The following is a 72,089-nucleotide window of genomic DNA, read 5'->3' as shown; positions in this document are numbered from 1 at the left end:
GGACACTGCCAGGACTTCCAGGAAAGAAGTTGGAATTTCAAACAAGGTGAATCTGGGGTGAATTAGTGGGGGTAGAAAAGATCAAGGTTTTGGATGGGGGAAGATAAGAGATGGTGGTGAACAGCTGTTTTAAAGACCTGGAGGGAGGAGTGGGATTGAAGGGAGTGAGGGAGTTTGTTCCAGAGGCGGGAGAAAAGAGGAATGAAAGAGTGAAGGTGAGCAGAGAGCCGAGATTTCGGCAGTTTAACCATCAGAGGGTTGCTGGCAGATCTTGTGCGACCTGTAGGAATATTTGGGGGACAGAGCACAGAGAGAGCTGGGGGTGCAAGGCCGGAGAGGAGTCGGTAGAAGACAGAAAGACCACCTACCTGCCTGCGGTGAGTGAGCGAAAGGCCCTCAGAGATAGCTTCATCGCGGGAGATTCCAATAATTCTGAAAGCTTTGATTTCAACAGCGTGAAGCCGAGCTAGGTGTGAGGCAGGAGCACCGGCCCATAGGGGAGAACAGTATTCCATTGAGCTGCGGATGAAAGCCTTGTATGTGGTGAGGAGCTCAGGTGTGCCGAGGAAGGACTTCGCACGACGGAGGATGCCCAGTCGGCGACTGGCTTTGGAGGCCAGCTTGGAAATGTGGTTTTCCCAAGAAAGATCATGGCAGATAGTGAGACCCAAAATCTTGAGCGACAGAACTTCTTGGAGAGGATTGTTGAGAAAGTAGATGGGAGGGTTGTCCAGTCGATCTTTTCGGAGAGACATAGTAAGAGTGTGAGATTTGTCAGGATTGAAAGACATGTTTCACTTGTTTGACCAGTCTGTGATTTTGTCCAGGTCTTAAGAGAGTGAGGAGGCAGCAGACTGCCGATCTGAGGGAAGAGGAATGGAGCGGCAGAGAGTGGAGTCATCAGCAAAGAGATAGAGAGGATTTTCGAGAGAGTCAGAGAGATCATTGATGAAGACCAGAAAAAGCACGGGGCCCAGAACACTGCCTTGGGGAACTCCAGCCTGAACAGGAAGAGGAGATGAGAGAAACCCATTCAGGGCCACACGTTGACGACGACTAGAGAGGAAGTCCGCCAGCCATGCGTGGAGATTTCCATGGATACCAAAGGAGGAGAGTTTGGTGAGCAGAGCGGGGTGCCAGACCGTGTCGAAGGCACGTGATATGTCGAGGGAGACAGCTCTAATTTCCTGTTTGGCATTGAGGACCTCCATCCATTGTTGAGACAGCAGAAGCAGCATGTCCAGAGTAGAGTGACCTGGTCTGAAACCAAATTGATGATCAGAGATCAAGCCATTGGAGAAGAGGAAAGATTTCATATCTGAAGCAATGATGGATTCCATGACTTTGCTGATAATTGGGAGAAGGCTGATTGGTCTGTAGTTGCTAGGATCTGTTTTTGCACCTTTTTTGTGCAAAGCGGTGATGTTGGCTGATTTCCAAGCAGATGGCAGTTGACCTTGAGCAAAAGAGAGGGTGAAGAGAACAGAGAGAGGGTGAGATAGAGCAGCAGAGCAGGATTTTAGGACCCGTGGGCTGATGCCGTCGGGTCCAGTTGCAGAATCAGAGTCGAGGGTTGACAGAAACTTTTCCACCTTGTCAGGAGGAAAGGACACGGAGTCCAGGAGCAGCAGGGTACGACTGGGTATGGTGGGTACAGAGAGGGATGGGTTTGGGACACAAGATTTAGAGGCAAACACAGAGTTGAGGCATTCAGCTTTTTCACGTGCGGAGTCAGCTGTGTAGCCGTTTGAGGTAAGGGAGGGGATGGAGGGGGAACAAACACCAGAAACGGATTTGACCAGATGCCACCAGGATTTGGAAGAGGGAGACAGATAAGAGAGTTCGGTCTTGAGAACGGAGAGATATTGTTTCCTGGCTCTCCTGAGGGTGGACACACACTTGTTTCGGGCTTTGTGAAAGGAAATGAGATTTCCTTCCGTTGGATTTGCTTTCCAGGAGACGAAGGCAAGTTGTTTCTGGGCAACAGCCTCACCACAAGATTCCGTGTACCATGGACGGGAGGAAGGGTATGACAACTGAAGACGAGATGGGATAAATCTGTGCATGAGAGAGAGCAATTTACTTTGGAAGAATTCCCAGGATGAGTTGATGTCAGAGGTGGTAGAGATGGGAGACCAGTCCAGATGATTGATGGCTGCTTGAAGACCGTGCCAGTTGGCCTGAGTGAAATGCCAGCCTCGTCGACGCTGAGCAGGCTCCCTGAGGATGGTCAGAGAGATGTCCACTTTAACAAGGACATGATCAGATGATCCGATCGGAGCAGAAGAAGAGCAGCAGACATTTTCAGGGAAGTTAGTCATAATCAAGTCCAGAAGAGAAGATGTTCCGTTGACTGAGATCCGGGTCGGGAAATTGACAGATTGTGTCAGTCCCAGTGAGTCGCAGAAGTCCTTTGCTGAGGAGCCATGGCTGGTGAGAGAGGTACCCACACCCCGCCAACTGGCATGATGACAGTTGAAATCACCACATATGAGGAAGAGAGAGTTGGGATGAGTAGATAGAAGTTGGTCCATATCATCAGACAGCGAGATGTAGATGGAGTCATCACTGTTTGGTGGACGGTACAACACACATATGAACAAGAGGTGGGAGCGAAGTGGAAGCCGTAGCCAGAGGTATTCCTGGGGGTGAGGTGGAGAGAGTGCAGTGCAGGGCGAGTGAGGAAGAGAGTTTTTGATAAAGATAGCAACCCCGCCTCCAGGACGAGGCTCAGGTCTATCATACCGGAGGAGGGAGTAGCCCGGGAGAGATACTATGGAATCAGAGACATCATAAAGGAGGAAAGTTTCTGTTAAGCAGATCACGTCTGGTTTGACAGAAGCAACCTGTATGGAGAGATCAGTTAAGTTTGAACGAAGGCCCCGGATGTTTGAGGTCCATACCGTTAATGAAGAGGAAGGGGGAGCATCAGATACAGAACAGGGGGGAGGAGGGGTAGGGTAAGATGTGGAAGAGGTGGAAAAGGTAGGGAGAGCTGTTGAAGGTGTGTCAGAGATTTCAGAATAGCTCGGAGAAAGGGAAGGATGGGGCGGACAAAAGGTTTGATGGTGATTGGGTGAGCCACAATGAGGTGTTATTTGAGGAGGGGGAAGAGCGAGGCAGAAGGTTGGGGGAGATGGAGGTGAGAGTTTGAAGGGGGAAGAAGCGGGGAGGACGCTTTGAGGAGGGGGAGTGAGAGGGGGGAAATTGAGAAGCAATGAGGGTGGGAAGATTTGAAGGGGAGGGGTGAGGGGGGAGTTTGGGAGGGAAGGGACAAGGGGAGGGATTTGAAAGGGATGGGATATGGGGGAGATTTGGAGGGGAGGGGTGAGGCAGGAGTCTAGGAGGGGAGGGGCGAGGGGCGTCTTGGCGGGGAGGGGTGAGGGGGTAGTTTAGGAGGGAGGGGGCAAGGGGGGAGATTTGAAAGGGATGGGTGATGGGGAAGATTTGGAGGGGAGGGGTGATGGGGAAGATTTGGAGGGTAGGGGTTATGGGGAAGATTTGGAGGGGAGGGGTGAGATTGGATTTTTGAAAGTGTACGATTTATGGGAAACGAACATTTATTGCAAAATGAGTTTCTTGTGACCTTTGAGTTAAAAATACGTTTAACGATGCTGGATGGAGGATGGAGTGCAGGAGAGTTTAGGGAATGTAGAAAAAAGGCACTATAGGAGATGGATATTTTTTTGGGGATGAATTGATTTGGTGAGCAAGTCGAAAGCAGCCTTTTAAAGAAGAAGAAGAAAAAGGTGTTATAAAATATGACGGAATACATAACTTGAGGGGAAAGTGTAAACATTGAAGGTTAATGAGTGAAAACTATCTGGGGAAATGGGGGAGAAACACGTGGTCGAAGAACGAACGAACGAATACGAATGAATAAGAATGAAAAAACGAATGAGAACAGAGAAGGAAATGTTTATTTTTTTTTTTATTTTTTTTTTTTAAGTTGAGATTTACACAAGGAAGTAGGCTATGGGTGAAAAGACTGGGAATACAGAGAACGAAAGTTATTGGATCACAAACGACGGACCGCTGAGAGAAAAACAAAGCCTCAAGGTTGTACAGTGCACACTGTACAAGGCCTCAAGACACGACACGAATTAACACGATTTTCAATACAGGTATGAAAGATTTGCACCGAAAAATCTTCGTCGGGACACAATATACGTACAACACCATAAATAAATACAGTTTTAACGAAAATACAAATGGGAACAATCACTTAACTTCGATTTCAAATCGTTCGCGACGCGGCAAAGGCCTTGCTCGCGACACGGCAAACAGACGATCAATTTATGAAAGATAAACACCGAGAAACAACCAAAGTTGCACACAATAACTTCACACACCGAAAGATAAATACAGTTTCGACAAAATACAATTGTGAACAGACTTAACTTCGAAAAACGTGGAGACCGTGTGGAGCTTCGAAAATCCCTCCCACCGTCTCCGAGATCTCGCGTGGAGACTTGGTACGGCCATTGCGGACTAACCGGTGCAGCTGGCGATCATCCCTCCTTGTGGTTCTGCGGGGACGTCCGGGCCTCGGTATTGGAGTAGGGACACCCCTCTGAACATTTTGTTTCAGGATCTTTGACACTTGACCTTGAGTGATGCCATACTGCTGAGCAATAGCACGCTGTTTCATGCCGTAATGTCGTAAAGCCACCATTCCATGACAAACAGCATTGTCAAGTTGATGGACCATCTCCAGAGGAAGCGGCAATAACTTTTGTAGAAGTGCAGCAGTTGTTTTCCACTAATACAGAACGCAACAACCCTTATATACCCGATTGTGAAGCCAATTGTCAAATGTACCTGTCCGTACATTTTGTCACGCCACCTGTGATATAATCCTGTTATTGACCTCTTGCTGCGACAGACAATCAGTGACATGGTTCTTTTAACAAAGGAATCACCAAAGCGTAAAAGAAACTCACCAGATTGATATACCGAGTTCAGAAAGTAAACCCGTCAAGAAAGAAAAAAAATTCCATATTAAATGCCAAGTCTGTATATATATATATAATTAATTTTATAATAATATATACTAATATTTAATGTAATTATATATATATATATATTTGTGTTGGCAATAATATACTGCAGTAATGATACTGTAGAGTGTAGAATGTTAATTGTAGGTAGTGTGCTCTGACGGTCATGAAGAAGAAGAACCATCTCGATGTACCTACCATAAGTAGGGAATTTGTGTGGACCGGACCGGCTTGTTAATTAGCGAGGGATTATGGGTAAATTAATCCCCTGTGTGGCGTTGCTTCTAATTTCTCCTTTGTTCCTTATGACACCGCACTAGACACCTAGCCAGAATCCCGCATTTAAACACCCTAATTAATAAAAACCACCGGAAACCATGCATGAAGCACGACCACTGATTACCCTGACTTTGTAAGAGGACACAGATGACGTCAGAGCCTGGACGATAAAGGAACACGCCGGCGGACGTTTTTTCTCTTCCTTGCCTTCTCGATCTGGATGCCATAGCAGACAATTGTGTGCCGACCGGAAATGCGGTCATAAAAGAGGCGGGGCATACTGCATGGCACAGGAAGCTGGGCCTACGCTGGGCGCTTGTGGTTTTCCCGGCTGTGCAATAAATGACCGATGGTGCACTCAAACTGCCTTCCCAGCCTGATACATTGCATGGCGACGAGGATGGGATTCTGGTGAGCGCGTGCAAAGCAAGCTGAGCTATTGCAGTTAGCTGTTGGCCTACCAACTCGTTATTTCACAGCATACGCTACTTGAGCACCATGTCCTACGGCCGGATTGACGAGTTCAACCCGCGCGAAGGAAGCTGGGAGGCGTACATTGAGCGTCTACAGTATTACTACCAAGCTAACGGCATCGAGGATGATGCCAGGAAGAAAGCAATCCTGATGTTGGTATGTGGCAGCGAGACGTTTACTATTCTGAAGAATCTCGCCATGCCCAGGACCACGATGGATTTAACACACGCCGAGCTTGTGGCAGCTATGAAGGAGCACTACGAACCTACACCCTCAGTCATTGTGAGTCGATTCGATTTTTACATGTGTCGCCAAACCTCAACGCAGTCCATTTCGGCATTCATAGCTCACCTGAAACACCTTGCCCAGCATTGCCAGTTTGGTGCTACATTCGACGACATGCTAAGGGACTTGCTCGTAGTGGGAGTGGAGCAAGATCGAATTCGCCGGCGCCTACTTGCTGAACGGACTCTGACATTTTCCAGTGCAAAGGACATTGCTATCGCAATGGAGTGTGCAGACAAAAATGCTGCAGATATTGTATGCTCCATCACTCACCAGCCTAGAGCTGACCTGTCATCTGTCAATTGGGTGGGACAACATCCGACCAGAAAATCCGACGCCAAAACACCTGGAAACTGCTTGGCAGCCGGTGCTGACAGATGTTTCCGCTGCAATGGGGAGCATTCTCCCACTGTATGGGGAGCATTCTCCCAGCATTCTGTATGGGGAGCATTCTCCCATATGGGGAGCAATGGGGAGCATTCTCCCAGCCGTATCAAGAATGCCACTTGCAACTACTGCCACAAGGTGTGCTTGTCTCGAAAACGGAGGGCAACGAGGGAGGAATACAAAACCCACCTCCTTGACTCAGAGCATAACCAAGAAGATGTGACTGATGGAGACAGCCCTAACAGCCACAGTGTTCAGTCGTATGACCTTTTCCACACAAAGTCTGGCAGACAGTCTACTCCAATACTGGTTGTAGTAGATATAGACGGACGGAACGTGGAAATGGAGATAGACACGGGTGCTGCCGTCTCATGAGCGAAGCAGCTTTCCGTAACCTGTGGGGGAATTGTGAACAACCCAGCCTCCATTGGTCCCCAATCCAACTCACCACACATACTGGTGAGTCAATACAAGCCCGCGGGTTGTGTGATGTCACAGTAACCTACGGAAACAACGCTCACCAATTACAATTCTTGGTCGTCCCTGGGGATGGACCCTCACTTCTCGGGCAAAACTGGCTCGATGTTGCTCAAACTCAATTGGGAACACATCCACCAACTACAGGCTTCCAAGCCACCAACTGTACTGCAGCACCTCCTCATGAGATACCCGGACATCTTCAAGGATGAACTCGGGACATTGAAGGGCTTCACTGCCAAGCTCAATGTTGAGAAAGATGTGAAGCCAATTTTCTGCAAAGCATGCCCAGTCCCTCTCGCATTGCAAGAAAAAGTTGACACAGAATTAGCCAGACTGGAAAAGTTAGGTATCATTGAGTCAGTTCAGTACTCCAATTGGGCTGCTCCACTTGTTCCTGTTGTGAAGGCAGACAGATCGATACGCCTTTGTAGGGATTACAAAATATCGATCAACAAATGTTCCACCTTGGACAAATATCCCATACCAAGGATCGATGACCTATACGCAAAACTGAGCGGAGGACAGTCCTTCACCAAGCTCGACATGAGATTGGCCTACCTACAAGTCGTTCTGGATGAGGATTCCAAAGAATATCTCATGATCAACACGCATCGGGGGCTCTACAGATACAACCGCCTGAGTTTTGGTGTCAAATCGGCGCCAGGAATCTACCAACGTTGTATGGATAGCCTGTTCGCTGCTGAACCACACGTTGTTGTTTACCAAGACGACATCCTAGTCACTGGCCGCTCAGAGCTTCATCATCTGGACAACCTCAAACGTGTGCTACGTATGATTTCCGACTCTGGACTAGAGAGACAAGTGCGAGTTCATGGTTCCGTCGGTGACCTATTTGGGCCATCATATCGATGCCGAAGGCTTACATCCCACAGAAGAGAAGATCAGAGCAATCAAAGACGCCCCTGCTCCGACCAACATTTCTGAACTCAAGGCTTACATGGGCATGCTGCAGTATAACAGGCGGGTATATCCCAAACATTGCTACCATGCTTGGCCCACTGCATTGCCTGTTAAAAAAAAGGCATCAGCTGGAAATGGGACATTCCGGAGTCAGCAACCTTCCAGAAGTCAAAAGACATGCTGCGGTCTTCAAATGTGCTAGTTCACTATGACCCAGACAAAGACATGGTCCTGTCGTGTGATGCGAGTCAGTACAGACACCATCACGAGCAGCCGTGTTGGTTGATCTTGCTGGTGGTTGTGAGGAGGACGAGCTATGGATTGGGAACCACGGGTTTCCTAGCGGAAACGGCAAGTGGACAGGCGTGTCCCGTTCAATTCACGCACGTGGCCCGGAGTGAAAAGATGCGCAGTGAGGCCTAACCCGCGCGAACGAGCGCACTTTCCCGCCAAAGATTGAGATGATCTTTGGTGATTCCTGGCGAGACACACCAGCCGAGTTCAGCTGAGCCCCCACAATAAATCGCACACATTTATTTTCGTTCTTTTATATTTCCCTTTGTCTGTGGGCAAGTCTGTGTGGAGGGTCCCTCAATTTAGGAATTTAGGTTTATTGTGCATTTCTTTGTTACCGACATTTTCTTTAATAAACCTGTTTTTTTTTGTACATTTTAAACTCGTGTTGTTTGAGTTAATTTATTGCAGGGTCGAGGACATTGGGGGATCCGTGAAGGTAAGCTATTCGGCTTCCTCCCCCCCCCCTTCTTCCCCTGCCCCTTCCCCCCTCCTCCCCTCCCCCCTCCCCTCTGCTAACCCCACTCCCCCTTCTCCTCCCCTTCTTCTCCCCCCCTTCTCCCCCCCTCTTCTCCCCCCCTCCACTTCTTCTCCCCCCCCCTCCCCTTCTTCCTCTCCTCCCATTCTTCTTCCACCCCCTCCTTCCCTCCCTCCTCCCCTCTGCTTCCCCACTCCCCCTTCTTCTCCTCTCCCCATTCTTCTCTCTCCCCCTCTTCTTCCCCCCTCCCCTTCTCTCCCCCTCTTCTTCCCCCCCTCCCCTTCTTCCCCCCTCCCCTTCTTCCCCCCCTCCCCTTCTTCCCCCCCTCCCCTTCTTCCCCCCCTCCCCTTCTTCCCCCCTCCCCTTCTTCTTCCCCCTCCTCTTCTTCCCCCCCTCCCCTTCTTCCCCCCTCCCCTTCTTATTCCCCCCCTCCCCTTCTTCCCCCCTCCTCTTCTCCCCCCCTCCCCTTCTTCTTCCCCCCTTCTTCTTCCCCCCCTCCCCTTCTTCTTCCCCCCCTCCCCTTCTTCTTCCCCCCCTCCCCTTCTTGCCCCCCTCCCCTTCTTGCCCCCCTCTTCTTCTACCTAATCCGATCAACACGACACTTCATAAACGTGATCCCCTCCCCATACATGTGCAGAGTATACATTTTAAAGGTCATATGTCACGTGGTTTGGCAGCCATATTAGCTTGAAAGCCGATATTTTTAAAAATCCCTTCTCTGAAACTGCTTCACCGATCGATGTGAAACCTGTCATGGCTGGTGAAAATGTGATACTTGAGAACAGCTGAAGCGATTTACTTGTTTATTTTTTAAGACAGTGAACGAGGGCATCTACCCATTCGTTGTGGGACTATGTGGAGGCATATTGGCTCGATCAAGTATGAGTCCAAATGTTGAGTACATCATCGGCGTAGTTTGGGGTGGGAGGGGGGCAGGAGGGGTGTTTAACTACACTAACAAACGGTAATTTTTGAAGTCAGACCTAACTACCCATTATTAGTCCCCTGCCGGTGTACACTGGAGGGGACTATGGGTTTGCACGCCGTCCCTCCGTCTGTCAGTCCGTCAGTCTGTCAGTCCGTCACGCAAAGAACAGTTTTTCGGACTTTTTTTCTAAACTCTTAATACTAATGATTTCAAACTTGGCACATGGTTTCCTCATGATAAGTTACAGATCAAGTTCGAACTTCACGACGTTTCGATCATTTTTGACAAAGTTATGGCACTTTGAACTTTGGGAATTCTGATAATTCTGATGATCCCTAACTCGGTGCCATTTTAAGTTTTCATTTCCTTAACAAAAAATTTTCTCTGCAATAATTGTACCGATTGAGATCAAATTTTCACCGTAGGGGGGACTCGGTCTGTGGAATATTTTAATGGTAATTATGACGTCACAGGTCACGTGGTTCGGCCGCCATATTGTTTTTCGTGAAAACACGAAAACCCCTTTTTCTCTGCAACGGCTGAACAGATCGAGGCCAAACTTTGCAGGCAGAATCGCATACCCATGACGAACAAAAAAGTCAGCGAGCATGACGTCATGCATCACATGGTTTCAGAGTTATGACGTTTTTAAGCATGAACCTTTAAAACCGAGCTCCTCCCTCATTTTTGATCCAATCGAGGGGAAACTTCACAGATCTGTTCAGCATGTCAGTCTACTAAAATGTCCTTTTGGAATTTGCGATAGGGCACGTGGTTTGGCAGATATCGTTAATTAAACGAAAGTATTTAAAAAAAGGATATCTCTTGTTTATTCTAGTTCTCCTCAAGCCGCACCGCGCGCCCTCAGCCTCGTCTCGCGAACGTCAAAAGCGCGACACAGCGCGCGCTTTCGGGGGGGGGGGGGGGGGGCGGAGCCAAGCCGAGCAACATATATATTCACATCGATCATTGATCGTGAACCGGAAAATATAATAAATTACTGATATTTAGCGACTCGAAAGGTTCTTTATCAACAACTTATTTTCTCGTGCTTCTGCTGACCTGTCTGCTGGGTGTATAAATCGAAGTCCCGAGTGCGAATCACAGGTGAACCCGTCCTGAGGTAATTAGCGATTGGGAACGATTCAGAACCTGTGGGTGAATAACCCTTTGGTAATTTCCCCAACAGTTTTCCGGACGACAGACTGCCGGTAGGGGACATGTACTACAGCGCAATACTCAGAATGCTTGTTCATATTAACCCTCCCCCCCCCCAACCTCCCCCAACCCCCCCCCCCCTCCGCCCCAAATAGAGAAATCAAACTAAGCCTATGGAGTACATATCCCCCAAAACACACGTTGCCTTCTGTTCTGTTCCTCTGATAGAGGCTCTTCAGATGCTGGAACCTTTACGAGAATGTGCATCGTTTCATATCGTGACGTCATTGTTCATGTCAGCTAAACGAGTATGTCACACGTGACACGCTATACCAGCTTGTACCAGACGTGTGCACCTGATTTTAATGCGATCAAGAGGACTAAATGTGTTCGATTGCCGGGGAGGATTTAAGGGATTGTTCTCAGGGTTCAACAGTTCAATTCCTTCAATGAACGTTTTGCAAAAACACTTCAAGGTGTGTACAGTGAACGTCATTCGTGACTTATTAATACGTTTACTGTACAAACAAACAAGCGCTGATGCTGTGAATTCATTTAGGTTTATGTTCTGATGCGCTTCTCTTTGTTGAGCATTTCAAAGTGAAGATGGACCAACAGCACGACAGGTGGAGGTATCGCCACCTTGGATCGAGAGCGGATGGAGGGAAGGGCCAAATCAACGAGAGGCGGAGCTTAGCGAAGGGCGGGGCATGGAGGATCGGTTCGGGGCGGAGCGAAAATCAGCCATCGTCTAATCGGAACGCCACGCAAGCACACTGAGCGTGTGTCCGGAGTTCCTGACGAGGATCTCTGTCCCGTGAAGGTTGGAACGGGAATCTCCCGAATTCGGCTCCTTAATGTGAGGCTTCGTACACTCCGATAGCGCGCACGCGGTGTACACTCCTCGGACGGACTCTGTCGCGCTGCTCGTGGAGCGAGGGTAACTCGTGGAGCGAGGGTAACTCGTGGAGGGAGGGTAACTCGTGGAGGGAGGGTAACTCGTGGGGCGAAGGTAACTCGTGGAGGGAGGGTAACTCGTGGGGTGAAGGTAACTCGTGGGGTGAAGGTAACTCATGAAGGGAGGGTAACTCGTGGAGGGAGGGTAACTCGTGGAGGGAGGGTAACTCGTGGGGTGAAGGTAACTCATGAAGGGAGGGTAACTCGTGGGGAGTGAGTAACTCGTGGGGAGAGGGTAACTTGTGGACTGAGGGTAACTCGTTTATTTACTCTGTACACACTTGGAATAGTCCAGCTGACTGGAGATCGTTACCACCATTGGTCATCGTGGTGGGTAAGTTCAGGTGTGCGGTGAACGGATCGGATTCAGGTATTGCACGTGTGTCATTGTGGAACAAGTACTAATTACGTGTTACCTTCGCTTTTTAAGTATGTAGGATTCCACCGGTAATATTATTACTAGTACTAGTAATGGCTGATGTTGATGGAGCACAGGTATCACCTTGCCAGTGCACGAAATCCATTTACCTAGATTTGTAATATCGTGCTCTCGGACTTATGGAGACACTGTGGACCAATCACCGTGTACTTTCCTCCATTGATACTGGATTTGTACATTGATGGAGATAATTTTCACAAAGGTGAGCCAAGTATCAACTGTGAGTTGTTGGGTGAGGACGTGGGACTCTGGGTTAGTGTAGGTTGTGATTTTAAGGTTTTGCGTCACCGGTCATCGCACACCATGCGTGCATGCCAGCCTCCGTGCTTTGCACGTCTGTACATGCTACCCTCCGTGCGTGCCATCCTCAGTGCTTTCCACGTCTGTACATGCTACCCTCCGTGCGTGCATGCCATCCTCAGTGCTTTGCACGTCTGTACATGCTACCCTCCGTACGTGCGTGCTATCCTCCGTGCTTTCCACGTCTGTACATGCTACCCTCCGTGCGTGCGTGCCATCCTCCGTGCTTTGCACGTCTGTACATGCTACCCTCCGTGTGTGCGTGCTATCCTCCGTGCTTTCCACGTCTGTACATGCTACCCTCCGTGCTTTCCACGTCTGTACATGCTACCCTCCGTACGTGCGTGCTATCCTCCGTGCTTTCCACGTCTTCCATGCAACCCTCCGTGCGTGCGTGCCATCCTCCGTGCGTGCGTGCCATCCTCCGTGCTTTCCACGTCCGTACATGCTACCCTCCGTGTGTGCCATCCTCCATGCTTTCAACATTCGTACATGCTACCCTCCGTGCGTGCGTGCCATCTTCCGTGCTTTCCACGTCTGTACATGTTACCCTCCGTACATGCGTGCCATGCTCAGTGCTTTCCAGATTCGTACATGATATCCTCTGTGTGCCATCCTCCATGCTTTCCACATTCGTACATGCTACCCTCCGTGCGTGCGTGCCATCTTCCGTACTTTCCACATTCGTACATGCTACCCTCCCTCCGTGCATGCGTGCCATCTTCCGTGCTTTGCACGTCTGTACATGTTACCCTCCGTACATGCGTGCCATCCTCAATGCTTTCCACATTCGTACATGCTACCGTCCATGTGTATGTGACATCCTCCGTCCATGTTACCCTCTGTCCATGTGACGTCCATACATACCAACCTCCATGCGCTCCACATGTCCTTGCGTGCCACGTTCCACGTCTGTATGTACCACCTTCCTTGAGCCCCACATCCATACGTACCACCTTCCTTGAGCTCCACATCCATACGTACCACCTTCCTTGAGCTCCACGTCCATACGTACCACCTTCCTTGAGCTCCACATCCATACGTACCACCTTCCCTGAGCTCCACATCCATACGTACCTGAGTGCCTCCTTCCCTGAGCTCCACGTCCGTATGCGCCACCTCCATACGTGTGCCATACTCTTTTTCATGCCAACGTCCTTCCATGGGAACATCATTCTTTGTACGTGCACGACATTGAAGACTCGGTGGCGTAATGGTTCGGGTATCTGCTCCGAGTCCAGGTCGGCGGTTCATACCCTGGCCGAGTCATACAAAAGATTTTAAAAGTGGTACGTGCTGGCTGCTGCTTCCCTGCTTGATGCTCAGCTTTTAAAAGGGATAAAGCATGGACAAACAGCATTAGGTTGGCAAATACAGCACAGGCTTTGATGGGCCTAATGGTATCCTCCTGTGTTTAAGTGCCTTGAAATGGAATTCCTATCTATTTAATTAATTAATTAATCCAATCATTCATTCTCTATGTGCATTATGCCAACCTGTGTGCATGCCAACCTGTGTGCATGCCAACCTGTGCACATGCCACATCTATTCCATCCTCCATACTACCATTAGTCTGTGGCACACCCATGCTATGTCCATGCATGCCACATCCATGTCTGCCACATGTTCATGTATGCTATTCTCCATCCATGCCACATCCATGTATGCCACATGTTTATGTATGCTATTCTCCATCCATGCCACATGTTCATGTATGCTATTCTCCATCCATGCCACATCCATGTATGCCACATGTTCATGTATGCTATTCTCCGTCCATGCCACATCCATGTATGCCACATGTTCATGTATGCTATTCTCCATCCATGCCACATCCATGTATGCCACATGTTCATGTATGCTATTCTCCGTCCATGCCACATCCGTGTCTGCCCCATGTTCATGTATGCTATTCTCAGTCCATGCCACATCCATGTCTGCCCCATATTCATGTATGCTATTCTCCGTCCATGCCACATCCATGTCTGCCCCATATTCATGGATGCTATTCTCAGCCCATGCCACATCCATGTCTGCCCCAGTGCCCCATGTTCATGTATGCTATTCTCATTCCATGCCACATCCATGTCTGCCCCATGTTCATGTATGCTATTCTCCGTCCATGCCACATCCATGTCTGCCCCATGTTCATGTATGCTATTCTCAGTCCATGTCACATCCATGTCTGCCCCATATTCATGTATGCTATTCTCCGTCCATGCCACATCCACATCTTTTTTTCCGCTTCCGGTCCGGTCTGGAGAGGACGCTGGCGTTACTTGTTCGCCGCTTCTCCGACTGGGCCATTGTACATAGTTTGCTTTTCTGGTGGTCGTGGCGGATTTTTGACCGTTGGGTCTGCCCTCTGCTCGGTCCCGGCTCTGCTCCTGGCTTCGCCTGCCCGGCTCCTCCACTGTTTCCTCAGGCCCGCTCCCGTTGTTTGCGGCGGTGGCTGTTTGCCGCTGTGGTCTTGATTAGCGGCTGCAGTCGTTTGCCGCTGCGTTTGCCGCTTTGCCTCCTCGACCTTGGCCTCGTACTCGTCCCTTCGCTCCTGCCTGGCATGGCTCTGAGGTACTCCGCCGCAAGGCTTCTTCTGCTCAATACCCGCTCCACCCCATCATGCATCTCTGCCATCAAATCAAATGGACTCCTCCGACGACCCAGGTACATTCACCGTGGCTCCGGTCGTAAGTTTGTTTATTTGCAATCAGGTCACTCCATCCCCGTCCTCTGGTCGGCTCAACGCACTCTCACTCTTCGTCCCAGCGCACCTGGTCACAGCAACGCACACGATCGCACCTCCTGCCTACGAACCCTGGCTAAATCACCTGAATTCATCCCTGCTGTTCAAAACAACATCAAGCTCACCCTGTTCAACACCCGGTCCCTCAACAACAAATGCCTCATCCTGAACGAATACATCCTGGATAACAAACTGGACTTTCTCTGTCTCACCGAAACCTGGCAACAACCTCTGGACTACTACACACTCAACCTCACCACACCCAATGGATATTCCTACGTCAATAAACCACGCTCGGAGGGCCGAGGTGGTGGAATTGCCGTTATCCACCGTCAAGACATCAAGACCAACCTCATCTCCATCTCATCTGCTCCATCATTTGAACACCTGGCTTTAAAACTCTCTGGTCGCACGCAGTCAGTCATGGCTGTCGTCTACCGCCCTCCCAAACCACACCCATCATTCCTGTCTGACTTCTCCTACTTTCTGACCCAGCTATGTTCCCTCTCCCCCTCAATCCTCCTCCTTGGTGATTTCAATATCCACATGGACTCCACTGACTCCACAATAACCACTGACTTCACTGATTTACTCACCTGCTTTAACCTCACTCAACATGTCGACTTTCCTACCCATATCCGTGGTCACATTTTGGACCTTGTCTGCTCCACTGGATTAAATTTGCACCATCTCTATGGCTCCGACCTCACCCTCTCTGACCACTTAGCCATCACTCTGACCATCAACATCCCCGCCCCAACACCAAGGCATTATCGCACAATCAACTTCCGTAAGCTAAACGCTCTTTCACCTACCTCATTCTCATCCACCCTCTCTGAAAAAATGTCCACTTCTCCCTTCATTGACCTCCACACCCCCTTCCGACCTCACTGACTACTACAACCACACTCTCTCCTCCTGCCTTGACCAGCTTGCACCTGTAAAAACCAAAACAGTTTCTTTCACCCATTCTGCTCCCTGGTTTACCCCTGAACTCCACCTGATGAAAACTCGTGCTCGCCAACTTGAAAGACTCCGCAATAAAACGGGTCTCACAGTTCACTCCCAAGCCTACAAGGACCACCTACAACACTACAAAGATGCCCTCTCCCGCGCCCGCTCTGCCTACTACTCTCAAATTATCCACTCTGGCTCCGGAAACCCAAAAGCACTCTTCTCGACAATAAACAAACTCCTCCGCCCCCTGAACACCACCACCCAGTCATTCACAGTAGACAACTGCATCTCCTTCCTCTCTTTCTTCCAACGCAAAATTGACAACATCTACAACAGCTTGACCACCGCCGCACCCGCTCCCCCTCCAACCACCTGCCCCCCCTTGTCCTGCCATCCCCTGTCTCGGTTCTCCCCAATCTCCCCTACTGACCTCTCTGAACTCCTCATAGGAATGAAAACTGCCACCTGCACTCTTGACCCCATCCCCTCCAGCTTTGTCAAAGCCTCCCTCCCTGCTCTCTCTCCACTTATCATTGCAACAATAAACTCCTCCCTGTCTACAGGCATCGTCCCACCTTCCCTCAAAATTGCTGCTGTTACCCCCATTCTAAAAAAACCTGGTCTAAACCCTGACACCCTAAACAACTTCAGACCCATCTCCAACCTACCCTTTCTGTCAAAAGTTTTGGAACGCGCTGTAGCCACTCAACTCAAACATCATCTCTCTGCCAATAACCTGTATGAAACATTCCAATCCGGATTCCGGTCCAACCACAGTACTGAAACTGCTCTCCTCAAAATCACCAACGACCTTCTCCTCTCCTCTGACGCTGGCAACCTCAACATTCTCGTCCTCCTCGACCTCAGCGCTGCCTTTGACACCATCGATCACACTATCCTCCTCACCCGACTTGAATCCACCTTTAACGTTACCGGCACTGCCCTCTCTTGGATTAAATCATACCTCTCTGACAGATGCCAGTTCATCTCCATCAATAACTGCAAATCCCCCACTGCTCCCCTCCCCCAAGGTGTCCCCCAAGGTTCAGTTCTTGGCCCCCTCCTCTTCATCCTTTACCTGTCCCCGCTCGGTCACTTAATCCGCCGTCATGGTCTCCAATTCCACTGCTTCGCCGATGACATCCAGCTTTTCATCTCCACCAAGTCCGTCTCCACCGACACCCACTCTATCCTGACAAACTGCATCACTGAAATAAAATCCTGGCTTCAAATCAACTTCCTCAAGCTTAACTGTGATAAATCTGAAATAATCATCATTGGCCCAAAAACGCTCACAAAATCCACCCATAACTTTGCCCTCAACATCGACGGTATCCCAGTATCCACCTCCCCTCACATCCGGAATCTTGGCGTCATCTTTGACCAAACCCTTTCCTTCGACAAATACACTAAACAGATCACAAAGTCAGCCTTCTTTCACCTGAAAAACATTGCCCGTCTCCGCTCATCCCTCTCCTCCACGGCTGTAGAAACCCTCATCCACGCCTTCATCACCTCCCGTCTGGACTACTGCAATAGCCTCCTCTATGGTTCACCCTCAAAAATCACCAATAAACTCCAATACATTCAGAACTCCGCTGCCCGTCTACTCACCCATTCCCGGACCCGTGACCACATCACCCCCGTCCTTTACAAGCTTCACTGGCTCCCCATCCCCCAGAGAATCCAGTACAAAATCCTCCTCTTGACATACAAAGCCCTCCATAACCTGGCCCCATCCTACCTGGCTGACCTCCTCTCCAGACACACTCCCACCCGCAACCTCCGCTCTGCTGGTACCAACCTCCTGACCCCCTCCATCCGGACCAAATTCAGATCCTGGGGGGACAGGGCCTTCTCCATCGCTGCTCCCACCCTCTGGAACTCACTACCTCACACCATCAGAGACTCCTCCTCACTCACCACATTCAAAACATCACTAAAGACCCACCTGTTCAACACTGCATTCAACATTCAACCCACAGCATTTAACCCCTGACTATCTCTTCTCCTTCTCCCTCCTTTTGCTTTAAATATTTCCCTATTGATTCTTGTCTTTTTGCAATTGTTGTTTTCATGTATTGTTATGCATTATGTTTGCCACTCTGTCAAAGCGCCTTTGGGCTTCTGGAAAAGCGCTATACAAAATAAATGAATTATTATTATTATTATTATGTCTGCCCCATATTCATGGATGCTATTCTCCGTCCATGCCACATCCATGTCTGCCCCAGTGCCCCATGTTCATGTATGCTATTCTCATTCCATGCCACATCCATGTCTGCCCCATGTTCATGTATGCTATTCTCCGTCCATGCCACATCCATGTCTGCCCCATATTCATGCATGCTATTCTCAGTCCATGCCACATCCATGTCTGCCCCATATTCATGCATGCTATTCTCAGTCCATGCCATGTCCATGTCTACCCCATGTTCATGTATGCTATTCTCTGTCCATGCCACATCCATGTATGCCACATGTTCATGTATGCTATTCTCCATCCATGCCACATCCATGTATGCCACATGTTCATGTATGCTATTCTCCGTCCATGCCACATCCGTGTCTGCCCCATGTTCATGTATGCTATTCTCAGCCCATGCCACATCCATGTCTGCCCCAGTGCCCCATGTTCATGGATGCTATTCTCATTCCATGCCACATCCATGTCTGCCCCATGTTCATGTATGCTATTCTCCGTCCATGCCACATCCATGTCTGCCCCATGTTCATGTATGCTATTCTCAGTCCATGCCACATCCATGTCTGCCCCATATTCATGTATGCTATTCTCCGTCCATGCCACATCCATGTCTGCCCCATATTCATGGATGCTATTCTCTGTCCATGCCACATCCATGTCTGCCCCAGTGCCCCATGTTCATGTATGCTATTCTCCGTCCATGCCACATCCATGTCTGCCCCATATTCATGCATGCTATTCTCAGTCCATGCCACATCCATGTCTGCCCCATATTCATGCATGCTATTCTCAGTCCATGCCACGTCCATGTCTGCCCCATGTTCATGTATGCTATTCTCAGTCCATGCCACATCCATGTCTGCCCCATGTTCATGTATGCTATTCTCCGTCCATGCCACGTCCATGGCTGCCCCATGTTCATGTATGCTATTCTCCGTCCATGCCACATCCATGCCTGCCCCATATTCATGCATGCTATTCTCAGTCCATGCCACGGCCATGTTTGCCCCATATTCATGTATGCTTTTCTCAGTCCATGCCACATCCATGTCTGCCCCATGTTCATGTATGCTATTCTCAGTCCATGCCACATCCATGTCTGCCCCATGTTCATGTATGCTATTCTCAGTCCATGCCACATCCATGTCTGCCCCATGTTCATGTATGCTATTCTCAGTCCATGCCACATCCATGTCTGTCCCATGTTCATGTATGCTATTCTCCATCCATGCCATGTTCATATGTGCCACCATCCATCCATGCCAGATCTAAGTGTGCCACCCTAAGTCTGTGCATGCCACCGTCTGTGTGCTGTGTCTGTGCCACTGTCCATAGTTGCCATCGTCAATCAGTAGCACATTTGTTCATGCGACTGTGCCCTTGTCCGTGCCACCCTGCACACTGTACATGCCAAATCAATGACAAAACAAGAAAATTCCGAAACATTTCTAAATAGCACCACTCTGACTAGACGTTCACCTATTCTCCACACGTCCTCTCCTTTTCCAGGTTCAAATCCTCCAGAACAGATAAACGAACTAACATGGATTTAATAACTATGACTATTAAACTTATTGTTTGCAATGCTGTTAATATGAGAACATTTGCGTTTTATCGTCATATATATATATATATCAGTTGTTTTTGAAGTCTCTTCGTTTGAAACATCATATTGTAACGGTTATGGAGTCTCCCCCAGGTGAACGCACATCAATGACAGGTAGGACTTCCCTAGTCAATTATGTCGTTAGTAAATGGCAAACGAGTTACCCTAAACATTTTGTTTCCATCCTGCTCGTTTTGTCTCATTCTCTATTGGCTCGATTTAGTGTGTAGGTTTAGATAGACGGGAAGTTCTGCCCCCACCGATTGGCTCAGTAACTTAGACGGCGCGTACTTGACAGTTTCGCTTGGCCGTACCTCACTAAATAGATGAGTACGCACTGAGGGTACGTGCCTCAATTGGCATAGCCAACTTATTGGAAAGGTAACGCATTTGTAAACTAGAACGCCACTCACTAGAGCGCATACTCCCGCCGTGGGTCAAGTTGGAATAATACGTTTTGTCTAACATCCCCTCTTCCCAAAACAATAAATGAAAAAGAAAGTAAGCCCTAATTGTCAGAGAATTTATTTTGATATATCTCGGAATTAGAGGAGAAAAACATCATTTAAGAATAAGAATAAAAGCTTTAATGCAGTAAAACTGAAAAAAAATTCCCAAAAGAATTTCCAAAAACATTCCTGGATCCGGAATAATATCCTGAGCTTCACCAAAAACTAATCAATTCTTCCTTATCCCAAGGGCAATGATCCCACCAACTTTCATCCAAATCCGTTCAGAACCTTTCCAGATATATTGTTCACGAACACACGAACAGTCGAACACACACACAGTCACACACACACACACACACACACACACACACACACACACACACACACACACACACACACACACACACACACACACACACATATACACACACGACACACGGACGGACACGACCGAATGCGTTACTCCCTGGCGGGAGTAATAAACCTGAAAATCGCAGAGCCAGAACCAGAATTATTTATTTGGTCTGGGAAGCCCATGCGAGGTTTCTTCTTCTTCAGCCTCTCACAACCCTGGGTGAATATACGATTTTTAAAAAAAAAGTTGCAATTTTGCCAAATCTGTTTTATTCGTTTCTTAATATACCTCAGCCATTGACAAATCTGGAATTATAATTTTATTTGAGGATCAAATTAACCCAGGAGATTGTGTCGAACGATGCCTGCAAGTCTGTACATGTGATAAATAATAATTAATCGTCCACAGTCGAAGACTCTTCTTCTTCACGCAATAACAACTTCTAACTTCCAGACCGTACATCCAATCATCTTCACACTTTGCACACTTGTTACTCTTCATGACTTCTATTACAGTATTGTAGCGGCTACCGCTGGGTTTTCACAATCGCCTTGCACCTATCAAGGACGCGGAGCGATCACCATGCCGGGCTCGTCCAGGACGCCCGGGCAGGCCCGCGCTCAACTTGCCAGGCCTCGGTCGGGACGCCCGGGCATGCCCGGGCATGCCCGGGCAGGCTCGCCCTCAACTTGCCAGGCCGCAGCCAGGACGCTGGGCCACGCCCCCTCTCGCCTTTCCTGGGCAAACGCTCCGGGATAATATCTATATTATAATAGCCGTAGATGATTCTGTCTGTCTGTCTGTCTATCTGTCTGTTGGGTGTCTGTCCGGGGTGTGGCTTACTCGGTTTGCAGAGTAGCTCCACCCATAGCTCCACCCATTCTGGGAGTGGCTATAAACAAATATCCACCATTTTATTAACTCGCATAGCTTTGAGTCCTGTTTTGTAGGCCCGTGGTGTCTTGCTCTCCCCCAGTTTTATTTCAAATCAAATTCGATAAATCATTTCATTTTTCACAGTCGCTAACATAGTTTTAGACTCGGTTGAAAAAAAACGGGAAGAAAATCCGATGAAAGTTGCCGTTTATAGAACGAAATGAATTCTCAAAGGCCTGTAACTTCAAGGCCATTGAGTCTCTCTCACGCCTTTATCTCCAATCTAACTCACCATATGATTTCATTTTTATCGATGGTTTTACTTTTAGACTCGGTGTCAGCAATAATTGAGAACAATCCACACACGCGGGAAAATGCAGAGATATATTTTTTAAAATCGCGTCATGGTGTATCATACACCGCCCAACATGACACCGCCGGCAATGTGTCGATATATATTAAAAATTCGCTTTTGCTTTTCCGTTATGATATATTACTATTTCGTTTGATGATAGTCGTCACAAAAACGTCAACAATGATGCCGACATATATTTCTTCGTTTTTATTTCATTCAACATATTAGCCGGAAGTAAAATATGTTTCAGGAAATTACCGAGAGATATTTCTTCGTTTTTTTTATTAGTTATGTGCGCATACACTTTAAATAGGTTTATTTGAAATCTTTAATTTTCCACAATATAATTTACTTGCCATTTATCATTTGATGATTACGAGACAAATTCCTCTTGAGGATCGTGACAATTCATGCGTTGCGTGGAAACTTCCATTTCCAAAATGAATGAGACGATCGATGAAGAACGACTCGGTGTCACCAACGCGGGAAAATGCAGAGATATATTTTTTAAAATACACCATATCACCGCACAACACCGCCCAACAGCCAACAAGTATCATACACCGCCCAACAGCCAACGAGTATCATACACCGCCCAACATGACACAGACAGCAACATGTCGACATTATCGCTTTTTCTTTAAACCGAGTGAACCGAGCCGAACCGAATACACCGCGTGAATTCACCGAGCGAATTTCAGCCAATTCCACCTATTTCTTCGTTTTTATTTTATTCGTTACCAGCAGAAGTACCCAGCGTTGCCGGGCGGGGGAGGGGGGAAGGGCACGTACACTTTAAACATGTATATACATGTGGGATGTGGGATATATACATGTGGGACATGTGTACGTGTGTGTACGTGTGTACGTGTGTGTGTGTGTGCGCGTGAATATGTGTGTGTGTATATATGTGTGTGTATGTGTATGTAGGCTAACCCCCGCTCTAGCAGGGAAAATGGCCTTAAAATGCATGTTGTTGTTGTATGTGTATATACATGTCTGTGTGTGTGTGTTTGTGTGTATATGTGTCTGTACGTGTGTGTGTGTGTGTCTGTTTTTGTGTGTGTGTGTGTGTGTGTGTGTGTGTGTGTGTGTGTGTGTGTGTGTGTGTGTGTGTGTGTGTGTGTGTGTGTGTGTGTGTGTGTGTGTGTGTGTGTGTGTGTGTGTGTGGAGATGTATATATATGTGTATATATGTGTATATGTGGATACATATGTGTATACATATTTGCATATGTGCATATGTGTATATGTGTCTGTACGTGTGTGTACGTGTGTGTGTGTGTGTGTGTGTGTGTGTGTGCATGTGTGTCGATGTACGTGTGTGTGTATGTGTATATGTGTGTGGGTGTATATGTGTGTGTGTGTGTATATGTAAACATGGGCCGGTGTGTGTGTAAAGTGTGAGGAGGTATTGGAGAGGAAAATGCAGAGATATATTTTTTTAAATCGCGCCATGATGATAAACGAAAATACACCGCCTAAAATAACAGTCGACATATATTTAAAATTCGCCATACACATCCATGCGGGAATCCCACGGGCATGGATGTGTGTGACATTTCGACATATTGAGTTACATGCTGCGCCTGCACATTCAGTTATATAAGATGGTTACTGGCAATTGATCACATCCACAAATGATGTAATCCACACAATTTATGTACTTTACATAACGTTAATAGGAATACATGCCCGTGTAGATGGGAAATACAGTTTGTTTGAAATAAATCACAAATATCAGAAGAAAGTTTTTTAAACCATTTTATATAACTGAATGTGCAGGTGCAGCATCGAACTCAATATGTCGAAATGTCACACACATCCATGCCCGTGGGATTCCCACGGGTGACCCCGCTAGTGTATATATATTGCTGCCCGATAAACGGGCTTTTCGGAGTGCCTGAGTGTTTGGTTTGATTAAAGCAACTCGGATGAATTCCAGCTTTTTGTCGCGTCCATTCTTCCGATCGACGTGGGAGCCCCAGCTCCTTCATTGGTGACCTACCGACATGGACACGGCAGTCGCCCTTAAACTGCCTACCTTCTGGGAGGCTCACGCGGCGGTTTGGTTCGCACAGGCGGATTCCCTGTTCGCCCTGCGAGGCATCACGGCCGACGACACCCGCTTCCACCATGTGGTAGCAGCGCTCGGTTCGGCCACCGCGGCCCGCGCCCTGAGCCTCCTCGAGAGCCCGCCAGCCGCTGACAAATACGGCGTGATTAAGAAGCTTCTCCTCGACGCTTTCGCCCTCCCATCGGCGGAACGCGCACGGCGCCTGCTCGACCTGCCCGAGCTCGGCGACACGCGCCCTTCCGAGCGAATGGACTACATGCTTTCACTGCTCGGCGAGCACTCTCCGGCATTCCTGTTCCGGGAGCTGTTCCTCCGTCAGCTGCCTAACCCGATACGCCTCGCCCTGGCAAGCACGACGATCACAGATCCCCGGGCCCTTGCCAGAGAAGCCGACAAGATCTCCGCCGCAGGACAGCGCATCGCAGCGGCGACATGGGACCCACCGCCGTCCGACGCAACACCCATGGTGCCCGAGCACCCGGCACGGTCGACGACCGAACTGCCGACGCAATTGGCGGCCGCTACACCGAGCCGACCACCTCCAGCACGACGACCGGGGCCTCCACCTGACCAAGCGTGGTGTTACTATCATGCCAGGTTCGGACAGAAGGCCCGGACATGCCGACCCCCGTGCACCTTCGGCAGGCCGGGAAACGGCCGGGCCGGCGTTCATTACCAGCCATGAGCGCCGGCCACACGGGCAACTTACTGTTCATCACGGATAAAGCGTCCGGACGGCGCTTCCTGTGCGACACCGGCGCCCAACTGAGCGTCATACCCGCCTCTGACCAGGACAGGCAGTCCGCGGTTTGCGGCCCTCCTTGGTTGCAGCCAACGGATCGACCATCCGCACCTTCGGCCCGCGCAACGTCACCCTCTGCTTCGGCGGCCAACGCTTTGCTTGGACGTTTGTAACCGCAAACGTGCCCATGGCTCTGCTAGGCGCCGACTTCCTCTGCGCACACGGACTGCTGGTGGACGTCCAACGGCGTCGTTTAATCAACGCCGAAACCTTCAGCTCCCTGGTATGCACATTGAGCAGCTCCGCGCCGACCGAGCTGGCATGCGCCGTCCCGGCGGCGAACGAGTTTGCTCGCCTGCTCACGGAGTTCCCGGCCCTCACGCGGCCGACGTTTTCGGCCGTCGCAGTACGGCATGGGATCGAGCACCACATACCAACCACGGGCCCGCCGGTCTACGCCAGGGCCCGCCGCCTCGACCCAGCCAAGCTCGCCGTGGCAAAGGCCGAATTCGACGCGTTGGAGCACCTCGGCATCGTGTGACGCTCCGATAGCACGTGGGCCTCGCCACTGCACATCGTGCCAAAGCCGGGGGGTGGATGGCGCCCATGTGGCGACTACCGCCGTCTCAATGACGCTACCACCCCCGACAGGTACCCGATCCCGCATATCCAAGACTTCTCCGCCCGTCTGGCGGGACGGGTCATTTTTTCGAAAATTGATCTCATACGGGGATATCACCAGGTACCTGTCAGGGCGGCCGACGTCCCTAAAACGGCAGTCATCACGCCGTTCGGCTTATTCGAATTCTTGCGGATGCCGTTTGGTCTCAAGAACGCGGCTCAGGCGTTCCAGCGCTTGATGGACGGCGTGCTGCGTGACCTGCCGTTCCTTTTCGTTTACCTGGACGACATCCTCGTCGCCAGCACGTCCCGGGCCGAGAACCTCCTCCACCTCCGAACACTGTTCGGGCGCCTCAGCGAGCACGGCCTCATCGTCAACCCGGCCAAATGCCACTTCGGCACGACGGCCGTTGATTTTTTGGGCCACCACATCACCAAGAACGGGGCCGTGCCGCTGCCAACCAAGGTCGAGGCCATCACCACGTTCCCGCGTCCCCGCACCATAAAGGCCCTGCAGGAATTCCTGGGAATGGTGAATTTTTATCACCGCTTCGTGCCCCGCGCTGCTCAACTCATGCGGCCCCTCTACGAAGCCCTCCGGGGCAAGCCGGCCAAGCACGACATCGCCTGGTCCGCAGCAATGGATGCGGCCTTCCAAAGCTCAAAGCGGGCCCTCGCCGACGCAACACTGCTCGCTCACCCGGTGCTCAACGCTCCCATCGCCCTCACCACGGATGCCTCCGACTACGCGGTGGGCGCCGTACATGAGCAATGGGTGAACGGGGTTTGGCAGCCACTCGCTTTTTTGAGCCGGCAGCTCCGGCCGAACGAGCTCAAATACAGCACGTTTGACCGGGAGCTCCTCGGTCTACACCTGGCCGTCCGCCATTTCCGCCACCTCCTGGAGGGCCGACCTTTCACGGCGTTCGTCGACCACAAGCCGTTGGTTTACGCCATGGCCAAGGTCACGGAGCCGTGGTCGGCCCGCCAACAGCGCCACCTCTCCGCCGTGTCGGAGTTTACCACGGACATCCGGCACGTCGCCGGCAAAAACAACGCCGTGGCCGACTGTCTTTCCCGGGCCAGCGCGAACGCGGTCCACCTGGGCGTGGACTTTGCGCTTATGGCGGCGGACCAAACCACCGACACCACGGTGCAAGCCCTCCGGGCGGCGGACACGGGCCTCCGCCTGGCCGACATCCCCTTCGCGGACACTGTCCTGCTCTGCGACGTCTCCCAAGGCCAGCCTCGCCCCATCGTGCCCGTCACCTGGCAACGCCGCATCTTCGCCTCCCTCCACGGCCTTTCCCACCCGGGCCGGAAAGCTTCCCAGAAGCTGGTGTCGGTGCGATTCGTCTGGCACGGCCTTCGTCGGGACGTCCGCGATTGGACCAGCACCTGCACGGCCTGCCAACGGGCCAAGGTCCACCGACACACCCAGGCCCCGCTGGCACCTTTCACCGTGCCCGAACGACGTTTCGACCACGTCAACGTGGATCTGGTGGGCCCCCTCCCCCCGTCACGGGGGTTCACACACCTGCTCACCATGGTGGACAGGACCACCAGGTGGCCGGAGGCCGTTCCCCTCGTCTCCACCACCACCGCCGACGTGGCGCAGGCTTTCATCGCCACCTGGGTCACCCGCTTCGGCGCACCGGCGGACATCTCGTCAGACCGCGGACCACAGTTCACCTCCGAGCTGTGGGGCGCGGTCGCCCGCAACCTGGGGGTCAAGCTCCACCGTACTACGGCCTACCACCCCCAAGCAAACGGGTGTGTGCGAGCGAATCCACCGCTCCATGAAGGCCGCGCTCATGGCCGGCCTTCAAGACGGCGGTTGGGCCGACCGGCTGCCGTGGGTCCTTTTGGGCCTCCGCACGGCCCCCAACGAGGACCTCCAGGCATCCACCGCCGAGCTTGTCTATGGCCAGGCGCTACGTGTCCCGGGCGAATTCGTGCCCGACGCTACCAGTCCCTGGTCCGCAGCTCACCAGCGCTCGGACCTCCAGGAGGCCGCCCGACGGTTTGCCCCCGTGCCAACATCCCACCACGGTGACCCCCAGTCCTACGTCCCCCCAGCACTTCGCACAGCGGAGTATGTTTTTGTGCGTCACGACGCACATAGGGGGCCACTCCGGCCACCGTACGACGGGCCCTTCCGGGTGCTGCGACGGGACGACAAGTCGTTCGTCATCGACATCGGCGGCAGGTCGGACCGGATTGCGGTGGACCGCCTCAAGCCGGCGCACGTGGACGTGGACCACCCACCACGGGTGGCCCTTCCGCCGCGGCGAGGCCGCCCCCCGTCCACGGTGCCCCCCACTCGACCGCCCACCACCACACCGGACCCCCTCCCACGACCCGCCAGGGGTCGCTTCGGCCGGGTCATCAGGACCCCCCTCAAATTGACCCTGCCGGTGCAAGTCGATTCTGGGGGGACGTGTGTAGCGGCTACCGCTGGGTTTTCACAATCGCCTTGCACCTATCAAGGACGCGGAGCGATCACCATGCCGGGCTCGTCCAGGACGCCCGGGCAGGCCCGCGCTCAACTTGCCAGGCCTCGGTCGGGACGCCCGGGCATGCCCGGGCTTGCCCGGGCAGGCTCGCCCTCAACTTGCCAGGCCGCAGCCAGGACGCTGGGCCACGCCCCCTCTCGCCTTTCCTGGGCAAACGCTCCGGGATAATATGTATATATATTGCTGCCCGATAAACGGGCTTTTCGGAGTGCCTGAGTGTTTGGTTTGATTAAAGCAACTCGGATGAATTCCAGCTTTTTGTCGCGTCCATTCTTCCGATCGACGTGGGAGCCCCAGCTCCTTCAGTATGAAGTTTCACGTCGATCAATGAAGTCGTTCAAGAGATATAAATGTTTTTATTATTTGCGTTTAATTAACGATATCTGCCAAACCATGTGATCTTTCGCAAATTCCAAAAGGGCATTTTAGTAGACTGACATGCTGAACAGATCTGTGAAGCTTCCCCTCGATTGCATCACAAATGAGGGAGGAGCTAGGTTTTAAAGGTTTCTGCTTAAAATGTCATAACTCTGAAACCATGTGATGCATGACGTCATGCTCGCTGAATTTTTTGTTCGTCATGGGTATGCGATTCTGCCTACAAAGTTTGACCTCGATCTGTTCAGGCGTTTTGGAAAAAATTGGATTTTAGTGTTTTTCACTCAAAACAATATGGCGGCTGAACCACGTGACCTGTGACGTCATAATTACCATTAAAATATTCTACAGACCGAGTCCCTCGTATGGTGAAAATTTGCTCTCAATCGGTCCAATTATTGCAGAGAAAATGTTTTTTAAAGGAAAACAGAAAAAAAAATTCCTAAAGAAATTCCTGGATCCGGAATAATATCCTGACCTTCACCAAAAACTAATCAATTCTTCCTTATCCCAAGGGCAATCATCCCACCAACTTTCATCCAAATCCGTTCTGAACTTTTCCAGATATCTTGGTCACAAACACACGAACATACGAACATACGAACACACACACACACACACACATATACACACACACACACACACACACACACACATACACACACACACACACACGGACGGACACGAGCGAATGCATTACTCCCTAGCAGGAGTAACTACAACGGCACCCAGTAGAGAGCATACCTCCACCTGGTTGTCCATATCACTCAATGGTGAAGAATATCTTTAAAAATTCTACTAGCCGGATCCGGATATTTACCAACATTGAATCAATTCTTCCTTGTCACACACACAACCTCTCCACCAAATTTCGTCCAAATCCATCCATAACAACTTTTTGAGATATCCTGCTATGTATCGTTTTTGGCCCTATCTCCAAATGGTGAAGAAAGACTTAAATAATTCTACTAACCGGATCCGAATCCGGATCTTCACCAAAAACCAAAAAGTGCGTGTTTCATGTTTGTGCCCCTTTGATGCTCTGGTTTGGATTTGTGCCTCATGTGCCCTATTTAGTATTGTGTAAATTAATTGTCAACATGCTTATCAAATTATTATAAGTAGCATTATTAAGTTTATAGTTGCCATCTTTATTTGTCGATTGGTGGGAAGATGCCATCAGGTAGCGACAACTGTTAATAACCATGTGAACTGGGCTGCGTGGTTCAATTGTACCTAGATCACCGTTCAGCAATTTTAGGGTTCACACCCATGATCACCTGTACTATCCGTCCACATTACAGCATTTTATCATCAAAGTCTCCCAAACAATAAAATGCTCCTAAATGGATTGAAACGTATGTTATCAGGTCGCAACAACTGTTAATAACCATGTGAACTGGGTCGTGTGGTTATTTGTGCCTGTGGTTCAATTGTACCTAGATCATCGTTGAGCAATTCTAGGGGCCACACCCCAGTGTGTACATGATTGCCTGTATTAGCCATCCATTAAAATGCTCCTAAATTAATTGAAATGCTCAAATATATTGGGAAAATATTTTGGTTGCTTCTGTAATTGTTTCTGTAATCTGCATGAAAGATGTTTTAAAATACATTTAGATGTATATCTACTTTCAACTTTTCTCATTTGACAATTTCTTTCCTAATTGCAGGTCAATATGCAAGTGCTGGGGTTTCTGCGCAGAATTTTCCGTGGGAGTGGACGTGTGCTTGCCATTGTGGGCGGAGTGTCCATCTTATGGATCGCCTTCGACCTGCTCGCCCTTCGCTCTTTTACCAAAGAGAGCACTGTGAAAACGGTCGGACTCAGAGGGGCTTTGAGACGGCAATCTCTGCATCCACGGAACGTTTATCCAATACAATTGACCGATAAGTTGGCTTTGGTGGGGCTTGACAAAAACACACAAATGCATCAAGAAGGAACACAAAAAATCCCAGATAAGTTACCGGGGGAGACCCACAAGTTGTCATATGATGCCATCGATTCCATCTTTCAGAAAAATACATTTCGACCTGTAGTCGGTGCACGTGATAAAGTTGAGGCTCCTGATCAAGTGAAGACATCGACTCATTCTAACCAGGTCGCTCAAAAACAAACGGCACGGAACCAAGATCATTTGATTCAAAATGTTAACGCACATGCTTTGCAAAGCAAAGGGCCAAACAGAGATGAAGTTCCAAAAAATTTGATCAAAGAGGGAGGACATGTTGACCAGGTTAAATCCACAGAACGACGGAAGGGAAAGATCGCAAACGCAACAGACCAAAGAAATGTTGGCACACCCTCTCCAAAATTGCTGCCAAATGCAGGAACTGTCATTAGGAGTTTGATTTCTGACAAGGCTCAGGTTCCTGAAATGGCCCAGGAAAAGCGGACGACGAATAGTATTGCGAAGGCAAATGCAATTGCCAATGTGGTAAAAGTTAATGCAAATATGAATGGCAGTGAAAAAAAAGGCCATGGGGATTTAAAAACAGGAATGAACAGCATAGTATCTAAAGCTACGATTTTGGAGAAAGTTGAAGGGAAAATACCGCAGGTAAAAAAGAGTATAAATCAATCGCAATCCAAAAGCCTCAAACCCTCAAATGTTTCAGACCATTCGAGCAAAAGGAAAGGGGAATCAAACCAGTCGACCAGAAGTGGTAGCGTGAACACTCTTGTCCCCCAGAAGGTTGGAGTAGGCCAAAGACTGAATGTAACCACAAAGGCCTACACGTTCCACAGAAGCAAAATGGAGTCTATGCCACAGGTTGGAGCACACGCAAGGTCACGTGGCAATGTCACCCGCCCGGTGCAGCTTCTGGATGTAACACAGAATCCTCGGGACCCCTTAGCACCGGGGCAGTTTGGAAAAGCCGTGAAACTTCCGCCTGCTGAGCTGGACGAGAGCAAACGCCGTTGGGTCGAAGGTTTCTTCAACGTTTTGGCAAACGAACATATTCCGCTGGATCGTGCCCTTCCTGATGCAAGGCCCCCTGGGTGAGATGCAAATTGAAAGGGTTTAGCTAAGTTTCAGAATTTGAGCACTCCACCAAAAATGTTGAAATCTTGCTTGGTTTCCTTTTCCTGTCAAGTGTTGTCACATACATGTTATGTGTTCATTCATCTAGTGTTGTCACATATGCATTTACCAAATTTTGCACATGTTTTGGGATTATCCAAGGTAACCCCCTCTGCAAGGGAAGGAGGAGACGACTTGCCAATGCTCCTGAAGGGTGTGGGTGTAAATATTTTAATTGCTGAATTGCTGAATTGCTGAATTGCTGAGTTATTTTAATTGCTGAACAATAAGCAAGGAAGGAGCACGTACCATTTTTTAATTCTTTGGTATTAATCGGCCGGGGTTAAACCGCTGACCTCCCAGACTCAGAGTAGGCACTCTAACCACATTACACCACCAAGTCTGTTACGGTGTATAAAGATGAGCAGGGTGCGAGTGATTTCTGGTTACTTCTTGAGATTTTTAGTTGCTTCTCTCCTGGGGTGGGGCAAAAGGTCAAATACCAAAAAAATGCAATTATGAGCACATTTTTAAACACATTGTTTGATGAAATTTTGCATATGCAATCAACATTGGGAAACGCATAAAATACGTAACAATTGTTTTAGATTTTACCTCTGGTTCATTCCCCAGAATGTGGGGACTTGGGGTCTCATGGCTCAAAACAGAAGAAACTAGAATGGCACTCAGTGGAGAGCATACCTCCGCCTGGTTGGCCATATCACTCAATGGTGAAGAATCACTTAAAAATTAAATAATTCTCATATCGGAATCCATATTCCAATCTTCACCAAAATCGAATATATTTGTCCATGTCAGACACCCAATTGGTCCACCAAGGTTCATCCAAATCTGTCCACAATTTTTTGAGATATCCTGCTATGTATCGTTTTTGGCCCTTTCTCCCAATGGTGAAAAATCACTTTAAAAATTCTAGTTGCCGGATCCGAATCCGGATTTTCACCAAAATCTAATCATTTCGTCCTTGTCACATATGTCACATCTCTGCCAAATTTCGTCCGAATCCATCGACAACTTTTTGAGATATTTTGTTCACAAACAAACAAACAGACAGGTGTGAAAACATAACCTCCATCCACCTTTGTTGGTGGAGGTAAAAAAATACTTTAACTCAAAATTTGATATTGGGTCATTCTTTGTGGAACATTTTGCCATCTTTCGACTTTGCTTTTGGTGAAAAGTGTGGGGATTTGCGATAGTACGCCATCGTCTTCGCTTTAGTTTATGTCACAATAGTTAGATTGGTTGGCGCCTGTTGATGGGGCATTGAGAGTTGGGTTTTTAGGAGATTACATTGGTGAGAAGTGGGGAGGGCCTAACAATTAGAGAAGTTTATGTCTTTACTCACGACTAGTTTGGAGCACTTAATGTGCCTTGTTTACTACTACTTGTGTAAACATTTGCAGCCAACTTGAAGCCTCACAATAATTACTGCATATCTGACAAGTATTCACTAAGGGGTCAAACTGTCTTGGTTTTGATAAATCGATTGCTCAGTGGTTGTTCGATCTGCTAAATGATAAACATTTGTTAAAAACAATATTTAGTTTATAAACTGTATTCTTGTGCTCTCAAAAAGAAATTCACCAACAAAAAAGTTTTATGACTTATGAGTCCCAATAGTTTCTGCTCAGAAATTGGAAACGTGGATGTTTTTATTCTTGGATTCGTATGACTTGGATTACTTTAACCCTTGGATGCAGTGATTGGGCCTCAGAGGCCCACAAGGTTTTTTTTGTTGCAAAAACTATGCTGTGCATTTTTTTGGGGGGGAATGAGCCTCATTTTCATTGACTTTCATGTTGTTACACAAAATTCAGTGACATAAATAAATAAAAAATTCATTCAGGCTCGTGGGAAAATCTTCATTCTTCACTTATAACCTGAAAATCTGACACGAATGCAGGCCTGGGGCCTTCGAGGCCCTGCATAAATGTTGTTGTACTACAATGTTATATCATTATTTTCTTGATATGAGCCTCATTATATGCTCCTATAACTTGGTTACAAATATTTCAGTGACAAAAATATGAAAATTTAAAAACTTTACACGAATACATTCGTGGAGCCTCCGAGACCCAATGGCTACATTATGTAGGATTTTTTATGTAGGATATGTAGGGTGTAGGATTTTTGACAGTTGTGGACATATACATTTCAAATAAAAGGATTAGTTAATCATATTTTTTGAGCAAATACTCCTCCATGAGCCTCAACTTTTTCGAGAAAAAAAAGTTGAAAAACCAAGAACAAAATTTTTTTGCAAAAAAAAAAAAGATTCATTACTTGTATGGGATTCTTCCAATTAATAGGATGAATGATTCACATTTTCTGAGCAAATACACATCCATGAGCATCGACTTGGATTGAAAAAGGATATGAAAGAAAAAAAAACTATAAAAAAAACTATATATATTACACAAATACATCCATTGGGCCTCCAAGGCCCAATGGCTGCGTTTATGTAGGATTTTTGATGCCTGCATCTAAGAGTTAATTAAAAAATAAATAAAAATGAATGTCTTTTTCAGGGTTTTATGAATGATGGATAATTAAGTCGAAAACCGTAAGATTAAAATGACCTTCCATAAACTCTGTTGCTGATTTAAGTGACCCTTGAAATGTTAAGATCAAGACAACGAGAAATGCTTTTTGAGAGGACAGTCTCTGTCGGTTAAGCAGATGAGTCCAAAAATCTTCACCGTAGATAAAAAACGAATTTAAGCAGAGGGTGTGGGCAGAATGAAGCTGCGTCACATGACCCTGGCCAAGCATCTCGCAGATGTTCTCGATCACTAATTGTAACTGCCCCTGTTACGTACTTGAGTAATTAACCAATGCAATCTGATCTGCTCTCTTAAGTTGGCGAGACATTGTCGGAGTACACTTGTGTTTATATCATGACCTCAATTCGAATGTTTTATCACAGGTGTGCTAAACTCCGCGTGAACGTGGACCTGCCTAGCGTAAGCATCGTCATCTGCTTTATCGAGGAGACATGGAGCACCTTGCTGCGCACGGTGCACAGTATTCTGAACCGCTCACCTCCTGATCTTATCTCTGAAATAGTCCTTGTGGATGATGCCAGCACCAAAGGTGTGGAAAACTGATAAAGCAGGTTAACAGCCTCATGCTGCACCTATGTGACCCTTTCTCTCCATTTTTTGTCTTGCTCTTCAATCAGCCTTTGTCTCTGTGTAGCAAAACATATATAGTGGTGCTAATTTCAAATCTACAACATGATTGCAGTAGTGATCAGCCTGGCAAAGATGAGAGGTTTAATTGATGTGTTTCTGCCCATACAGAGCACCTTGGCACAAAGCTGGACACATACATGGCAAAGTTTGACAAGGTGCATATTATTCGCCTCAAGGAGAGGCATGGACTCATAAGGGCTCGCCTCAAGGGGAGTGCCAACGCCGCAGGTACTCCACAGGTGTCCGCCTTTATTACAGCACTAACGGTGCTTGTGCTTCTGGAACTCCTAAAAATGCCTTCCGGAGGCTATTCCATTGCACTCTCCCCTCCAGCATTTCAAGCTAATGGGTACCACCATCTCATGTCATCCCCTTCCCTACCCGTTATCTTTTCAACCCCTATTAACACCGCCTAACGCAACCCTCCACTCATTATTGTCACCCACTCCTCCGACAACGTCAGAGACAGGAATCATTAAAATGAGCTCCGTCCAACCGACCGACTGATCCATCAATCATCTGTCCATGTACTTTTGTGTGCACAATATTTTTAAAAACGTTAAACATTTAGCTTTTATATTACAGATATCTATCTATTCCTCATGACATTATCTTAACCTGATTAGATCACGACTGTAATTGGCTGAATTATGTTGCCATGGCAATCCTTTTGGTATCTTGGCTTGTGTACATGATATTTCAAAAAACGTTCAATATTTAGCTTTTATATTAAACAGATCTATTCCTCATACAACCCACAATGTGAAGGACCTAGAGTATCAGCTACTTGTTGTACACAACTCCTTTCCTATTCCATCTTCAGGCGCTGCATGATGTCATCGCCGGGCACCAAAGGAGGCCCGGCGATGACACAAGGAGTACCAAAAGGGAGTACTCCGTTTTCACTCCGTTTGTTACTTGCTGGAAAAGATTCCGGCAAGTATGTTGGTTGGTTGGTTGGTTGGTTTGTTTGTCTGTCTGTCTGTCTGTGCGCAGTACTACGTCTACATCGTTGCACATAGCATCGCCATACTTTACACACATATTTGCCGTGCCCTGGAATAGACTGTGCCCAATTTTTAACTCTCTCGGCCCAAGGTCAAGCTCAAGGTCACCCAAAACGTGAAATCAGGGGGGTCGAGTTTTCATTTAAAATATATTTCAAACCACTATAACTCTAAAAGTACAAGAGATATGCATACACTTACTGTTACTGACATATAGGAAGTCACATACGACATTTCATTTGGAACCATGACCATTGGCCTTGAGTGAACTTGAAAGGTCAAACTCGGTCAAAAATTGTTTTTTTTACTAATAACTCTGTCAAACAAAAATAACTCCGTTTTGACAGAGTGTTGGTCATCGTCCAAGTTTCTGCTCCGTAGAGGAGAACATTCTCGACTGTGGCGCGGAAGAAGTATTCCTTCAGTTCTCTGCATAAGTCGCTCCTCCAAAGAACATTCATCTTTACTGATGCTGCCCAGGCTTTCACAATTTGGACTTCCATGTCCTTTGCAGTGTTGTCAATTTATGACCCCAGATATTGAAAATCTGGGACACACTTCAATTTGGTACCACTGAGAGAGATGACATCGCCAATGTTTCCAAACGACATGAACTCAGTCTTTTCTTCGTTGATGGTGAGGCTGACTTCTGCAGCTGCACACTCAACCCTTTTTAGAAGATGTTGCACTTCAGCTAGAGTGTTGAAGAGAAGGCTAATACAGTCACGTGAAAAAGTAAGTACACCCCCGTAAAGTTTTGACTTTTTCAACATATTTCAACATACAGCTATTTGATCTTCATTTCAACAATATTGATAGATAAAGGTGATATAATATAACAAATATCATGAAACATTTACATTTTGTAGTCCATTGTATAATTTAAATAAACATAAATGCAAATTTCGCATGTGGAAAAAGTAAGTACACCCCTACATTTATCACTACTTCAAATAACTAAAATTAGAATCAGGTGCACCAGCTCAGGAGCAAATGATTAGAACATCGTTAGAGAGGATCTTGGAGGAACCTGTCTTATTTAAACCTCAGACATTTAGTTTGGTTTGCTCTTTGTTGTTGAAGTGTGTGGCGTTACCATGCCTAGACCAAAAGAGCTCTCTGAGGCCTTCAGAAAGAAGGTTATAGATGCCTTCGAGTCTGGGAAGGGACTTAAAAAGATCTCCAAACTATTTGAAATCAATCATTCGACTGTCCGGAAGATCATCGACAAGTGGAGAAGATTCCAAACAACTGCCAACTTGTTCAGGCCAGGCCGCCCCAGCAAGTTCAGCCCGAGAGCAGACCGCAAGATGCTGAAAGAAGTCTCTAAGAACCCCAGAATGTCATCACGGGTCCTACAGGTAGCTCTTGCCACTGTTGATGTCAAAGTGCACGAGTTTACCATTAGAAAGAGGCTGCACAAATTTGATCTACATGGGAGGTGTGCCGGGGCCCCGGGAGGTACACCTTTGCTGTCCAGAAAGAACATCAGGGCAAGACTAAAGTTTGCCAATGAACACCTAGGCAAAGACAAGCACTTCTGGAACAATGTGCTCTGGACAGATGAGTCAAAGGTAGAGCTATTTGGCCACAGTACCAGAAGACATGTTTGGCGAAAACTAAAGACAGCATTTGACCACAAGAACCTGATACCAACTGGAAAGCATGGTGGTGGAAATATTATGGTTTGGGGCAGCTTTGCTGCATCAGGGCCTGGACAGCTCACCATCATAGAATCCACTATGAATTCTTCATTGTACCAGAGGGTGCTTGAGGATAATGTGAGGCCATCTGTCAGAAAGTTGAAGCTCAACCGAAGGTGGACCTTGCAACATGACAATGACCCTAAACATACCAGTAAATCCACCAAGGAATGGCTGAAAAGAAAGAAATGCAGGGTTCTGGAATGGCCAAGTCAAAGCCCGGATCTAAATCCCATCGAGGTGTTGTGGGGGGATTTGAAATGAGCGGTGCATGCAAGAAACCCCTCAAACATCGCACAGCTGAAAGAATTCTGCATGGAGGAGTGGGCAAAAATTTCTCCCAGTCGATGTCAGAGACTGGTGGACAGTTATAAGGAACGCCTACTTGAGGTTGTTTCTGCCAAAGGGGGCAATACCACCTATTAGACCCAAGGGTGTACTTACTTTTTCCACATGCGAAATTTGCATTTATGTTTATTTAAATTATACAATGGACTACAAAATGTAAATGTTTCATGATATTTGTTATATTATATCACCTTTATCTATCAATATTGTTGAAATGAAGATCAAATAGCTGTATGTTGTGATATGTTGAAAAAGTCAAAACTCTACATGGGGTGTACTTACTTTTTCACATGACTGTATAATCGGCCAAATCGGTATCTGTGATGGTGGTAGGTGTGTAACATCTGCTGCATCTCTCATTTAGGGTAAATCCTAGCTGCTCATAACCTTTGATTGCTGATCGTAGAGCAAAGTCTAAAGTGATGATTAAGAGGAAGGGAGTGAGAGTGTCCCCTTGGAGAACTCCGGGCAGTATTTGGAAGAAATCTGTTTCGCCGTCGGGTGAGCGTACGCGAGCTGTTGTATCCTGATACACAATACCTATAACATTCACGATTGTTGGAGGAATGCCATATGCAATCAGGATCTCAATAATTTTTTCACTGTTTATAGAATGAAATGCCTTGCAAAAGTCGATGAAAGTTAGTATCGCAGGTAGATTCTTTGCTTTTATCTCATCAATGTTTCTTCGGTGTGTAAGGATTTGTACTGTTGCTGATCTGTTTGGGTGAAACCCTTTTTGATTGTTGCGCTGTATTGGCTCGATGTCTTGTCCTGTATAAGAGCAGTTTGTTGTAGATTTTCGCAGAGATACAAGTTAGGCTGATTACACGATAGTTCTTTGCAACGCTTATGGATCCCCTTTCTTTGGGAGCGGTACGATTTCACTCTTTGACCACTGAATTGGTTTATCCCCAGACAAGGCTTTGTTGCAGATTCCAAGTAGCTGCTCGTCGAGTGCACCACAAACCGCCGGTGGAATTCCGTCAATACCCAAGGCTCGGTTGTTAGCAAATGATTTCGTTACTGTTATTAGTTCTTTCATTGTGAAGTTTCCTGTGTCAATTGGCAGTATCTCATTTACAACTCTATGAGTAGGGCCTATGATCATAGGCGGGGACTGTCCTAGAAAGTTTGCGAAGTGATCCTTCCTTTTTACAATCATTTTGGCAGGATTGCAAGCTCTAAGTTTCCCCTGGTTACTATTTTTCTTCCAGTAATTTCGTTTCCCATATGCCATATTAGTTGTGACTAATAATGAACTGTCACAGATGTAATTTTGATGGTTTTGTCCCTAATATACCTTTCTTGACACTCATCATAAGCACATTTTAGTTCTTGTTTTGCATTATCGTATTCTATAATAGTTTTGCTTCCATTTTCAGACTTTGTAATGCATGCAGATTTTTTTTTTTTTATAATTAATTAATTTTTCGAAAGTTACACATTCGGATGAAACTATTTGTCAATAAATTCCTCCTTTCTGTCTAATAAATAATTATACTTTGAATGAAACTATTGTCTAATATATCCTTTGTGTATACCCCACCTCGAGTGGCCTTAAAGACTTTGTGGCATATGATATCTCATTTTAAAAACCCGTGGTGGTTTAGGTGAAGCTATCAGCCAATTGATTAAGAAATTAATTGTTTTACGCTAATTGTTTATTTATTTATTTTAATTATTAGTCATTTATGTATTTTCGTATCTGGGCAATATCTCGGGCACCTTTTTAACTAGGAAGCTGATATTTGGGCATGACAGTGATCAAGTGATTTGACCCTAAAGCGTATTTTTGATTTATTGATTAATCAATCGATTAATCATTTACATTTTTCATTTTCAAAAACTTATTTTTCAAAAAGTTAGATTTAGATGAAGCAGTGGTGGTTTAGGTATACTTTTAGCCAATTGATTAATAAATTAATTATTAGATTATTATTAATTCTTTCCTTTAATTATGCAATTAATCAATCAATTATTGAACACCACTCCCTCCCCATTCCATTTTCATGTGCTCCACTGTGGCATTGCCGGACGCCGAAGGTGTCACAACAATGTCGCGCGCTGTCGGATATGTTATTTGTTTATTTGGCATGGGGTGATGCACTTTGTATGGAGCTCTACTTGTTTCCCTTCATTTATTCCCTTGCTATGTCAAACTATTGTTATGTCAAACTGTAACACTCAGTTTGTTGCCCTTTTTCAGAATGAAGACTAGTCTTGCTGGTAAAGGCTAATATCGATCTGTGTCGGTGGACTTTTGAACAATTGATGGAATCAACAGGACCTTGATCGAGTGATGCTAACTGCCGTTGGAAGCAAGGACAAGTGACGTTTCAGGCATTAAGCTTTCGTCGGAGCAAAAGAGGGCTCTTTTGGCAGAGCTCTTTTTATCCGACGAAGGGTTAACACCCCAAACTGCAGCTTCTCCTTGCTTCATACAGCAGTTAGTATACCCCAATCGATGTCCTCTTGATTATATGCATTGTTGCCTTTTTACACTCTGTCACCTTTCACACCCAAAATCTGGATTTTTTAAACTATTATTATGCGAAACCCTCAAGAGCTAGGGTTCCCACATGGGATCACCAGCATTGTGTGTTTCATGATGCAAGCTTTGTAATATAAAACATTTGGCATTCTGTGAAATGGCGTTATGCAACATGTTATCTTATGATTGTGCAATTATCAGGTGATGTTCTACTCTTCTTGGACTCTCATGTTGAATGCGGTGTCGGCTGGCTCGAACCCCTGCTGGAGCGCATACGTAGTAACCGACACATCGTGCCTTGCCCGGTCATCGATGTTATCAATGAGAAGAACATGCAGTGAGTTTTACCCAAATGCAAGGTTTTCAATTTTGCATTGATCGTGACCATTGTAATTATCCGCAGGTTGCACAGTGAAGCAGCTTTTCCTGCCAGAAGAGCAACAGTTGGAGAATTTATGGAAACTTTACTGGGAGTTGGATTTAGGGAAAATGAACATGTCTTGCCATAACGATCAACTTGTTTATTGTACATCGAGGTTATAAGATAAGAATTATCGAACCTCAATATCTAACCACTGCTGGTTGATTGTTTTTCTATTATCCACAGCCATTAAGAAAAAGCAACAAATAAATACACAATCGGTTATTATTGCATTGAAAATATTTTATTTTAAGAACATTGGATTTGCAGTTACCGGCGTTCATATACTGTGGTTACACTTTAAAAACCTGTTCAGTCCGGTTTACTTATTGTGGGTGAATGAACTGTGTTTAACTTTGTTTTGCAATTGCTGTACGAGAAACACCCACTCCGCTCAGGAGCATTGTCAAGTCATCTCCCTCCATCGAGGGGTGGTTTAACTTGGGCACTACCATTACATTCACTACTTACTGGGGGTGGGAGATTGTTTTTTTTTGTGCCCATGACCTGACCATGGGTCCTACCAACACATGTGTAAAATATTTTGGAGATCGGACCAGCCTTGTTTTTTCTATGATTTTCAGATATACATACATACGTACAGAGAATTGCCTTATTTAATACGAGCGAAGGTACCCAGCATTGCCGGGCAACCCTAGGTCCTTCCTCCTACCCCTTCCCCTCCCTTTTCCCACCCTACCCCTCTTTCCTTCCACCCCTTCCCCTCCCTTTTCCCACCCCACCCATCTTTCCTTCCACCCCTTCCCCTCCCTCCTTCTACCCTTCCCCTCCCTCCTCCCACCCTTCCCTCCTTTCTCCCACCCCTTCCCCTCCCTTCTCCCACTTCCTCTGTTTTACCCCTTCCCCTCCCTCCTCCCACCCACACCTCCTTCCTGCCTCCCTTTTTCCCTCCCTCCACACCACCCACTCCTCTCCCTCCTCCCACCTCTTCCTCTCCCTTCTCCCACTCCAGCCCTTCCCTCCTCCCACCCTCTCTTCTCCCTCCTCCCACCTCCACCCTTCCCCTCCGTAGTCCCACAGAGGTACCCGGCATTTCCCAGGATGTAACATACATATATATATTGGACTACCACAATTAAACACATGTTTAGTGACAAACATTTTATTTATCAAGCTGCAAAATATTGAGCAGAAATATAAACAAAATTTAACATATTATTATTATACTTTTGGGAAGACAATATTGAATGTTTTCCATCAAGGGCCGGAATATTTAAATTGTTTGGTGTTCCAACTCTAGAGCAGCCCACATATAGCTGACCATGTGAAAAACATGGAGAAGACAGATACAAGTCAGCAACCTTCAGTGATTGGCCTTGTGCTTTGTTGATTGACATGGCAATTTGTTGTTGCCATGTCAATCAACACAACACAATCAACAATCAACAATCAAAACAGAATTGTTGACAGACAGAAACACAACCACCGGGATGGAGAAGGGTTTTCAAAAAGGGAGCAATTTTGACATGGCAAAATTTAGCAGGGTGTATATTTGGAGAAGTTAACTTGGATGGTAACTTTTTTACAAACTCTTCTTTCACTGTTGTCATCCTTGGTGGTAGGAGTTATGTCATTATATGAGCAGTAAAATTACCTTTAAATTGATGTATAGGTTGTGTTTGTACTAATGGGTTTTTTAATAATTAGTGATTAGCGCATTTGAGAGGTCATGTTAGTCCTTCGCCAATCCTCCCAATCATTGTAGCAAAACTGAACCCAAGACAGTGTATTGGGGCACTCGAGTTATCATTGATAGAGGAGAGGAATGGAGAGGGTTCCATTGATTGAAACATTGTCAGGGAAGAAGCACATGCTCAAGGGGGCAGACTTAGGAGACGCAATGTAAGTGAGCGAGGGGATGGAGGGGAAATGTACACCAGAAATGAATTGTGGAAGTAGACTGGTTAGAATCTTATGTGAAAATGGCAGTCCGATCCTTTTGTGAGAGGGCAAATTGCAGCCCCAGCATATGTGACCAACCATATTCTGCAGCATCGAGGTCGTTGTCTATCGATAGCCAGAGAGACATGAGTTTTGGACAAAAAATATTCACAGGAACCAAGATGCACAGAGGAGGAATAGGAGAGTTTTTATTGTTTCTTTACAGGATCTATGGCTCGTATGGCAGCGTCCACACACACACACACACACACACATCTCACACACATGGACATACATGCAAACACACGAAACACACCACAGGACTGTTAGACAAGACAAACACAGCCACTGAGCTTGGGAGAAGTGCTGTCACTTCCTCGGGTACTCTGGGTACCACCGACGCCACAGCAATGGCACCGCCTTTGTTTGAGGTCTTTGTTATGATTGGGCCAGGACGTGAACCTCCCTGACTCGGAGCAGACGCTCTTAACCATTACACCATTGAGGATAGATGGAAAGTTCGTCATTTCCAGGTCTTGGTGGTAGGACATACCAGTTGTAGATATCCAGGTGGGAAAATGAACAGATTGTAGCGGTTACCGCTGGATGCACACAATCGCCTTGCACCGGCCAGAACACGGCCAGACGCGCCTCTCCCGGGCATGCCCGGACTCACTGTTCCCGGGCACGCCCGAACCTCCCGGGCACGCCCGGTCTCGTCTTTCCCAGGCATGCCCGCTCTCGCCTTTCCAGGGCTCGCCCAGAGCGTCCGGGCATGCCCGCTATCGCCTTTTCAGGGCTCGCCCAGAGCGTCCGGGCATGCCCGCTATCGCCTTTTCAGGGCTCGCCCAGAGCGTCCGGGCATGCCCGCTATCGCCTTTCCAGGGCTCGCCCAGAGCGTCCGGGCATGCCCGCTATCGCCTTTCCAGGGCTCGTCCAGAGCGCCCGGGCACGCCCAGCCTCGACTTGCCAGGCCGCAGCCAAACACGCCCGGGCAGGTCCAGACTCGCCTTTCCAAGGCTCGCCCTTGACACCCGGGCATGCCCGGTATAGCTTTTGCCGGGCAAACTTTCCGACATAAATGTGTATATATATGGCTGCCCGATAAACGGGCTTGTCAGAATACCTGAGCTGTTTTGTTTCAATAAAGCAACTCGGACGAATTCCGTCGTTGGTCGCGTCAATTCTTTCGACTCGCGTTGGAGCGCAGTTCCTTCAAGATTGTATAATATCCGCAGTCGCAGAAGGCCTAAGCAGCAACGCCATGGCTGGTTGTTTGCAGAGTTGACACCCAGCAAGGTAGCATGGTGAAATTTTAAATCCCCATAGATGAGGAACAGACATTTGGAAGACAGAGAACAGACAGTTGGGATGGATGACCGAGTTATCCATGTCAGCAGAGTGAGGTATATTTGAGAAATGGAGTCATCATCATTAGGTAGACGGTATATCACACAGACAACCATTAAGTGGTTGCGGAAAGGTATACAGAACCAGAGGTATTTGAGAGGGCTCGAAGAGATTGGTGTGGACAATGAACAATGAGGAATCGAATTGTTGACAGACAGAAACACAACCACCGGGATGGAGAAGGGTTTTCAAAAAGGGAGCAATCTCGACTTGGAAACTGTAGCATCGCCACCACAATGTCAAGGAAGATGTTCCTGGGCTGTCATCACTGCTGAAAATATTTGCCAGTCGTAACTGCTGCATCTGCTATGGCCACATGTGGGATCATTGCCAAAGAAAGGAAAAGCAAACAGCCGTTGTCAATATGACGATGCAAAAACACTCCAGATATATCATCCCAAAAATAATTTATTTTAATGATTTATGAAGTGGAAAAAAGACGTTTAAAAAAAGAATTTTTTACATGGAGGAGGAGGGAGGTAGGAACACCAATAGAAAAGCTGAAGGAGAAGACAAAGGGAGATTTGGACAACACCAGGTGTGAGAAGGAATGGGGGGCAGGGAAGGATGCCTTGGGGTAGACAAGATGGATAAAGAAGGAAGCTCTCAGGAAGGAAAAAGGAAAAACTGGAAAATTTGGAAGGAGGAGGGATTAGGGTGAGTGGGTTAACAAGGGTAGAAAAGATAATGATTTTGGATTGGGGAAGATCTGAGATGGTGGTGAACAACTGTATGGAAGAAGGGAAGAGGGCAGAATTGAGTGAAAAATGAGATTGAAGAGAATGTGGAAGTTAGCTCTACGGGTGGGAATAAAGAGGAGCGAATGGGTGGAGGTGCGCACGAATCCTGGATTTAGGTAGATTCACTAGAGGGGGATTGCTGGTGGATTGCGTGCACCCTGCAAACATCTGGGGGGGGGGGGGCAGAGCACGGAGAGGGCAGAGGGTGCAAGATCAGAAAGGAGGCGGTAGAAGACAGAGACCACCGACCGACCTGTCTGTGATACATGTCTGCTCATTCCGCTTCATTGTCGGAGATTGCAATAATCTTAACGGTCTTGATTTCCATGACGTCAAGATGAGCAAGATTTGAGGCAGCGGAGCCGAACCAGAAGGGAAAGCAATGCTCCATCATGCTGTGGATGAAGGCCTTGTAGGTGTATAGGAGTTCAGGTGTGCCAAGGTGAAGGCCTTGTATGTGTATAGGAGTTCAGGTGTACAAAGAAAGGACCTCCTATGACGGAGGATTCCCAGTCGGCAGCTGGCTTTGGAGGTCAACTTTTAAATGTGGTTTTCCCAAGAAGCATTGGTCATCTCAAATGTCTCAAAGCAAACAATGATAAAGCATTGTCCTTTCATCAATGTTTGCATTGACACATTTGAGATGAACAAGTGCTTAATGACTTTCTCAGCAAGTCGGACATAAAGAGAAACTAAACTCTTATACGGTAAACTGAGAATTGTTACATCTAATTGGAGTTTAAATTTTACAGCCTTGTTTGGAAATAAAGTACTATTCAGTAGAAAATGTCACTTCAGGTAATCTTCCAGTCGTTTCTTTGGCGGCAGCCATGTCTAGCCTTTGTGGGGCCATGATTGGCTGAAAATCACATGACCCTCCCATGGGGAGAGTGCCTGATAGAACTTGCACTATTACCATCAGGAACCTAGTCATTGAAAACAAAGGGGTTCCCGAAGATGAAGCTGTTAAGCATAGGTGGATTGATGTGCAAACTTTGTCCTTCCGGTCTGCAGGTATCAGATTGCAAATCACTTCCTGCGTGGAGTTTTTGAATGGCCACTGAACTTCCGATGGAGGCCTGTCCCTCCCGAAACGGTGACCAAGCTTGGCCTGAGATATGAAGATCCTTTTAAGTGAGTTCTGATCGGTTTGTGCAAAGATTGGAATTAATTAGTTTTCATTTGGTCCTTTATCAAACATATTTCCTCCCACCTGCCCTCCTCCACGCTCCCTACTCAATCAGCTGTCCCGTGATGGCAGGTGGTCTGTTTGCCATTGACCGTAAATACTTTTACGAGCTTGGCACCTACGACCCAGGCCTCGAAGTGTGGGGGGGTGAAAATATTGAATTGTCTTTCAAGGTAGGTCTGCGCCATCTTGGTGGATTCTTTTTTCCAGCTTTAGACCACTTATGATGTGTTTAATAAAATTTGCTCTCAGTTGCCAAAGTAACTAAGAGATGGTACTTAGAATTTCAATAGAAGTGTCGTACTTTGGATCTTGCACATAAAAGTATCTTCTGACATATTGTGGCCTTTGTCACTCTATCAACTGACCGGTAGGTGTGGATGTGTGGCGGAACCATCGAGGTGGTGCCCTGCTCTCGAGTCGGTCACATATACCGCTCAGACAACCCGTACACCTTCCCTGGTGGAGACAAGCTGACCACCATTGAACGGAACCTACGTCGTGTGGCCGAAGTCTGGATGGATGAACATATCGACACGTTTTATGCAGCTGGATACCGGCGCCTGCTGCCAAACGTCCATGAGCTCGACAGGCTCAAAGAGCAACACGCCTTGCGCAGGCATTTGCACTGCAAACCCTTCTCTTGGTATCTTGAAAATGTCTACCCTGATCTCGATGCACCAGCCGTTCGCGCAGGAGGACAGGTATGTGATTGCGTGGAAGCGGAGGGAAGACATATTGATGTACTATTATAATAATAATAATAATTCATTTATTTTGTATAGCGCTTTTCCAGAAGCCCAAAGGCGCTTTGACAGAGTGGCAAACATAATGCATAACAATACATGAAAACAACAATTGCAAAAAGACAAGAATCAATAGGGAAATATTTAAAGCAAAAGGAGGGAGAAGGAGAAGAGATAGTCAGGGGTTAAATGCTGTGGGTTGAATGTTGAATGCAGTGTTGAACAGGTGGGTCTTTAGTGATGTTTTGAATGTGGTGAGTGAGGAGGAGTCTCTGATGGTGTGAGGTAGTGAGTTCCAGAGGGTGGGAGCAGCGATGGAGAAGGCCCTGTCCCCCCAGGATCTGAATTTGGTCCGGATGGAGGGGGTCAGGAGGTTGGTACCAGCAGAGCGGAGGTTGCGGGTGGGAGTGTGTCTGGAGAGGAGGTCAGCCAGGTAGGATGGGGCCAGGTTATGGAGGGCTTTGTATGTCAAGAGGAGGATTTTGTACTGGATTCTCTGGGGGATGGGGAGCCAGTGAAGCTTGTAAAGGACGGGGGTGATGTGGTCACGGGTCCGGGAATGGGTGAGTAGACGGGCAGCGGAGTTCTGAATGTATTGGAGTTTATTGGTGATTTTTGAGGGTGAACCATAGAGGAGGCTATTGCAGTAGTCCAGACGGGAGGTGATGAAGGCGTGGATGAGGGTTTCTGCAGCCGTGGAGGAGAGGGATGAGCGGAGACGGGCAATGTTTTTCAGGTGAAAGAAGGCTGACTTTGTGATCTGTTTAGTGTATTTGTCGAAGGAAAGGGTTTGGTCAAAGATGACGCCAAGATTCCGGACGTGAGGGGAGGTGGATACTGGGATACCGTCGATGTTGAGGGCAAAGTTATGGGTGGATTTTGTGAGCGTTTTTGGGCCAATGATGATTATTTCAGATTTATCACAGTTAAGCTTGAGGAAGTTGATTTGAAGCCAGGATTTTATTTCAGTGATGCAGTTTGTCAGGATAGAGTGGGTGTCGGTGGAGACGGACTTGGTGGAGATGAAAAGCTGGATGTCATCGGCGAAGCAGTGGAATTGGAGACCATGACGGCGGATTAAGTGACCGAGCGGGGACAGGTAAAGGATGAAGAGGAGGGGGCCAAGAACTGAACCTTGGGGGAGGGGAGCAGTGGGGGATTTGCAGTTATTGATGGAGATGAACTGGCATCTGTCAGAGAGGTATGATTTAATCCAAGAGAGGGCAGTGCCGGTAACGTTAAAGGTGGATTCAAGTCGGGTGAGGAGGATAGTGTGATCGATGGTGTCAAAGGCAGCGCTGAGGTCGAGGAGGACGAGAATGTTGAGGTTGCCAGCGTCAGAGGAGAGGAGAAGGTCGTTGGTGATTTTGAGGAGAGCAGTTTCAGTACTGTGGTTGGAGCGGAATCCAGATTGGAATGTTTCATACAGGTTATTGGCAGAGAGATGATGTTTGAGTTGAGTGGCTACAGCGCGTTCCAAAACTTTTGACAGAAAGGGTAGGTTGGAGATGGGTCTGAAGTTGTTTAGGGTTTCAGGGTTTAGACCAGGTTTTTTTAGAATAGGGGTAACAGCAGCAATTTTGAGGGAAGGTGGGACGATGCCTGTAGACAGGGAGGAGTTTATTGTTGCAATGATAAGTGGAGAGAGAGCAGGGAGGGAGGCTTTGACAAAGCTGGAGGGGATGGGGTCAAGAGTGCAGGTGGCAGTTTTCATTCCTATGAGGAGTTCAGAGAGGTCAGTAGGGGAGATTGGGGAGAACCGAGACAGGGGATGGCAGGACAAGGGGGGGCAGGTGGTTGGAGGGGGAGTGGGTGTGGCGGTGGTCAAGCTGTTGTAGATGTTGTCAATTTTGCGTTGGAAGAAAGAGAGGAAGGAGATGCAGTTGTCTACTGTGAATGACTGGGTGGTGGTGTTCAGGGGGCGGAGGAGTTTGTTTATTGTCGAGAAGAGTGCTTTTGGGTTTCCGGAGCCAGAGTGGATAATTTGAGAGTAGTAGGCAGAGCGGGCGCGGGAGAGGGCATCTTTGTAGTGTTGTAGGTGGTCCTTGTAGGCTTGGGAGTGAACTGTGAGACCCGTTTTATTGCGGAGTCTTTCAAGTTGGCGAGCACGAGTTTTCATCAGGTGGAGTTCAGGGGTAAACCAGGGAGCAGAATGGGTGAAAGAAACTGTTTTGGTTTTTACAGGCGCAAGCTGGTCAAGGCAGGAGGAGAGAGTGTGGTTGTAGTAGTCAGTGAGGTCGGAAGGGGTGTGGAGGTCAATGAAGGGAGAAGTGGACATTTTTTCAGAGAGGGTGGATGAGAATGAGGTAGGTGAAAGAGCGTTTAGCTTACGGAAGTTGATTGTGCGATAATGCCTTGGTGTTGGGGCGGGGATGTTGATGGTCAGAGTGATGGCTAAGTGGTCAGAGAGGGTGAGGTCGGAGCCATAGAGATGGTGCAAATTTAATCCAGTGGAGCAGACAAGGTCCAAAATGTGACCACGGATATGGGTAGAAAAGTCGACATGTTGAGTGAGGTTAAAGCAGGTGAGTAAATCAGTGAAGCCAGTGGTTATTGTGGAGTCAGTGGAGTCCATGTGGATATTGAAATCACCAAGGAGGAGGATTGAGGGGGAGAGGGAACATAGCTGGGTCAGAAAGTAGGAGAAGTCAGACAGGAATGATGGGTGTGGTTTGGGAGGGCGGTAGACGACAGCCATGACTGACTGCGTGTGACCCGAGAGTTTTAAAGCCAGGTGTTCAAATGATGGAGCAGATGAGATGGAGATGAGGTTGGTCTTGATGTCTTGACGGTGGATAACGGCAATTCCACCACCTCGGCCCTCCGAGCGTGGTTTATTGACGTAGGAATATCCATTGGGTGTGGTGAGGTTAAGTGTGTAGTAGTCCAGAGGTTGTTGCCAGGTTTCGGTGAGACAGAGAAAGTCCAGTTTGTTATCCAGGATGTATTCGTTCAGGATGAGGCATTTGTTGTTGAGGGACCGGGTGTTGAACAGGGTGAGCTTGATGTTGTTTTGAACAGCAGGGATGAATTCAGGTGATTTAGCCAGGGTTCGTAGGCAGGAGGTGCGATCGTGTGCGTTGCTGTGACCAGGTGCGCTGGGACGAAGAGTGAGAGTGCGCTGAGCCGACCAGAGGACGGGGATGGAGTGACCTGATTGCAAATAAACAAACTTACGACCGGAGCCACGGTGAATGTACCTGGGTCGTCGGAGGAGTCCATTTGATTTGATGGCAGAGATGCATGATGGGGTGGAGCGGGTATTGAGCAGAAGAAGCCTTGCGGCGGAGTACCTCAGAGCCATGCCAGGCAGGAGCGAAGGGACGAGTACGAGGCCAAGGTCGAGGAGGCAAAGCGGCAAACGCAGCGGCAGACGACTGCAGCCGCTAATCAAGACCACAGCGGCAAACAGCCACTGCCGCAAACAACGGGAGCGGGCCTGAGGAAACAGTGGAGGAGCCGGGCAGGCGAAGCCAGGAGCAGAGCCGGGACCGAGCAGAGGGCAGACCCAACGGTCAAAAATCCGCCACGACCACCAGAAAAGCAAACTATGTACAATGGCCCAGTCGGAGAAGCGGCGAACAAGTAACGCCAGCGTCCTCTCCAGCAATCTCCTCTCCACCGTCCTCTCCAGCGTCTATTGTTATTGAGTCGTGGCAACAGAGGGTATAAATATTTGAAAACGAAAATGCATTTAGCAGGGACAAAGCAAACTTGAAAGTCCACAGAAATGGTGGGCAAGTGGCCTCTTATTTTTTTATTTTTTTTTGTATACAAGATCGAGGCTCGTGTAAGAGCTAACATTGATCACAAAAAAAAAGACACAAAAAACATATGATAAAGGGAGCGGGAGACAAGATGGAGAGAGAGAGGGAAGCACACATATACAACATTTGAGAGCATGGACATCGGGAGATCTGTCGGAGGTGGATGGCTTGGGCGAGGGGGCAGGAGAAGGGGGTGTGGGTGGGAGAGGTATAAAACACATGGACACTGCTTGGACCTCCAGGAAAGAAGTCGGTATTTCAAAAAAAAAAGTGGATCTGGGGTGAATTAACGGGGGTTTAACGGGGAAAAGATCAAGGTTTTGGATGGGGGAAGATGAGAGATGGTGGTGAACAGCTGTTTTAAAGACCTGGAGGGAGGAATGGGATTGAAGAGAGTGAGGGAGTTTGTTCCAGAGGCGAGAGAAAAGAGGAATGAAGAAGTGAAGGTGAGCAGAGAGTCTTGATTTTGGCAGTTTCACCAGGAGAGGGTTGCTGGCAGATCTTGTGCGACCTGAAGGAATATTTGGGGGACAGGGCACAGACAGAGCTGGGGGAGCTGGGCTGGAGAGGAGTCTGTTGGAGACAGAAAGACCACCAACCTGCCTGTGGTAGGTGAGTGAACGTCCCTCAGTCGGCTTCATCGTGGGAGATTCCAATGATTCTGAAAGCTTTGGTTTCAACAGCGTGAAGCCGAGCTAGGTGTGAGGCAGGAGCACCAGCCTAGAGGGGAGAGCAGTACTCCATTGAGCTGCGGATGAAAGCCTTGTATGTGGTGAGGAGCTCAGGTGTGCCAAGGAAGGACTTCGCACGACGGAGGATGCCCAATCAGCGACTGGCTTTGGAGGCCAGCTTGAAAATGTGGTTTTCCCAGGAAAGGTCATGGCAGATAGTGAGACCCAAAAGCTTGAGTGACAGAACTTCTTCAAGAGGATTGTTCAGAAAGTAGATGGGAGGGTTGTAATGGAGGTCTTCTTCTTCTTATAGACTTTATAGTCCACAAAAATGGTGGGAGGTGGCCTCTTATATGTCATAAGGAAGGCACTTTGCCTTCCTTAAAGGCAAAGGATACCTCCGCCACCAAAGTGGTGGTGTTGTTTTCACCCCCACATGTCTGTTTGTGAACAGGATATCTCAAAAAGTTGTCGACAGATTCGGTCGAAATTTGGTGGAAGGTTGAGTATGTGACGAGGACGAAATGATTAGATATTGGTGAAGATCCGGATCTGGATCCAATATGTTTTTGTGATTCTTCAGCATTGAGAGATAGAGCAAAAAGGATATATAATGTGATATCTCAAAAAGTTGTGTATGGGTTTGGACGAAACTTGATGGACAGATTGGGTGTTACAATGAAAAAGTGATTCAACTTTGGTGAAGAATCGAAATCGGATCCAGATAAAATAATTTTTTAGTGATTCTTCACCATTGAGTGATATGGCTAAAACCGACATATAGCATGATATTTCAAAACGTTGTGGATGGATTATGACCACTCGATGGATGAGTTGGGTAAGTGACAAGAACAAGCTGATCCGATTTTGGTTAGGCTGGATCTGGATCTGGATCTTATCAGTGGGATACAAAGCGTAAACTTAACTGCACAGTCTGGCAAAGGTATGCACTCTACCAAGTACCATTCTAGTTACTCTCGCCAGAGGAGGGGGTGGTGCATTTAGGTCCATTTGTTTGTCTGTCTGTTTGTCCGCACATAACATAAGTATGCTTTTCTCCGCAACCATTGGTCCGATGACGCAAATTTTTCACCATAGGACCTCCCCTGTATAATTTTATAATTATGACATCATATGTCATGTGCCACGGGCACCATATTGGAAAAACTTGAAAAGCTTTGTACCTTTATATCACCGAAACAGCTCCATGAAAAAAATTGTTGGAGGGAACAACATATATTCATGATGATGTCATCGGTGCCTTCCTTATGACATCATAGTTGGACAAGTATAATGCTTGATCCGATCAGTTTGAAATTTCTTGAGCGTGATCGACACAAAAATTGTATGGGAGAATTAAATTGATGATGTCATCGGTCACATTCGTCACCTATATTGGATTGAACATAAATCTCCGCCGTCAATAAACCACACAAACACAGCAGCTAATAAACACCACACAAACACGTCCTGGTGAGGTTCTGCAATCTGATTGCTCTTTCTTGTTCGTTTTGCATTCATCTTAAATATCCACAAAGGCGAGACATTGTTACTGACACAATGATTACTGTGAAATTCCCCGATGCTTGACAGTGTAGGGTGTTTAATGCTGGATGTGCTCTCACAGGATGATGTGGAGGTATTGTTGGCAGGAACGAAGCAACCTTGATAATCTGGAGAAATTATTGTAGCCTTGATAGTCCTTGATATTTCACCTGCCTCGCAACTGTCTATTCTGGCTTTGATTCTTGACCCGACAACATATAAAATGTTGCATTGGTGCTTCACAGACCTGTGGATTGTGCACAGGGTGGTATCCTTCGGATATACGTTTAGCTGGGTGTTCCTTCTGGAAACATTAGTTGATGGACATAGGATCCTATGGTGTCTTATGACAATATGACATATAGGAGGTAAAGTCTTGCCGGTACCTTGAACAAGTTACAAATTCCTACAAGGGGCACTCCATCCCCCAGAAATAACGATACCTGTGGATTGTGCTCATAATCGACTCCTGGGCCCAACACAAAGTAAAAAATTATTTAATGACCACATCGAGTAATTGCCACTTTTTTGAAATGCGTTCCTTTCACTTTATAGGAAAACATGGTGTTCACCTGTGCTACAATGCCAGATATTAGCCAAAGTTATTTATTGATGTCCTTTTTGGTATTGTTACTAGTTGGCGACCTGATCATTTTGTTGTTAGGCCTAAAGCCTGTCCTGATCAAGATGATCTGGGAAATCCAACATGGTGGTCTTTATAATGCATGTTGTATGCTCCACAGATTCAGAACATTGCATCGAAAATGTGTTTGACTTTTATGGAAAACAATCTTCATCTGACCCAGTGTTCCAATAACCTCACCGTGAATAAGGTAATCACGGCGGAGTACTGTGTTTGGATGTGGGGTGTCTATGGCACGATTCATGGACACAACACAGACCATTTGATAATTGGCACTGTAATTGAGTCAGAATTCCAATCCAGGTAGATTCTGAACTCCACAATTACTTAACTTTGTACCTGTTCATGCTTGCAGGCCCAGCAGTTTGAGTACAGCTGGTGGGGACAGCTTCGCCAGAAAGGACACTGCGTTGTCCAAGCGGAAATGAGCAGCGCACTGATGATGGCAAACTGCACACGAGGAGATGCAAAGCAATCCTGGCTTCACGCACTTCCAGAAAACCTGCTGGTAATTCACGCAAACACCTGAATATCACTTTCTGTGGGGATCTTTTGGGGTGGGGATTTTTTTTTCCCAGAGATCGAATTGGTTTTCAGCAGCTAAGAGTACAAATCCTTAATAATGTTGCTTTTTGGTTAGATTTGAAACCTCATCCTGTGGCATACTAGGCCCTTGGCCTACCACTAGGCCACCACCATAGTTGTAGCCCAATGGTCTCAGCGGAACCTTCTGTACCGTATTATTAATTCAAACAACCTGTGGGTATTTTTATTACTACCTCTGCCACCTCAGGTGAACAGAGGTTATGTTTTCACCCCTGTCTGTCTGTCTGTTAGCAGGATATCTCAAAAGTTGTGGCCAGATTCGGACTAAATTTGGTGGAGAGATTGGGAGTGTGACAAGGACGAATTGATTATATTTTGGTGAAGATCTGGATCCGTATACTAGAATTTTTAAAGTGATTCTTCACCTTTAAAGTCTGGTGTTGGCTCAACGAGAAAGGTGGCTGGCTTAAGATCTTAGGGTCCTGAGTTCAAGCCACTGTCATGCCGTTGAAATAACACCAGGTGGGTTGACTCGGCCTAGCATCCTTCCAAGGTCGGCAAAATGAGTACGGGCTTACTAGGATGAATGAGCCATTCAAGTATCCTGCATCGGAGCGGTGACCCGTCCAGGATTGTGCGCATTAGTCTAGGACACTAGGACACTGCTTCAGCAGCCCTATGCATCATCACAATGCAAAAAGGAGGGGTCTTTTTCTTCATCATTGAGAGATGGGGCCTAAAACCATATCTAGCATGACGTCTCAAAAATATTAACACGGATTTGGACAAAGCTTGGTGGACAGGTTAGGTGTAGGACAAGGATGAATTGATTCAATTTTGGTGAAGATCCTGATCTGGATCTCGATACTATAATGTTTTTTTTGAGTGATTTTTCACCTTTGGTGCCAAAAACGACAAAGCATGATATTTCAAAAAGTTGTGGATGGATTATGACAAAACTCGGTGGATGAGTTGGGTAGTTGACAAGCACAAGTCAATTAGATGTTGGTTCTGGTCCGGATCCAAATCCGGCCTATCGGTGGGATGCAAAACTGAAAATGTCCAGCCTGGCAGAGGTATGCCCTCTACTGAATGTCGAATGTCGTTCTAGTTATAATTATTTTCATTCCTTGTAAAAAAAATACAATTTTCATGAGTTTCGATTGTTTGACATAAGTGTTTGCGGAGCCATCATGCTTAACCGTCACCGTACACCGCTGCCGCAGATGAACCACTTGATGAAGGTGGATGGCAACGGTCTCTGCCTCGAAGCGAATTCCCCTCCGATGGTTTGGAAATCTGCCACAGGAGACGCCACCATCCGACTTTCCCCCTGCAACCCCCGAAACACCTTCCAAATGTGGAACTTTTCGTACTACCACGAAGAACCTGGGATTTCACTGATGGTTTGAAGACTGTGGACCATTGTCATTAATTTTAATGGCTTTTGTATTTTGTTTTCGCAACTGCACTATGCACATGAGTTTTATCCAATTTTATCCTTCTCCAATGGGTAAAGTCCGTGTCGGAGCTTCCATGGGCGAATGTTTTTGTTTGTTTCTTTGTTTTGTTTTCTGAAAGCGGAAGGTCGCACACAAACTTATCTCGAGTTAGACCGTTGTGTTGTTGTGTCCCTGCGGACACTTCATAACCTGCAGCAAACAACCAGACTTTTGGAGGTTGCATTTCTAATTGTGGTTGTGCTTCCTGTTTTTATTTTATTTTGGTAGAACTTAAGGAAAATTTAGTTTCAGAAGTTCTTCACAAAACTCTGCGAGTGAGTGCGACAAGCGAATGATCCATTAATGGGAATTACAAAGTTTATTTCGCTCCATCAATGCCAAAGGTTGTTCAGATCGTGTTATTTTTGTTTAAAATTTTCTTGTGCCGAACATGTTTTACTTTTAATTTTCAGGAATAACTTTCTTTCTAATTTGCATATTTGAAACCACTTCACACTGTTGCAATGAGAATGCTTTACGTAGATCACTCGCGGCATACATCTCTTTATTTTAAGCTTAAGCCTCACCTCTCGAGTGCTCACCCATCTATAAAACCTAGTACAAGGGGAGGTGCATTGTTGATGGCAATCTATTTATTACGTACACAAAAACTTCTTCTTTTTTTTTTCTTTTTTTTTTAACTTCCCACTTATCCATCCCCCTTTTCTTTCCTACACACTCCGAGCATCATTTGTTTGATGTTTTGCACTCCTTTCTTTACCTTTGCTCGTTCACCTTTTCTTTTAATTATATTTATTTGAACTATATGAGCCCATTCATTCGAACAGCAAAGGCAATGAGTTTAGTGGGGTCATGACATAATATGACTAAACTATCAGAGATTACTTCGAGCACAACAATACCAATCCTTTGTTGTCAAATGCCCATTGTTCTTTTTGGAAGAAAAGACTTCAGTATTAGATGTAACATGCAATGAATATTGGCCTACACACACAATGACACCATCGTCACAAAGTTATTCCAAATTCGATTTGATGATTTGTGGTAACACGCTACAAATTGCATTTACGTAAGCTCAACGTGTAAGCGTTGGCACGTCATGAGCCCCACCCACCCTCACTTTAGCCAATCATGTTAAGCGCCATCAAAAGTACAATAATGAATCGGTTGTAAAACAATGGGTCATTGGGGTTTTACCATTATGTCACTTGTTCCACCTTTATGACGTCATAACTGAGGTTTGGCATTGATACAGGTTCTCCGATTATATTTTGAGTGTTCGAGAAAGTTTTGTGTGTCCAGTTTTCAATGTAGAACTACATGGTAATCACCAAAAAAGCCTTAAAAGACCATTTCTGATCCGGTAATCACTGACTCTTGGGTTGGTAGATGGCCTAGATTCTAGAGGAATGTGCACATACCTCTGAGCTGTCTAGCCTGGGTTCAAATCTCAGCCCAACTATAAACTGTCACCCTGGTGTTTCACAATCATGGTGATTCGTCATTAAGCGGACAGACGTTTACCTGAGCAGCACACCTGCCAGCATTGGCTTCTTGATGTTCAAGATCCCACGATGTCCTTCCTGAATAGTATTTGAGGTATCGCCAGCACCCTGATCGAATTACAAATTCCTATCACCTTTGAGTTCAACTTCAGGCCTGGTCCACTGGTTCACAGTGTAGCACACAGGTGTGGGTGCTAAATAAGAGTTGATGGCTTCACCTGCTTTTGTCGGTGAGAGCTGTGATTGATTGTACCTGTGTATTGTTATTTCCTTCCTTTCATGCCACATTTCACTATGCTTGATTCCTTAGGACTCGAGGGTTTTTTATTTAATCCTGCTAAGTATAAATGCATTCGTACTCATCATGGAGTCTCGCATACCTGTTCGGAGTTAGACATATTTCAAGCACCATGAATGGGAAAAAGCCTTATTTGATTTTCGTTTGAGCATCTCTTCCGGTTTTTTTTCCTGAGGATTGTGTTTTTTCCATAATAATTGTAAAGTGCAATGTGTGTTGAGCATGTTTTTATAAGGATCTTGTTTTATGAGCAACTCTGCACAGGTACCAACCTGTGTCACCAAACCGGTTTGGGCCTGGTTCTGGTTGTTCTGCATTCTGTCGGAGCAGAATATTGGGAAAGGCTACCAGTGGAGTGGATTTAACAATGAATCTCCAATTATCAGTTTCCCAGAGGGAATAATCCTACCACACCTCACTTGGGAATGTGATCATCTGAGCCATGATCGGGCAGGTGTAGGCGATACAGGTCCTTCTGGGATACGCTGTTTAAACGCTGGGGAAAGAGGCGAGGGTTCTTAAACGTTATTTTCATGCAACCTTTAGACTGTCTGCAAAAGACTTGCTTTGTACGTCATTTTAAATGCTTCAGTGAAGATATCCACAAAAGCATGCTTTGTACTAGGTTTTTTTTTGTTTGTTTTTGTCAATGGACTTTTTGTACATGTATTACGTACGAGCCCAATTGATGAGTACATATTCTCATAAACACAAGTTGCCTTCTGTTCCTCAGATACAGGCTCTTCAGATGCTGGAACTGGTATGAGAACGTGCACCGTTTCACGTCGTGACGTCATTGTTCATGTTATGACGTCATTGTTCATGTTAGCTAAACAAGTAGGTCACGTACGCTACCGGCTTATATCAGACATGTGCACCTGATTTTAGCAGGACATGTACAAAGTGAATTCACCGAAGGAGACTTGATGTGATCGATTGCTGCAGAGGATTTGAGGGATTGTTCTCAGGGTTCAACAGTTCAACCTTCAATGAACGTTTACAAAAACACTACAAGGTGTACGTCACCTGTGACTTAATAAAACGTTTACCGTAAACAAAGAAGCGCTGATGCTGTGAATTCATTTCTTCCTTCCTGAGCATTTGAAAGTGAATATTAGTTTGAGCCGTAAGACTGCATATTATGTAGACAGAGAAAGAGTGTTTGTCCAATCTTGTTTTGGAAGACAATTGTTTGAGTGCAGGTCATACCCATGATATGAAAAGGCATGGTGGTTGTACTGTCCTTTAGCCTATTCCAGGTCATAATCGAATTCCTTGTTGTGCAAACCCTTCATATCCTCACGGTCTGTTCCATAACTTACTATGACCTTCCTGAAAGAAAGGATTCTGAGCTCGGTCAAATGTGTACACAATGATACACTTAAAAACCACTATCGAGTGACATCATAAGCTTTTAAAAGCGATACATTTTATTCTCGAACGTTGTCATAACTACCAAGAATGAAAGTTGCCAGAATACATCACTAAAGTACCAAATGGAGAGATCGCAAAATTGATGATTTACTCATCCACATAATTGTTGATAAATGTCACCGCGATTAGTACAATAATGGTTGAAGCGATTACAATGATTCCAACGGAAGGAAGTGACATTCTATCTTGGGTATTGCATCCGTACCATTACGATATTTTTTTTTACAATTGGATTTTAAAAATAATACACCACAAAAGAGTACTGAAGTGATGACATCACATTGGCATGACAACGCATGGTCTGGTTTTACACTCTCATAGAATATGGCCACCGTAGCTTTGTGAAGTTATTACAGTGTTTCATTGCAGATTGTAATCACCAATCGTAGAGTCATACCTGCAGCTTTTATCATTTTCTGAAGTTATCAAGTGTTAAGCAACGATGGATTGAACTAATTTTTTTTGGCATGCAATAACATGTAATGTATGCAGTAACTGAATTAAGCCTGAAACCCACTGACGTCACCAAACTCTTGGTATCTTTCTTTGAGATGCTTTGCCAAACCTTTACTGCAGCCATTTTCAGTTGTTTGTTTTGAGGGTTTCTGACTTTGGTCTCTTCTTCAATAAGTAAAATTCATGCTCCATTGGATTTAAATCAGGAGATTGATTTGGCCAATCTAAAACCTTCCATTTTTTTCCACTGATGAACTCCCTGGTTGCGTTGGCAGTGTGTTTTGGGACATTGACTTCCTGCATGATGAAGCACCGCCCAATAAATTTGGAGGCATTTTCTTGTATGTAGACAGACAAAATGTATCTGTCCACTTCCAAATTCATTCCGCTGCTGCTATCATTAGTTACATCATCAATAAAGATGAGTGAGTCAGTTCTGGATGCAGCCATACAAACCCAAGCCATGACACTCCCTCCACCATGCTTCACCAATGAGGTAGTATGCTTTGGATCATCTACAGTGCCTTCCTTTCTCCACACTTTCACTTTTCCATCGCTTTGTTAAAGATTTATATTGGTCTCATCCATCCATAACACTTTATTCCAGAACTTGACTGGCTCACCTCTGTACTTCTTGGCAAATTCTAATCTGGCCTTTCTATTTTTGGTGCTGATGAGAGATTTGCATCCTGTGGTGTAGCCTTTGTAATTCTGCTGTTGAAGTCTGCAAATGATCGATTATGATACTTTCACCCCTGCACTCTGGAGGTTGTTGATGTCATCACTAACGGTTTTTTTAAAAGAGATTTTCTTCACAGCTCTGATTATTTCTGTCATCACCTGCAGTTGTTTTCCTTGGCCGACCTGGCTGTTGTCTATTGCTAAGTACACTGGTGGTTTCTTTAATTTCCATGATATTCCAAATTGTTGTATTTGTTATGCCCAATTTTGTGCTGTGTTTCTAATTGAATTATTATGTTCTTTCAGCTTCCAAATTTCTTGCTTTACTTTCATAGACAGTTCTCGAGTCTTCATCTTGGTTTACACCTACTGACTCCAACAGCAGAGTCCCAAGGCAAAAGCAAAGGCTAAAACCAAGACGAGACATTGACAGCTCTTATGTGTGAACAATCAATGTACCAAGAAACACCTGAGCACCAAGAAACATCTGTCAGGCATCTGTTTCAATACTTATCCTTACCTGAAATGGGGGGTTGTTGTCACATTTATGTTTACGCAACAAACAAAAGTGCTTTTTTTGTACAAGGTAAAACATATATGTCTAGAAATACCAAGAAATAAAAGCTGACCTTGTGTACTCTTGCCTCATATTCGTCTTTTCATCTCAAATACAGATTTCCTGAGTATATAGCAATAATAACAAATTTGACTTTACTGTTCCAATACTTCTGGAGGGTCTCGTGCTTTTGATGCAGTCTGACACCCCACCTTGGTCTCCAAACTCTCTTCCAATGGCATCCAAGGCTAACTCCACTCTTGAGTTACTAACTTCCTCTACTCCCGTAGCTAACGTGTGACTCTCAATGGAATCCTTTAATCTCCTCTCCCTATCAGGCTGGAGTGCCCCATAGCAGTGTTCCTGACCCAGTCCTTTTCCTAATCTTCATCCACGATCTCTCTAACTTTAAGAACTAGGATGAAAAGTAGAAGTAACAATAAAAGTATGAACTGTACATTTCAGTATCATCCTCTGTAACAATATAATGAAAGAAATAACCACCAATCATTTTGATTTGGACTATGGCGGCCATTTTGCTAAGTAAGTGTTAGCGTGGTCCCTCCCTTGATCGCTTGCTCAACTTACAAAGCGGCCGTTGATACGGAAATGCCTGGTTTGGCAATTGATAGCAAGCCCCTTGAAGAGGGAACACACTCCTCTTCTAAAAAACGGAAATGGGAAATGACCGTTCGTGGGCCTGTCTCCAACCCTACTAGGCCGTGGGCCCTGGGCATAAAACGTGGCTTGAAATCGATTCTTGTGACCCACCTAGGGAGGACTACTTGAAATTAAGTTATTCTACACCATTTAGACCCGTAGAATCCGAATCTGCTTGTTTTCACGTCAAGATTTTGCACATTAGGGAGCTATAAGGAATTTTGTGTCAAAATCACCCGTTTCTGAAATCGGCCTCTAATCTGATAAAATTGTTAATAGCGTTCAAGATACTGCTCATGACTTCAAACTTTGTCTGCCATGAGCTAGGACATTCATCCAGATGACAAAAAGACAAAAATTTTCTTTGTCTGTCAATTTGCTGTCACTCGTTAGAATAAGAAGCGTAGTCATGTCAGAATTCAATATTGAATGTGGGCAGTACAAATTTGAAAAACAAAGAGGAAGCTTCAAAATATTGATTGTAGGACCTTAAAACCTGGCAAACACCAAACCAAAGCATGCATTCCACCTACCTTATGGGTGTTTGTAACACAAAAAAACCCCAAATGTTAGTCTATTTGGGGATGCTGGATGGAGAATCGCAAAATCAGAGAACAAAGGATGGTTTCATCAGTTCTGCATATCCTCATCAGAATTACTATCAGACTGATCGTCCATGAGGGAAAATAGGGGCTTTACCCCTGGGTGTGCACCTGGTAAAATAAAGCAGGAGACTACACTGACTAAAGGCATTTTAAACAGTATCACGGCACTTAAAACCAATTTCAATGGTTGCTAGAAGACAGGGCAGCATGTACAATCAATCATACTAACATAATCATAAGACTTTAAACAAACACACAAAAAAATACCTATTTTGGGGGGCAACCCCCTCGTACATCCCCTTTGACTCCGATTTTGCTAATTCTGCAAACAAACTTTGGTGCATCACGGGTGATGAAGGTTGTGGTCAAGTTTCATTGAAATCATGTGTGTAGTTTCGGAGAAGAAAGCAAATACCTTCTTTGGGAAGCTCAATCCACCTCATGGTCCTCCTTAGACCTATTTTGAGGAGGACAACCCACCTACCCATTCTTCCCCCCCCCCCCCCCGTAGACCACCTTCGACTTCAATTTATTTAAAGCCATGAACAAGCGTTGGGGTCAAGTTTCATCGGAATTGTGTACCGAATTTCTGAGAAAAAAGCACATACCTATTTTGGGGGACAATCCCTCCCCGCACCATCCCGTCTTCCCCATCGACTCCCTTAGGGCCCGATCTTTTACTGGCGGGAACAAACGTTGGTACATAATGGGTGATGAAGGTTGCGGTGAAGTTTCATCGGAATTGTGTTTGTAATCTCAGAGAAGAAAGCAAATACCTATTTTGGGTGGTCAAACCCGGACCCACTTTGACCCCAGGTTGACCCCCTACGACCCCGAATTTATTCAATGCCGTGAACAAACTTGAGTTGCGACATCCCAAATACCACTTTGGCTAAGTTTGGTCACAATCCCATCAGCAGCTTCTGAGAAGTTGCAAGTGTTTACAGACTGATGGACTGACGACATGCTATCCCATAAGCTTCCCGGAAGTATTGTCACCGCTGGGTGACAAATAGCCGTAAGGGTCCTTAATGCCAAGGTGCATAGCCGAAACTGGCGCTTGGTCCGTCGTGCGCGGTGAGGGAACCAAAGTGCTTACCTGGACGGAACCACACGTTTATTCTTGGACCCAACACCATGCAAACAAGACGCTACAAATGAAATGCAACAATAGGGATTTAATAAAAGTAAATGTAATGTGAAATAAAGGTTGCGGTAAAATTAATATTTGCTACTTTGAGGGACCCTCCACGCAGATACAAAAACGCACAAGGGGAAAGATTAAATATAATAAATGGTTTCTTTTAGTCGGCCGGCACTCAGCTTGCTCAACGACATCGTTGAATGAAATCGACAGTACAGGGTGGCCAAGTCCAACGCCTCCTGTGCCTGAGCGCCCAATATGGTGCCGAGCCGATGACGGCGACGTGCATACAGCCGTCAAGGGAGCTGTGAAGACGGCCCTCTTTGTGCTCTCTCTCTCTCTCTCTCTCCCTCTCTCTCTCTCTCTCTCTCTCTCTCACTCCCCCTCCCTCTCTCTCTCCGTCTGAAGCGCAAAGAGCTCCGCAAACGGCCGCCTTATTGCTCCTCTTCACGATCGCAAAAGCTCTGGAAAGTTTCCTCATGGGCTCACACGAGACCAAAAGGTGAACGCCAGGGACAAAAGCCAGACCGAGAGAGAGTCTTCTTCTTCCTTTCTGAACCTTCTCACCCTGACGTCACGCCGACCAACAGCCGAGCTCCCTCGAAACACCCAACGTCCTCTCGACCAATGACGAAGCTTGGGGCGTGGCCTATTTGGCCACGATCCCTGGGGAGGCGGGGTTTATTTGCTGATCGGGAATGTTCGGTGGTTCTGTTGGCAATTCTGCCAGTTATGGTGGGTTAATGGACGGTTATTATAACGATCGTGAGTTTTTTTTATGGCCGTCCTTGTTGTAGTTGTAAAAAAAATGTAGGGAAAAGCTACAGGAGACAATCACAAACTGGGGGAAAACTAACTTTAATCCCTACCTTTTTAGCATAGCTCCTCTCCCCGTGTGAAGACACATATACAATCTTAAGCTCCAGTTTCCCTGCTTAAATACATTGAGATGTCTCCTACTCATCCACGGTCCATGCTACACCAATACAATCCTATCTCCACTATGGTATTCTATCTTCTATCCCCACAAACATAAAAGTATGTTCAACCTGAACAATTGCTTCAGCCTGAACAAGCTTATCTCTGATCCGTTTTTTTCTTCCTGATGTTATTGAAATATTCTTATTCTTACATATAATGCAAGTATCTATATTCTGGAAACACGTGTTTTACACGAGGTGGAGCTGCATGGCTGAGCAGAGAGGGTTCCGCCTAGCAGAATGTCCTGGTAGGAGTTCAGTAACCTTTTGAAATGCTGAAGGTGTTGCTTGAGGAAGTGTAATACCACCTGTGGTTTCTACACTGCTCTGTCCTCCCACTTTATATCGATTGGTAGCCCTATTAATCAACGTTTTGTTCATGAAGTGAAAATAGCAGTTCCTGTGATATCCGTATGACACATTCACCACGTCGAACCAAGACTTTGCCCACATGTCAGTGTTCCCCCAAAATTCACTTCTTTATGCCATCACCTAAGTTCTTCCACCTTTCTGCACACTCACACGTCTTCTTCCAACTGACAACTGTGGATGGCGTCACTTTTGATTATTCTGTCGCCAGTACATGCAGCAAACAAGTACATTCATCAGAACATACCGAGTTGATCCACTCCTCACTGGCTGCCACCATCTTGGATACTTACTTATTATAACTAGCATCATACCCGCCGTACGGGCGGGGCTTCAATTGGGAGGCCCAAATGAAAAGGCAAAATATCAGAAATTGAAGGCTTTTTTATTTTAAACGATTTATATAAACATCCGTTAAATCATATCGCACGCAAATCATCAAAATCTAAACAGTATTTGTAGAATTTCAATAAAAGCCACATCACTGTTCATATCAGTAAATATTATTCCATCGTGTTTGGAAAAACTGGAAAATTGGAAAAATTGGGAAAATTTTGGAAAAACAACATAGCCTATTTTACTCCAGGGGGTTCCAGGATTACCCACCCAAAATTTCGGTGTGATCGGTTCAGCCGTTTTTGCGGTACCTGGGAACAGACGGACAGACAGACAGACAGACAGACAGACGGACAGACATTTGGTGAATTATAGTAAGACTAGCGGGGTCACCCGTGGGAATCCCACGGGCATGGATGTGTGTGACATTTCGACATATTGAGTTATATGCTGCACATTCATTTTTACAAAATGGTTACTGGCAAGTCATCAGATCCAGAAATGGTGTGAATTTAGTTATTTCACATCATATGTGACCCCTCACTCCTCTCCACCTGACACTCTCCTGTCTCCACCTGACACTCTCCTGTCTCCACCTGACACTCTCCTCTCTCCACCTAGCACTCCTCTCCTCTCCAAACCCTCACATCCCTCTCCTTTCCAATCCCTCACCTCTCCAATCCCTCACACTCCTCTCCTCTGCAATCCTTCACACGCCTCTCCAATCGCGCCTCACACTCCTCTCCAATCGCGCCTCACACTCCTCTCCAATCGCGCCTCACACTCCTCTCCAATCGTGCCTCACACTCCTCTCCAATCGTGCCTCACACTCCCCTCCAATCACTCCTCTCCAATCGTGCCTCACACTCCTCTCCAATCACGCCTCACACTCCTCTCCAATCGTGCCTCACACTCCTCTCCAATCGCGCCTCACACTCCTCTCCAATCGCGCCTCACTCGCCTCTCCAATCGGCTTTCCCCGTCTCGTTTCTCTCCTTTTTCTCCCGTCTCGTTCTTTTTCTTGCTCCAAATCGGCCCGTCGGAATCGGAAATCGGCCCGTCTCGCCCGTCGGCCCGTCGGAATCGGAAATCGGCCCGTCTTGCTTTTGTGCTTGTGCGTAAATAAATTGTGTTCATGACACCATTTCTGGTGTTGGGCTAGCGGCTAGGGTGCCGGCTTAGGATCCTGGGTTCGAATCTCGGTCGATCGCCGAATTAATGCCAGGGGGGTTGACTCAGCCTGTCATCCTTCCGAGGTCGGCTAATTGAGTACCAGTTCACTGGTAATTCCCTGTTTGTCGTTGAAGGCGGCAAAAAGGGTTGGCGTCAGGAAGGGCATCCGGCCGTAAAACATTGCTTCAAAAAGGGGACAAAAAAACAACAACTACCACGGTCCCCGAAAAGGCCAACCCCCGCTTTGCGGGGAAAAATGGCCTCTAAACGGTGGTTTTTACACCATTTCTGGATCTGATGACTTGCCAGTAACCATTTTGTAAAAATGAATGTGCAGCATCTAACTCAATATGTCGAAATGTCACACACATCCATGCCCGTGGGATTCCCACGGGTGACCCCGCAAGTTTGCATTGACGTTCGTCGATGGACTCGTTCGCCCGTCTCATTCGTTTTCTTGCTGCATCCTGTTCAAGTCTGCGTTCTTCATCGATCGTCTCATTCATTTTGGAAATATAAGTTTCCACGCAGCGCATGAATTGTCACGATCCTCAAGAGGAATTTGTCTCGTAATCATCAAATGATAAATGGCAAGTAAATTATATTGTGGAAAATTAAAGATTTCAAATAAACCTATTTAAAGTGTATTCGCACATAACTAATTTAAAAAAACGAAGAAATATCTCTCGGTAATTTCCTGAAACATATTTTACTTCCGGCTAATAATGTTGAATTAAATAAAAACGAAGAAATATATGTCGGCATCATTGTTGACGTTTTTGTGACGACTGTCATCAAACGAAAAAGTAATATATCTTAACGGAAAAGCAAAACCGAATTTTTAATATATATCGACACGTTGCCGTCGGTGTCATGTTGGGCGGTGTATGATACACCATGACGCGATTTTTAAAAATATATCTCTGCATTTTCCCGCGTGTGTGGAATGTTCTCAATTATTGCTGACACCGAGTCCAAAACCATCGATAAAAATGAAATCATATGGTGAGTTAGATTGGAGATAAAGGCGTGAGAGAGACTCAATGGCCTTGAAGTTGAAGTTACAGGCGTTTGAGAATTCATTTCGTTCTATAAACGGCAACTTTCATTGGATTTCCTTCCCGTTTTTTTTCAACCGAGTCGAAAACTATGTTAGCGACTGTGAAAAATGAAATGATATATCGAATTTTTAATATGTATCGACACGTTGCCGTCGGTGTCATGTTAGGCGGTGTATGATACACCATGACGCGATTTTAAAAAATATATCTCTGCATTTTCCCGCGTGTGTGGAATGTTTGTGGAAAATTAAAGATTTCAAATAAACCTATTTAAAGTGTATGCGCACATAACTAATAAAAAAAACGAAGAAATATCTCTCGGTAATTTCCTGAAACATATTTTACTTCCGGCTAATATGTTGAATGAAATAAAAACGAAGAAATATATGTCGGCATCATTGTTGACGTTTTTGTGACGACTATCATCAAACGAAATAGTAATATATCATAACGGAAAAGCAAAAGCGAATTTTTAATATATATCGACACATTGCCGGCGGTGTCATGTTGGGCGGTGTATGATACACCATGACGCGATTTTAAAAAATATATCTCTGCATTTTCCCGCGTGTGTGGATTGTTCTCAATTATTGCTGACACCGAGTCTAAAAGTAAAACCATCGATAAAAATGAAATCATATGGTGAGTTAGATTGGAGATAAAGGCGTGAGAGAGACTCAATGGCCTTGAAGTTACAGGCCTTTGAGAATTCATTTCGTTCTATAAACGGCAACTTTCATCGGATTTTCTTCCCGTTTTTTTTCAACCGAGTCTAAAACTATGTTAGCGACTGTGAAAAATGAAATGATTTATCGAATTTGATTTGAAATAAAACTGGGGGAGAGCAAGACACCACGGGCCTACAAAACAGGACTCAAAGCTATGCGAGTTAATAAAATGGTGGATATTTGTTTATAGCCACTCCCAGAATGGGTGGAGCTATGGGTGGAGCTACTCTGCAAACCGAGTAAGCCACACCCCGGACAGACACCCAACAGATAGACAGACAGACAGACAGAATCATCTACGGCTATTATAATATAGATGAGCTCTCCAGCCGACCACACCCCCTGTATTCATTATCTGATTGGCTGAGATGAGATGAAATAGTTCGCCACCAACTGTCAAAATTCTGTCCATTGTGCAACTTTTGAGCATGACAAGTCAATTTATATTCTACTAGGGCATGCCCGTACGTGGGTGCCCGTTCCTTGCCAAAAAAAAAAAATAACGCTACCCGTACGCTCTACCCCGCCCGTACGCCCGTACGCCCGTAAACAAAAAAAACAACGCTCTTCGCTTCCGCCCTTCGCTCTGACTGAATTGGGAGAAATAATGCGCATAAGAAATCGAGAAATTATTATTTTCTCCGGAAGAAATCGAATTACGAACCGTAATGGCGCACGCGGTCGGCTCGGCTCGCTCTCACATCGGCCACGCCTACGCAATAACGCGTTCTGTGATTGGCTGCCGGAAGTGCAGTCTTCACTGTCCGGAAGGTCGCAAATCGCAGTTACGATGAATCGCAAATTAGTTTTAATTAGTTTTAAAACATCGTTTAACGGCAACATAGTTTTCCAACGTGAAATAAATGAATACGCTCTCAAATGTGCCGTCCGAGGCAGAGTCTGTTCGCCACGTTCGGCACACGTGATAGCTCGCTGCTCTCTGATTGGTTGAATCGTTTTTTGGACATAGCTCGGTAACTACTTCTCCGATTAATATGAAACCTTGAAAAGGCACATCCTCGGGTCCCCAGCAATATACCTGGCAAGTTTCAAGTATATCGGACCCGTGGTTGTCGAGAAACAGCGGTCACAGACAAACATACATACATACATACATACATACATACATACAAACATACAAACATACAAACATACAAACATACACACAGAGATTACTGGAATTATAGATAGATGATCAATTACACAGCTATTTGATGAAAAATTAGGTCGTCCCTTTGACTGGGTCACAAGTTTGAACTATACACAATCAGAGCTCATGGCCTACATATGAAACATAACAATTAGTCTCGTGCTGGAGGGGGCCCTATTTCAATGCACCTGTGTGTCTGTGTGTGTGCATCCACATCTACGGTATATATTTTTGCTTCAGTGTGAGAGTCTATTTTATTTTTCTTTGCAACCGCTTATCCAATCGATGCACAACTTTAAACATATGATCAGGGACTCCCCATGGAGAATATTTTATTGATAACTCTTGTGCCATAGGTCAGATGGTATGGCAGCCATATTGGATTAAAGGAAAAAACTTAGACGTCTCCGAAACTGATCAACAAAAACAAAAATTGAAACTTGGTATATGTCATATATTGGGTGATAACAATGACATCATCAGAGATCTCGCGAGATCTTGCCGGCGAGGGCACAGTTTTTCGAAGCTGTCCATGCTCTCCAGGCAATCGAAGTTAAGTAATTGTTCACAATTGCACTTTTGTCGAAACTGTATTTATCTTACGTGTGTGACCGATAGTGTGTCCCTAGGAAGATTCTCGGTGTTCATCTTTCATACCTGTATAAAACAGTCGATTATTTCGTGCCGCGTTATTTGCGGACTAGTTATTTAAGCTTCCTACCTTGAGGCTTTGTTTTCTCTCAGCGGTCGATTGTGGTCCATTTACTTTCGTTCTCTCAGTTTTTCCCAGCCTTTTCACCCCATACTTCCTTGTTTAAAATCTTAACAAATAAATAATAAATAAAAAAACATTTCCTTCTTTGTTCTTTTCATTCATTTGTTCTTCAACCACGTGTTTCACCACCATTTCTCCAGATAGTTTTCTCTGTTCAATTTTAAAATGTTTAAACTTTCCCCTGAAGTGCTGTTAGTGGGGCAGATATGTGAAATGATTGTGGATTTGGTTGTAAAAGCACCAAAATTGGCATATATGTTGCCAGGATGGTACAATTTAACTTGAGATATGGTACCAAGCTGGATTTTTTCAGAGAAGCCCATAAAGTGTGAAAATTCAAAATGGCGGCCGCCACAGTTGAAAATGTCTATTAATTGCCATATCTTTGTGAATAGTTAACATATAAACTTAAATAAAGTATCCTTTTGTATGTTTTCAGACATGCTGAATCCAATGGAACCATCATTTGGTTGAAAAAATGCATATATATCATGGGACGAGTACTTTCGCACTCGCATGAATCTTTCTCACTCTCCTACAGGAGGAATGTATATCATCACCTCGTTGGATCATCATCTTCATACTATCCATTGTGACGAACAGCAGGATCATGCAATAATTAAGGGAAAGAAAAAGGAATTATTGTTTCTTCTTGTAATAATTTGTATTTCTTCTCTTCGTAGGTGAGTGAACGGGAATTATGTCGACACGGAAAAAATGCAAACTTGTTCACGGCGAGACACTGAGATCAACTGCAGACACATGTCAACCGATAGACTGGAGTATGTGTGCCTTTTGCCAAGAACACTCGGATAAACCACTGCAATGTCCAACGAAATCAAAACGCACAGACGTTGGTGTTGGATATGATACTCTGGGTGAAAACTTGAGCAAATTTCTTGAAGTGGGCAACCAACCATTACCGATTGACATACGTAGGCTTGATGAAGGGGATGGTATAGGAAGCACACTGGAACGTAATCATGCCCAATGGCACAAATCATGCCGATTGAAGTGCTGTGCCAGTCGCCTCGCCAGAGTTCAGCTAGCTTCACAACCTACTACATGTACATCTGACGATACCCTAGGAGGACCTTACATGTTACGACAGGCTGAACGTACAGATCCTCTAGAAGATTTCAAGTGTTTCTTCTGTGATGAAGCTGGAACGGAGGCGATACCTCTGCATGAAGCAATGACACCACGACTCACACAGAGGGTTAGGCAATGTGCATTGAAACTGCAGGATCAAAAGTTAATTGCACAAATCAGTTCTCGTGACCTTGTGGCCCAGGAAGCGAAGTACCATGCCAATTGTCTTGTCAAATTGTACAATGCCAGCAACAGGAAGACAGAGCAGGGAGAAAAAGAGAACGTTGACCGAGTGTCTCATGGTATAGCATTGGTGGAACTTATGGGATACATAGAAGAGACGAAATTGAGCGACAAGGCTATTGCACCTGTTTTCAAACTGGTGGATCTTCTCCAGTTATACACCGACCGACTGGCAGAACTGGGAGTTGCAATAAGTGGACGTATACACTCCACTGATTTGAAAAATCGAATACTCGCAAACATGCCAGGGCTTCGTGCATACAAACAAGGCCGGGATGTCATGCTCAGTTTTGATGATGATCAGTTTCGAATGTCTCGAGAACTACTGCACATCGTGGAGATGCCCCATCAGTTGATGTCATATTGGATGGTGCTGCAATCATCAACATGCTGAAGCCCATCGGCATCAAAACATTCCACGAATATGCCACACAGGTGTTTCTCCCTTACGTCAAAGCGCAGCTGCGAAACGTGAACAGACTCGACATGATTTGGGATGTGTACCTGGAAGACAGTTTGAAATCCACTGCGAGAGAGAACCGTGGAAAAGGTGTTCGGCGGCGTGTTGCGCCATGCAACAAGATTCCCGGAAATTGGCAGGAGTTCTTGAGATTGGCAGACAACAAGACAGAGCTATTCGACTTCTTGGCACACCAGGTAAGACTCCATCCAGTATTGCATGATTGTTTTTCGCAAACCATATACACGTATCATCGAGTATACACTTCAAAATATGTGGATGATAACGACTGAGTGTAATATTCCTACATCACTTTATATTTTAGGGGGAGTGTTAAACTGTATGACATTACGGATATTTATTTTAGGGGGAGTGTTAAACTGTATGACATTACGGATATTTATTTTAGGGGGTGTTAAACTGTATGACATTACGGATATTTGTTTTAGGGGGAGTGTTAAACTGTATGACATTACGGATATTTATTTTAGGGGGAGTGTTAAACTGTATGACATTACGGATATTTATTTTAGGGGGAGTGTTAAACTGTATGACATTACGGATATTTATTTTAGGGGGAGTGTTAAACTGTATGACATTACGGATATTTATTTTAGGGGGAGTGTTAAACTGTATGACATTACGGATATTTATTTTAGGGGGAGTGTTAAACTGTATGACATTACGGATATTTATTTTAGGGGGAGTGTTAAACTGTATGACATTACGGATATTTATTTTAGGGGGAGTGTTAAACTGTAATTACGGATATTTATTTTAGGGGGAGTGTTAAACTGTATGACATTACGGATATTTATTTTAGGGGGAGTGTTAAACTGTATGACATTACGGATATTTATTTTAGGGGGAGTGTTAAACTGTATGACATTACGGATATTTATTTTAGGGGGAGTGTAACCCAGGTTCGCATGATAGGAAAATCCTTTGTGTACCCATACTTTTTGGCAAGAACAAGCACGTTTCCATGCAATACACCGCAGAACTAGGTCTATCGCTGGTACAGTCGTGTACGCAATATCCGTAAAGACATACAGTTTAATCAGGCTTGTTTTATTGGCCATCTTAGGTTGTAGAAAATCTGACGTCAGAGAAGGACGTCCACACCACATGCGGTGAGAATGTGCTCTGCACGAGACTTCACCAGGACACTACATCCCTAGCACCATGTACCCACGAAGAGGCGGACACGCGAATGCTACTTCATGCAGTCGATGCCGTAAACAGAGGGTATCGCAGAATCGTGCTACGGACTGTGGACAC

General features: G+C 46.1%; 1 protein-coding gene across 7 annotated transcripts; it reads left to right on the top strand.

Moving 5' to 3' along the window:
• The first annotated feature begins 11,420 nt into the window (after positions 1-11,420).
• LOC137429635 (polypeptide N-acetylgalactosaminyltransferase 5) lies at positions 11,421-60,113 on the top strand. 7 transcript variants are annotated; one of them, XM_068119718.2, is made up of 12 exons: positions 11,442-11,714; positions 11,786-11,975; positions 29,937-31,267; positions 34,240-34,406; positions 34,616-34,735; positions 40,261-40,396; positions 45,547-45,666; positions 45,777-45,894; positions 46,096-46,425; positions 53,194-53,283; positions 53,449-53,601; positions 54,866-60,113. In XM_068119718.2, the coding sequence occupies exons 3-12, from the start codon at positions 29,943-29,945 to the stop codon at positions 55,049-55,051; spliced, it is 2,745 nt and encodes a 914-aa protein (XP_067975819.2). In that variant the 5' UTR covers positions 11,442-11,714; positions 11,786-11,975; positions 29,937-29,942; the 3' UTR covers positions 55,052-60,113. The 7 variants fall into 7 exon arrangements, with proteins under 7 accessions (XP_067975821.2, XP_067975819.2, XP_078635785.1 ...); XM_068119720.2 differs by lacking the exon at positions 11,786-11,975 and having other exon boundaries at positions 11,421-11,507; XM_078779659.1 differs by lacking the exon at positions 11,786-11,975 and having other exon boundaries at positions 11,456-11,543.
• The last annotated feature ends 11,976 nt before the right edge of the window (positions 60,114-72,089 follow it).

Source organism: Myxine glutinosa, chromosome 6 (assembly GCF_964187855.1).
Source record: "Myxine glutinosa chromosome 6, kmMyxGlut1.1, whole genome shotgun sequence".
Taxonomy (NCBI): Eukaryota; Metazoa; Chordata; class Myxini; order Myxiniformes; family Myxinidae; genus Myxine; species Myxine glutinosa.
This window is presented reverse-complemented; position numbering and strand designations above follow the sequence as displayed.

Coding starts and splice junctions, on each gene's coding strand:
- LOC137429635 (XM_068119717.2), top strand. CDS start 12,262: ATGGAGATAATTTTCACAAAG. Junction 31,268..34,239: donor CCTGATGCAAGGCCCCCTGG/GTGAGATGCAAA, acceptor GTTTTATCACAG/GTGTGCTAAACTCCGCGTGA. Junction 53,284..53,448: donor ATAACCTCACCGTGAATAAG/GTAATCACGGCG, acceptor TCATGCTTGCAG/GCCCAGCAGTTTGAGTACAG.